This window comes from Coturnix japonica, chromosome W (assembly GCF_054131305.1).
Source record: "Coturnix japonica strain WE chromosome W, WE-NBRP24, whole genome shotgun sequence".
Lineage (NCBI taxonomy): Eukaryota > Metazoa > Chordata > Aves > Galliformes > Phasianidae > Coturnix > Coturnix japonica.
In genome coordinates, this window is record NC_140701.1 from 20054220 (window position 1) to 20126308 (window position 72089).

Below are 72089 nucleotides of genomic sequence, written 5' to 3' on the forward strand. Positions count from 1 at the left end.
CATCATCTTGCCCGGGGGTATCTAATCCTTCTTCTTGTCAGAGGTCTCTGGACAGTTTCTTCTTATCTTAATTGCCCTCTTCTCTGGTTTTCTTTTGACTAAGTGTCTGTAATTCCCCTTTTCCCTGCCCTTTAAAATGTAAACTATCTACAGTTACCCTTTGTCTTGGTTTCTGTGAAGTTCCCCTTTCCCTTTCTATAGCAAAGTGTTACTTTACCACCATTTTTAGTCTTTGCTCACTCTTCACTGCGGCCAAAGGAATGGAGCAGAAGACATTGGCAGTGTCAATGGTGGCATACCATTTGTCTGCTTTTGACTCCAGCTCGTACTGGAGTTCCAACATGTCTAGCACAGCAGCACTCAGTGAGGGTGTGACCTCATTCAGGCCACAGTAGTCGACTGTCAGCCTCCATTCTCCACTGGCTTTACTCACTGGCCATATGGGGCTGTTAAAAGGTGAGTGAGTTTTGCTGATCACTCCCTGATTCTCCAACTGGAGAATCAAATCATGAATGGGGAGCAAGGAATCCTTGTTGGTGTTATACTGCCATCCGTGCACTGTCTTTGTAGCAACCGGTACCTGCTGCACTTTTACTCATATCAGCCCCACAACAGATTTTCCTCTGACAGGCCAGGCAAAACAGAGAGCTGCTTAATGTTGTCCATATCAACAGCAGCTATTTCAAAGGTCCATTGATACCCCCTCGGATCCTTGAAATGCCCCCTCCTGAGGAAATCAATACCCAGTATACACGGAGCCCCTGGGCCAGTCACAATAGGGTGTTTTTGCCAGTCTTTGCCAGTGAGGCTTATTTCAGCCTCCAGCACAGTCAATTCTTGAGAGCCCCCAGTCACTCCAGAAATATGGAATGATTCTGTCCCTTTATGACTGGAGGGCATTAGAGTGCACTGTGCACCGGTATCCACCAGTGCCTTATATTTCTGTGGTTCTGATGTGCCAGGCCATTGAATCCACACAATCCAATAAACTCTATTATCCCTCTCCCTCCCCTGACCGAGGGCAGGGCCCCTCCATTGATTACATGCGATGACTGGAGCAACTCCACAGGTGGTTGGTCTGTTTTGTAGTTCCCTCACCCGTGCTCGTAGTACAGAATTAGGCTGCTCATGCCACTTCTTCATGTCTTCTCTGTGGTCACGTAGATAACACCACAAGGAAACAAGTGGTGCAATATTAATGTTGTTCCTTGCTAGAGCTGGAAAGCATGTGGGTCTAATAGCTGAGATTTCTGATGGTACAGGTGAGGAGGAGGTTTCATCACATTTAATTAACTGGACTAGTTTGATCAGCTCCTTCATTAGAACTGGTGACCCATACGGGGATTGACCTTCATTAGCTGCTTCTGATACTATAGGGGATCATCATGATTAATGAACTGAGACACTCGCTCTTCCACTTCATACAGTCTGTTCGTTACTTCTGAGATGGCTGAAATGGAGACATGGGTTGGAGGTAACTGCTGTTCAAAGTTTTGCAGTGTAAGAACCAATTAGAAAACTAGGGATCTTCCATCTTGTTCCTCGTACCTTTGAATCGTTGCTGCTCAAGTAATGGTGTACCTTTCTGGTATTGTTTTGGTGAGTTTCTGTCATATGTCATCCTCACTCTCTAAGGATCATGTTCTTGGCAAAGGTTGCTAGGATCAAAATTAAGGTTATACAGCATTTCCACCACAGCTATTTCCCTCAAGTACTGGATGCCTTTTTCAATTGTATCCCACTTCTTCATCAGAGGCTTCAGAATGTCTTTGAAGGGAAGCTTTGCCCACACAGCCACTGACATTTGCTCCCAGATGGTGGCAGCACCATCCATACATCTGTTCATCCCTCTGTCAATAGTTGGTCTCTGAAAATGCCTCCAAGTTAACGAGCTTTGTTACCATCTAGAAACAAGCTACCAGCCCAGCTGTCCCAATAGCGAAGCAACCAGGTAACAAGAGATTTGTTCTGGCGCCGTGTAAACTCTTTCTTGTGCCTTGGATTTCAGTCATCTTCAGGGGTCAACAAATAGTAATAGAGATTTCCTCCTCATCACTCTCTTCTTCATGCCTCTTAACTTTTCCTTTTGCTTTTCTTGGTGCTGATCCAGACCCATCACCTGGATCTTCTGCTGCCTCCTCCTTTGCTTCTTTTTTTCCATTCTAGACGTGAGGACATCCATTTCCATTTCTTGCCTTCCACAGGGGCAACTGATATTGTTACTGGTGCCTCCTGTGACTGATCAGAATTGACTTGGGGATTTCCCTTTTTGGCTTGAACCTTATCTTGGAAACTCTCTTTCCAGAATAGTGTTATATAGAGCATGGTAAGCACAAGCCAAGCTCCAAATAAGTAGTACCCCCTTAGACCTATCTAGGCTGCACCATCCCTGACTCAAATACTGGCTTAGTTTCTTGGGATCCCACAGGTGTTCAAGAGTGAAATCCCATGACATTGCGGGCCCCCACATGTTACTTGTGGTTCATTTCACGTCAGGATTCTAGCATTAAGCCTCCGCGAATCCGACCTGGTCCAGCCGGGGCCCATTTAACTACACGTTCACACCAACAACATGGTGAATAGCTAAATGGCGTTTTATTATGCGTGTTAGCGGTTTAAATAAGCCGCTATCTACTTCGTCTACACCCCTTCTACATATGCATAACCCCTTCTACATATGCATAACCGAGCAGGGGAGGGCCTATCGCGTTACATCCTGAGTGTTCATGCACGCCTAATACAACATCTCCCCCTCCCCATGCTTAACAAAACCATGCCCCATTACAATGCAAGCGCCGATCCTAATCCTAATATATAGAAGTATTAGTCCTTATATAATTTAAACTTTGTCACAGATTATCTATAATGTGAGGTATACAGATTGCAAAGCATGCAGAGATAAGTGGTGCAATGTCTAACAATGTTAGTGGTGTTCTAATCAGTATGTCCAAGGCATCTTTGGTTATATTATCCAGTTCATCCTTCTGCTCAAAGCTTCTTGTATATATGCTGGAACTCCCTTTTCTCATTAAACACTCATTCCATTATACGTTGTAAGCAACCCTTCAAAGTCCTTGCACCCATACCCTTGAGCCAGCAGCAGGAAATCTACTGCAGCTCTATTCTGTAAAACAGTATGCCTGAAAGAAAAGTACTCAACTTTCAATTAGTTTTCCATTTCTCCCAGACCGCCCTTTTGGGTGATCACTATATCAGGTTTTATTTTTCTCGAAGGGACCCATAAATTTTTCCTGATTCTCTATCCTTTACTGTGGCATAACCTCTTCGTTCAAAATGATTGATTGCATAATGTGCTGTGCCAATACTTCCGCCTGCTGGGCCACCGGGATCCTACCTCTATGACCCTCCCCCTCCCCAAGGACACATATCTTGTCCTTCAGGAGACAGTTGGCCCTCTCCACAATTGCTTGTCCCTGGGAATTCCCAGGGATGCCAATCGAGTGAGATATTCCTCAATGCTCGAGCCATTCTTGAGTAGATCGCGAGATGAAGAACGAACCATTGTCTGTCTTGATGTGTCACGGCACACCAAGGACCGTGATGGCAGTGGCCCAGTGTTGCTGAGCTGCAGAGTAGTTAAATGTTAACATAATCATCATCACTCAATCAAAACCTTGACTGATAACGCACTAAACATAAGGTTACATGTAAGGTCATAATTTTTTTGTTGACATATACACACTCATTCCAGCATTCATTTTAGACAATTCTATAAATGGAAATTTCTACGCTAATGTATTATTACTTATCGACAACTATGAGGTGACAAACCATCAAAAGGAGAGAGAAGGAATACAATAGTGGTAGATGTGATAGGCAGTGCCAGCAGGGCGTCCCCTGCTTCAAAGTGCACTTTGCTTTTCTCACCCATCACAGATTCTCTCCTGTTTTAATTCTTGCTAGAGATTGCAAGGTTTTTTTCACATGTGCTCCATATCTGCATGGCCAGTGCATGATACAGAACCCAGGTGGAACACCTGCTCTTAAAACAGAACATAACACTATATTAGATCTCCCTACAATACAAACTACTCAGAAAAAGTTATTTACAGCTATAGTCACATATTCTCATTGTTACTTGCTTTACCCTTAGCTCCCTTCTTTTTTTATTTAATTTGTAAGAATTTTCTTGTTGACCTACTACTACATTTACAAAAATCATCTATAGGTAGTAATTCTTGATGCAGTACAGAGTGAGTTGCACCCATATCTGCCAGAAAACAAATACCTTTGCACTGCTGTGTGCACGTTGCATTCAGACCACTGAAGGTAAAACTCATCTTGGGATCTTCAGGTCCCGCTCCAGTACAGCTGCCACCGTTCCTAACTCCCCCACTACAATTCCCCCTCCATACAATTTCCAAGCTCCATCAACAAGTCCGTCCAAGTCCCCCACCCTAGTTCCCTAAATGTGTATATTATTGAGAGAAAATGAAGACATTCTTGCCCGAACTAGCAGGAGACCTTCAGAGGTGCAAACAGTTCAGCAGACAAGGAGGGAGAAAAACCAAAAGACTGTATCAATTCCTGCCAGACAGACCTTCTTGGCATGATCACGGGATGTCTAGCTTGTGCGCCTGGCATAGGTGTGAGCAGATACTATAAAGACCATTGGCAAGACCCGCCAAAACTGAGGCGGCTTGGAGTGAGTGGCAAGAAACCATGGGTTCATGTATGAGCAAGGAGCAAATGACGAATACAGAAGAGCATACAGCGGATAGCCAAATTGTGGAAGAGGAGCAGAGGGAGCAGACCGCAGATTTTCAAATCACGGACACCTCCATAACCTACGCGTGGAACCCGCTCTATGACATCCCAGCCTGGAGCAGACAAGGAAGACGACCTGTGCAGAGGGAGGTGAACCCCAACATCAATCGGCATCTCACGGAGGAATGGTTCCATGGCAGGATGGGAGCAGGGCGCAGTGGGCGGCACATTGCTGAGCAGCTGATGACGCCTTACTGCACTGTGATGAGGGCTCCCGATGGCTCCTTCCTTGTTAGGGAGAGCGGGACATTCATTGGGGACTATGTCCTGTCCATCTGGAGCAATGGAGAGGTGCAGCACTGTCGCATCCAATGGTGGCAGGATGCCAGCAGCCACAGGTACTTTCTCATTAATAACCAAATATTTGACAGCCTTTACGACCTCATCTCCTATTACCGGGAGACACCGCTGAGGTACAACAACACGGATACGAGACTGACAGAGCCTGTGCCTCGTTCCAATGCTTGTAACAAAGACTGGGTGCCGCGGGACGGCACTGGATGCACGAGCGCAGCTGGGGTCCCACTTATGGGTCACACATATCGGTCTGTGTTCACAGCTATGGGATTGGGGTCACACTTATGGGGCTGGAGATGCAGTTATGGATCTGAAGCCCCACTGATGGGGCTGGGGTCACACTAAGGAACACAGTTATGGGGTTTTAGGTCCCACTTATGGGTCCAGCTCCCCAACTTATGGGCCCAGCCCCCCACTTATGGGTCTGAGTCCCCACTTATGGGTCTGGGCCCCCACTTATGGGTCTGTGGTCCCACTTATGGGTCTGTCCTCCCACTTACGGGTCCCACTTATGTGTCTCAGGTCTCACTTATGGGTCCAGCCCCCCACTTATGGGTTTGATTCCCCCCCAACTTATGGGTCCCACTTATGGGTTCAATCTCCCACCACTTATGGGTCCCACTTATTGGTCCAGCCCCCCACTTATGGGTCCGATTCCCCTCCAACTTATGGGTCCCACTTATGGGTTCGAACTGCCACCACTTATGGGTCCCACTTATGGGTCCAGCCCTCCACTTATGGATCATACTTATGGGTCCAAGCTCCCCCCCTCCCACTGTCCCATCCCACTTATGGGTCTCTGGCCCCACTTATGGGTTCGGTCCCCCCCCCCACTTATGGGTCCAGCCCCCCACTTATGGGTCCCACTTATGGGGCTGGACCCCCACTTATGGGGCTGGGGATGCAGTTATGGCTCCGTGGTCTCACTTATGGGGTCTGGCCCCCCACTTATGGGTCCCTCTTATGGGTTCAGCCCCCCAACTTATGGGTACCACTTATGGGTCTTGCCCCACATACCCATTGTTGCCCTCCATGTTGCTCTCTTGCTCCAGCTCCTTTGGGTCTGGACCCCCACTTATGGGTCACACTTATTGGGCTGTGTTCCCACTTATGGGGCTGGGGTCCCCATTGGCCCCTATGGGGTCACACTTATGGGGTCCCCACATATGGGTACAACCCCCCACTTATGGGTCCCACTTACGGGTCCAGCCCCCCACTTATGGGTCCCACTTATGCGTCTGGCCCCACATACCCGTCATTGCCCTTCACGTTGCTCTCCTGCTCCAAAATCCACGTTTTTAAGCCCAAAATCCACCCTCCCCCCCCCCCCCCCCCATATTATTTCCCTTTTGAAGCACAAAAAAAGACCAAAAAATGCCATTTTTAAGCCCAAAATAAGACCCCCCCCCCCATATTACATATGGTGTTTGAAGACCCCAAAAACCTCATTTTTAAGCTCAAAATAAGCCCCCAAATCCTTGTTTTTAAGCCCAAAATCCACCTTCCCTCCCCATATTAAATGCCCCATTTTGAAGCACAAAAAAGACCCCAAAGCCCCGTTTTCCCGTTTTTAAGCCCAAAATCCACCCTCAGCCCTCATCGTGTTGTACCTCTAATACCCTACAAAAAAAAAACCCCAAAAGCACTCCCCAAATGACCCAAAATCCCCCATTTTAAGCCCCAAATCCACTACCCCCTATATTATATACCCCCTTTTGAAGCACGAAAGAAGACCCAAAAATGCTGTTTTTAAGCCCAAAATCCATCCCCCCCCCCCCCCATATTACATAGGGTGTTTGAAGACCAAAAAACCCCATTTTTTAGCCCAAAATGACCTAAAATCCCCGTTTTTAAGCCCAAAACCCACCCTCCCCCGCCGCTATATTATATACCCCCTTTTGAAGCACAAAAAAGACCCAAAAATGCTGTTTTTAAGCCCAAAATAAGACACCCCCCCCGTATTACATATGGTGTTTGAAGGCCAAAAAAGCCCCAAAATCCACGTTTTTAAGCCCAAAATCCACTGCCCCCCCACCCATTTATTATATAATCCCTTTTGAAGCACAAAAAAAGACCCAAAAATGCCGTTTTTAAGCCCAAAATCCACCCTCCACCCCCATATTAAAAACCATAATTGAAGCCCCCCAAAAGCCCCCCAAACCTTGTTTTTAAGCCCAAAATACACCCCCCCCCCCCCCCCCCCCCCCGCCCCCTGTCATGAGTTACTTAGATTTACCTATGCCCGTGACAGGGGAAGCCACCCCACGGCCCCCCCCCCGGGGCCCGGAAAGGAGGGGGAAAAGGGGAGTGGGATAAAACAGCGACAATCTAAGGATGAAAAACTTATTTTACTAAATATGATATCGAAATACAAGATAACACAATATAATATAATTAAGGCTAACAAATCGAACGAAACAGAGAGAGAGAGAGAGAGTCTCCGAAAACCGAGAGGCCTACTGTGAACTCTAGGCGACACGGCTGGAACGCTTCCCACTCTCCGAGAAGTTCGAGAGAAGAAGGAGGGCACTCCAGCCTGGGAACGAGATTATATAGAGTCCTGGTCCCGTGACTTATTGTTACTCCTGTTGTTCTCTGGGATATGTAGTCTTCTTCTGTGGACTGCACATTCAACAGAAGTATCCATACTTGACATGATGTTATGATGTAGAATACTGATAGCAAAATTACAAAATTACAAAACCATGACACCCCCATATTAAATTCCATATTTGAAGACCCTCAAAACTAATTTTGGAGCCCAAAAAAAGACCCAAAATCCGCGTTTTTCAGCCCAAAATCCTCCCACCCCCGCTGCTATGTTATATACCCCCTTTTGAAGCACAAAAAGAGACCCAAAAATGCCGTTTTTAAGCCCAAAATAAGACCCCCCACCCCCATATTACATACGGTGTTTGAAGACCCCAAAAACCCCATTTTTGAGCCCAAAATAAGCCCCCAAATCCACGTTTTTAAGCCCAAAATCCACTGCCCCCCCACCCCTATATTATATATCCTTTTTTGAAGCACAAAAAAAGACCCAAAAATGCAATTTTTAAGCCCAAAATCCACCCTCCCCCTTCATATTAAATACCATATTGGACGACCCCAAAAACCCCATTTTGGAGTACAAAAAAAGACCCAAAATCCATGTTTTTCAGCCTAAAATCCACCCTCCCCCCACCCATATTAAATACCCCATTTTGAAGCCGCCAAAATGACCCAAAATCCCTGTTTTTAAGCTCTAAATCCACCCTCCCCCCCCTCCCCCCCATATTATATACCGTATTTGAAGACCCCCAAAATGACACAAATTCCCTGTTTTTAAGCCCCAAATCCACCCTCCACCCCCCATATTAAATACCATGTTTGAAGCCCCTAAAAACCGTATTTTTGAGCCAAAAAACCTCCAAAACCCCATTTTTCAGCTCAAAATCCACCCCATATTTTATATCATATTTTATGACCCCAAGATGACCCAAAATCGCCATATTTCAGCCCAAAAATACCATGTTTGAAGACCCCGATGAGGAGAGACTTGTCGGCCTCTGTGTCCCACCAGGACGTGGGGGGCTCCAGTTGATCCAGCAACGGGAACGAGATGGACACGGCGCTGTGGGGCACAGTGTGGGGCACAGTGTGAGGCAGGAGGGATCTATGGGGCTGGAAGGGCTTAATATGGGAATCTATGGGGCTGGAGGACCGGAATATGGGAATCTATGGGGCTGGAGGACCGGAATATGGGAATCTATGGGGCTGGAGGAGCTTCATGTGGGGCTGGAGGACCTTAATATGGGAATCTATGGGGCTGGAGGAGCTTAATATGGGAATCTATGGGGCTGGAGGAGCTTCATCTGGGGCTGGAGGACATTAATATGGGGCTGGAGGGGCTTAATGTGGGGCAGAGGGGGGATCGATGGGGCTGGAGGATCCCAATATGGGGCTGGAGGACAAGAGGGTGGGAATCTATGGGGCTGGAGGACCTTCATATGGGGATCTATGGGGTTGGAGGGGCTTAATGTGGGGCTGGAGGGGATTAATATGGTGCTGGAGGGGCTCAATGTGGGGCAGGGGGGGAATCTATGGGGCTGGAGGACCCTAATATGGGAATCTATGGGGCTGGAGGACCTTAATATGGGGCTGAGGTGGGAATCTATGGAGCTGGAGGGGGTAAATGTGGGGCTGGAGGACCAGAGGGTGGGAATCTATGGGGCTGGAGGACCTTAATATGGGGCAGGATGGGCTTAAAGTGGGGCGGGGGGGGGGGGAATCTATGGGGCTGGGGTGGGAATCTATGGGACTGGAGTGTGAATCTATGGGGCTGGAGGACCCTAATATGGGAATCTATGGGGCTGGAGGAGCTTAATGTGGGGCAGGGGGGGGAATCTATGGGGCTGGAGGGGCTCTATATGGGGCTGGAGGGTCTTAATGTGGGGCTGGAGGGGCTTAATATGGGACTAAAGGGGCTTAATATGGGAATCTATGGGGCTGGAGGTGCTTCATGTGGGGCTGAGGTGGGAATCTATGGGGCTGGAGTGGGAATCTATGGGGTTGGAGGGGCTCAATGTGGGGCTGGGGTGGGAATCTATGGGGGACTCCAGTTGATCCAGCAACAGGAACAAGATGGACACGGTGCTGTGGGGCACAGTGTGGGGCAGAAAGATCTATGGGGCTGGAGTGGGGATCTATAAGGCTGGAGGGGCTTAATGTGGGGCTGGAGGATCTTAATATGAAGCAGGGGGGCATCTATGGGGCTGGAGGACCTTAATATGGGGCTGGAGGGCCTTAATATGGGGCTGGGGTGGGAATCTATGGGGCTGGAGGAGCTTAATATAGGGCAGGAGGACCTCACTATGGGGCTGGAGGACCCTAATATGGGAATCTATGGGGCTGGAGAACCTCAATATGGGGCTGGAGGACCATAGAGTGGCAATCTATGGGGCTGGAGGACCTTCATATGGGGATGGAGGACCTCATAGACCCCTATATCGGGTCTGGGGGATCCCAAATGACCCCAATGTGGGGCTGGAGGACCGAAGGGAGGGAATCTATGGGGCTGGAGGACCCCAAAGGACTCAAATATGGGGCTGGAGGACCTTAATATGGGGCTGGAGGGAGGACCAGATGGTGGGAATCTATGGGGCTGGAGGACATTAATATGGGGCTGGAGGACCACAAAATGAGTCTAAATTGGTCTAGAAGACCCCCAATATGGGGCTGGGGACACCAATATGGGGCTGGAGGACCTTCATATGGGGCTGGAGGACCCTAATATGAGAATCTGTGGGGCTGGAGGACCTCGCTATGGGGCTGGAGGACCCCAATATGGGTCTGGGGTCCCCAGTATAAGTCTGAAGGACCCCAATATTGGGCTAAAGGGGCTCAATGTGGGGCTGGAGGACCCTAATGTGAGAATCTATGGGGCTGGAGGGCATTAATAGGGGGCTCGAGGACCCTAATATGGCAATCTATGGGGCTGGAGGACCTCACTATGGGGCAGGAGGACCTTAATATGGGGCTGGAGATCTCCAATATGGGGCAGGGGTCCTCAATATGGGGCTGGAGGACGCTAATGTGAGAATCTAAGGGGCTGGAGGACCTCGCTATGGGGCTGGAGGACCCAAATATAGGTCTGGGTTCCCAATATGGGGCTGGAGGACCCTAATATGGGTCTGGGGTCCAGATATTGGGCTGGAGGACCATAATATGGGAATCTATGGGGCTGGAGGACCTCAATATGGGGCTGCAGGAACCTAATATAGGAATCTATGCGGATGGAGGACCTCACTATGGGGCAGGAGGACCTTAATATGGGGCTGGAGATCTCCAATATGGGGCAGGGGTCCTCAATATGGGGCTGGAGGACCCTAATGTGAGAATCTAAGGGGCTGGAGGACCTCGCTATGGGGCTGGAGGACCCAAATATAGGTCTGGGTTCACAATATGGGGCTGGAGGACCCTAATATGGGTCTGGGGTCCAGATATTGGGCTGGAGGACCATAATATGGGAATCTATGGGGCTGGAGGACCTCAATATGGGGCTGCAGGAACCTAATATAGGAATCTATGCGGATGGAGGACCTCAATATGGGGCTGGAGGACCTTAATATGAGGCTGAGGGATCACAAATGACCCCATTATGGGGCTGGGGTCCCCAATATGGAGCTGGAGGACCCTAATATGGCAATCTATGGGGATGGAGGACCTCGCTATGGGGCTGGAGGACATAGTTGTGGGGCAGGAGGACTCACCTGGCCATGGCTCCAGCCAGCACCTTGTCGGCCTGGTCCCCGATCACCTCCAGCCTCAGGTAATACAGCATGCGGACCCGGAGCAGAACCCTATGGGACCCATAAGTTGCGGGGCAGGAATGGATGGGGCCTCATAGGAAACCCCATAAGTTGTGGGTCAGAAATGAAGGGACCCCTAGGAAACCCCATAAGTTGGGCCCCATAAGTTGGGCCCAATAAGTTGGGGGTCAGAAATGAAGGGACCGCATAGGAAACCCCATAAGTTGGGCCCCGTAAATTGGGCCCCATAACTTATGGGTAAGAAATGAGGGGACCCCATAGGAAACCCCATAAGTTGGGACCCGTATGTTATGGGTCAGAAAGGAAGGGACCCCATAGGAAACCCCATAAGCTTGGCCCCATAAGTAACCCCATAAGTTGGGCCCCATAAGTTATGGGTAAGAAATGAAGGGACCCCATAGGAAACCCTATAAACTGGGGGTCAGAAATGAGAGACCCCATAGGAAACCCCAGAAGTTGGGGGTCAGAAATGAAGGGACCCCATCGGAAACCCCATCAGTTGGGCCCCATAGAAAACCCCATAAGTAGGGACCCATAAGTTATGGGTCAGAAAGGAAAGGACCCCATAGGAAACCCAATAAGTTGGGGCCCGTATGTAATCCCATAAGTTGGGCCCCATAAGTTGGTTGTCAGAAATGAGAGACCCCATAGGAAACCCCATAAGTTGGGAGTCAGAAATGAGGGACCCCATAGGAAACCCCATATGTTGGGCTCCATAAGTTATGGGTCAGAAAGGAAGGGACCCCATAGGAAACCCCATAAGTTGGGCACCATAAGTTATGGGTCAGAAATGAGGGACCCCAAAGGAAACCCCATAAGTTGGGACCCGTATGTTATGGGTCAGAAAGGAAGGGACCCCATAGGAAACCCCATAAGTTGCACCCCGTAAGTAACCCCATAAGTTGGGCACTATAAGTTATGGGTCAGAAATGAGGGACCCCATAGGAAACCCCATAAGTTGCGCCCCGTAAGTAACCCCATAAGTTGGGCACCATAAGTTATGGGTCAGAAATGAGGGACCCCATAGGAAACCACATAAGTTGGGGTCAGAAATGAGGGAGCCCATAGGAAACCATATAAGTTGGGCCCCATATGTTATGGGTCAGAAAGGAAGGGACCCCATAGGAAACCCCATAAGTTGGGCACCATAAATAACCCCATAAGTTGGGCCCCATAAGTTGGGGGTCAGAAATGAAGGGACCCCATAGGAAACCCCATAAGTTGGGACCCATAAATTATGGGTCAGAAATGAGGGGACCCCATAGGAAACCCCATATGTTGCGCCCCGTAAGTAACCCCATAAGTTGGGTCCCATAAGTTATGGGTCAGAAATGAGGGACCACATAGGAAACCACATAAGTTGGGGGTCAGAAATGAGGGATCCCATAGGAAACCCCATAAGTTGGGCCCCATAAGTTATGGGTCAGAAAGGAAGGGACCCCATAGGAAACCCCATAAGTTATGGGTCACTTATGGGGCAATTTGTGTCCCCCAAACTCACTTATGGGGCGATTCTGACCCACGGGTTACTTAGATTTACCTATGCCCGTGACAGGGGAAGCCACCCCGTGGGCCCCCCTCCCGGGGCCCGGAAAGGAGGGGGAAAAAGGGAGTGGGATAAAACAGCGACAATCTAAGGAGGAAAAAACTTATTTTACTAAATATGATACCGAAATACAAGATAACACAATATAATATAATTGAGGCTAACAAATTGAACGAAACAGAGAGAGAGAGTCCCCGAAAACCGAGAGGCCTACTGTGAACTTTAGGCGACACGGCTGGAACGCTTCCCACTCTCCGAGAAGTTCGAGAGAAGAAGGAGGGCACTCCAGCCTGGGAACGAGATTATACAGCGTCCTGGTCCCGTGACTTATCATTAACCCTGTTGTTCTCTGGGATATGTAGTCTTCTTCTGTGGACTGCACATTCAATAGAAGTATCCATACTTTACATGATGTTATGATGTGGAATACTGATACTGATAGCAAAATTACAAAACCATGACATTCCACCCCTTATTCTACATTATTACATCATGGTAAATATATATATACATATATATACACGTATGTAAAATTATGATAGCTAAACAGTAGAATTACATGTAACATAACTAAATGTACAACTATAATAACTAAAATACACTACACATGCAAACATATATACATATAAATACATAAAATTATTGACTGCACTCCCCCAGCATCAAATTCCCTTGTGGCACACATTGAACATCCCCATCCTTCTGCATTACCCACCAAGTGCACCCAGGTCCCTGGGCAAAGACAGTTCCACGGATAGGTTTGCCCTTTCCAGAAGCTGGAAGGACCCAAACAGCTTTTCCCAACATGTTCTTTACATGTACAACAGGGACCTTATCTCCTTCTACAGTGTGTAGGGGGCTAGATTGACTAGGACCATCACGATTGACAGATCCTCTAGTATTCACCAACCAAGTGGCTTCTGCCAGATTCTTCTCCCAGTGCTTAAATGTTCCGCCACCCATTGCTTTCAACATAGTTTTCAACAACCCATTATATCGTTCAATTTTACCAGAAGCTGGTGCATGGTAGGGAATATGATAAATCCACTCAATGCCATGATCTTTGGCCCAAGTATTTATAAGGGAATTTTTAAAATGTGTCCCATTATCAGATTCAATTCTTTCTGGGGTGCCATGTCGCCACAGGACTTGTTTCTCAAGACCTAATATGGTGTTTCGAGCAGTAGCATGGGGTACTGCGTATGTTTCAAGCCACCCAGTGGTTGCCTCTACCATGGTGAGTACATAACACTTACCACTGCGAGATCGTGGCAAGGTGATATAATCAACCTGCCACGCCTCCCCATATTTATACTTTTGCCACCGCCCTTCCTCCCAGAGAGGTTTCATCCTTTTGGCTTGTTTAATTATGGCACATGTTTCACAATCATGAATAATCTGCGCAATAGCGTCCATGGTTAAGTCCACCCCTCGGTCTCTGGCCCACTTATATGTCGCGTCTCTTCCTTGATGACCTGAGGTCTCATGAGCCCATCGAGCTAGAAATAATTCACCCTTATTCTGCCAGTCCAAGTCAATTTGAGCCACCTCGATTTTGGCAGCTTTATCTACCTGATGGTTGTTTTGTTGTTCTTCAGTAGCCCGACTTTTGGGCACATGTGCATCCACATGACGCACCTTTACAACCATATTCTTTGTTCGGGCAGCAATGTCCTTCCATAATTCAGCGGCCCAAACAGATTTACCCTTCCGTTGCCAGTTGTTTTGTTCCCACCTCTGTAACCACCCCCATAAGGCATTTGCCACCATCCATGAGTCAGTATAAAGATACAGCATTGGCCACCTCTCCCGTTCAGCAACATCTAAGGCCAGCTGGACAGCTTTTACCTCTGCAAACTGACTTGATTCTCCCTTACCTTCGGTGGCCTCTGCAACCTGTCGTGTGGGGCTCCACACAGCAGCTTTCCATTTGCGATGCTTCCCTACAATGCGACATGATCCGTCTGTGAATAGGGCATATTTCTTTTCATTTTCTGGTAATTCGTTGTATGGTGGGGCCTCTTTAGCACGTGATACCTCTTCTGCTGGTGATGTTCCAAACCTTTTATCTTCAGGCCAGTCCATGATTACCTCTAGGATTCCTGGACGATTGAGGTTTCCCATTCGCGCTCGCTGTGTAATCAGCGTAATCCACTTGCTCCAGGTGACATCGGTAGCATGATGAGTGGAGGGAACCTGTCCTTTGAACATCCAGTTCAGCACTGGCAGTCGAGGTGCCAAAAGGAGCTGTGTTTCAGTCCCGACTACTTCGGAAGCAGCCCGAACCCCCTCATACGCGGCTAAGATCTCCTTCTCAGTTGGAGTGTAGCACTCTTCAGACCCCTTATATGATCGACTCCAGAATCCCAGGGGTCGGCCTCGGGTCTCTCCTGAGGCTCTTTGCCACAAACTCCAAGTGGGGCCTTTCTCTCCAGCAGCAGTATAGAGGATGTTCTTTACATCCTGTCCAGTCCGTACTGGCCCCAGAGCTACAGCTCGGGCTATCTCTTGTTTAATCTGTTCAAAAGCCTGCTGCTGCTCAGGGCCCCATGCAAAATCGTTCTTCTTCCGCGTCACCTGATAAAGGGGGCTTACAATGAGGCTGTAGTTTGGAATGTGCATCCTCCAAAAGCCCACTGCACCCAGGAAAGATTGTGTCTCTTTCTTGCTAGTTGGTGGAGACATGGCAGTGATTTTGTCGATCACATCTGTTGGGATGTGACGACGTCCATCCTGCCACTTTATACCTAAGAACTGAATTTCCTGGGCAGGTCCTTTTACTTTGCTTCGCTTAATAGCAAAGCCAGCTTGTAGAAGAATTTGGATGATCTGCTCTCCTTTTGTGAAAACCTCTTCTGCTGTATCACCCCACACAACAATGTCATCAATGTACTGCAGGTGTTCAGGAGCACCACCCTGTTCCAGTACAGTTTGGACCAACCCATGGCAAATGGTTGGGCTGTGTTTCCACCCCTGGGGCAAACGGTTCCAAGTATACTGAATGCCCCTCCAGGTGAAGGCAAACTGTGGCTTACATTCTGCAGCCAAAGGAATAGAGAAGAAGGCATTGGCAATGTCAATGGTGGCATACCATTTGGCTGCTTTTGACTCCAGCTCGTACTGGAGTTCCAACATGTCCGGCACAGCAGCGCTCAATGGGGGTGTGACCTCATTCAGGCCACGGTAGTCTACTGTCAGCCTCCATTCTCCACTGGCTTTACGCACTGGCCATATGGGACTGTTAAAAGGTGAGTGAGTTTTACTGATCACTCCCTGATTCTCCAACTGGCGAATCAAATCATGAATGGGGAGCAAGGAATCCCTGTTGGTGCGATACTGCCGTCTGTGCACTGTCTTTGTAGCAATCGGTACCTGCTGCTCTTTTACTCGTAGCAGCCCCACAACAGACGGGTCCTCTGACAGGCCAGGCAAAACAGACAGCTGCTTAATGTTGTCCATATCTACAGCAGCTATCCCAAAGGCCCATCGATACCCCTTAGGATCCTTGAAATGCCCCCTTCTGAGGTAATCAATACCCAGTATACATGGAGCCCCTGGGCCAGTCACAATAGGATGTTTTTGCCAGTCTTTGCCAGTGAGGCTTATTTCAGCCTCCAGCACAGTCAATTCTTGAGAGCCCCCAGTCACTCCAGAAATATGGATTGATTCTGTCCCTTCATGACTGGAGGGCATTAGGGTGCACTGTGCACCGGTATCCACCAGCGCCTTATATTCCTGTGGTTCTGATGTGCCAGGCCATCGAATCCACACAGTCCAATAAACTCTATTATCCCTTTCCCTCCCCTGACTGAGGGCAGGGCCCCTCTATTGGTTACCTGTGATGACTGGAGCAACTCCACTGGTGGTTGGTATGTCTAGTAGTTCTTTCACCCGTGCTCGTAGTGCAGAAGTGGGCTGATCATGCCACTTCCTCATGTCTTCTCCACGGTCACGTAGGTAGCGCCACATGGAAACACGCGGTGCAATCGTACTGTTGTTCTTTGCTCGAGCTGGGAAGCGTGTGCGTTTAACAGCTGAGACTTTTGATGATGCAGGTGAGGAGTAGGACTGGAATACTTTGATCAGATCCTTCATTAGACCTGGTGGCCCGTACGAGGATTGACCTTCATCAGTTGTTTCTGATACTATTACGGGATCATCATTACGATTAGTTGATGGAAACAATTTCTTGCACATTTCATCTACTCGGTTTTCTAGCCGTGAGATGGCAGAAACTGCAGCATGCAGTTGAGGGAGCTGCTGATCGGTGGTTTGAAGCATTATAATCAGCTCAACAACTCGGGGCCATCTGTCCACGAACCCTTTAGAACCTGTTACCAATGACTGTGCCATTCTCTCTGGTGCTGTACTTGTGATTTTCTGCCACATGTCAGGATCGGCCCTCACTCTCTCAGGGTCAAGTTCGCTTGGATCAGGGCTGTACAACATTTTCGCCATGGCCAATTCCCTCAGGCGCTGAATACCTTTTTGGACGGTATTCCAACTATCAAATTTAGGCTTCAAAGCATCCTTATAGGGGTACCTTTCTCTCACGGCTTCTAACAGCCGCAACCAGAGAGTGGCAGCTCCATCCGAACATCTGCTAATCCCTCTGTCGATACCTGCATCTTGGGCAATGTTTCCTAGTTGGCGAGCTTCATTACCATCTAGAGACAAGCTGTTGGCCCCATTGTCCCAGCAGCGAAGCAACCAAGCAAGGATACCTTCATCTTGACGCCGTGTGAACTCCTTTCTTGAGCCTTGGATTTCAGTCAGCTTCAGAGGTCGACAATAGGTGATTTCCTCCTCATCATCAGTCTCTTCTTCATGCCTCTTGGTTTTTGCCTTTGCTTTTTTCGGTACTGCTCCATGCCCGGCACCTGGGTCTTCTGCAGCCCCCCCCTGTGCTTCTCCTTCTTTTCGTTCTAGACGCGTGGACACCCGTTTCCATTTCTTGCCTTCCACAGGGGCAACTGATATTGCTACTGATGCCTCCTGTGACTGATCAGAATTAACTTGGGCTTGAATCTCAGATCGGAAACTCTCTCTCTCCAGAATAGTATGATACAAAGCACGGTATGCATAAGCCAAACCCCACATAAGGTTTACCTCCTTAGATCTCTGACCCAAATACTCACTTAATTTCTTAGGGTCCCTTAGGTGTTCAAGAGTGAAATCCCATGACACTGCGGGTCCCCATGCTTCTAAGACTTTTCCTAAACCTTTCCATATTCCCTGCCAGTCATCATTCTCTGGTTCTGGAGGAGACTTCCGCATAGAACGAATGCATAGGAACATATATGCATTCATTAATAGTGATAACATGGATGCAAGTATGAACCCTATCTCAGTTATTGAAAGGCGTGTGGAAATCTGAGAGTACAACCTAAATAAAAAGGGTTTTTTTAGCCTGTACAATGAATTAAACATGGTGGTGTTTGTAAAATTGCCTGTTCCATCTGGGATGCAAGTACTTGTAAGATTCGCAATTCCATCTGGGATGCAAGTGTTTGTAAGATTCACAATTCCATCTGGGATGTAGGTGCCAAAATTCTGACCATACCACATCTCATAAAAGTACCAGGCAGGTGTCTCCATCAGTATCCACCTTATTAGGCTATATACCTGCACAATTCCACAACACCAAATTATGGTGTTAATAGTTGACCAATACTTTAAGAAGATCATAATTGCTTTCAATCCCTTAAACAGAGCAACTGGGATGAAGAGTGGATTCATAGCTGGCAGGCTCTGTAAAAGTCAGAGCTAGCTAGCTTTGCTCTAAGGGAGAAAGAAATCCCTTTGTTTTCTACACAAAAGTTAGATAGCAGTGCTGAGAATGTACAGCAGCCCTTAATGTTGACAATTTGTCTGGTATTTCAAGGTCACGTTCTCAGTGAGCAGCTACGAAAAGATAACACTCCCCTAACGAAGCTCTTTAAGAGTAAAGAGAGAGTTGTTCTAAAAGCTAAAAAGCTCTATGCCCGCATTCTCCACCAAAAAATCTGTCACGGGTTACTTAGATTTACCTATGCCCGTGACAGGGGAAGCCACCCCGTGGGCCCCCCTCCCGGGGCCCGGAAAGGAGGGGGAAAAAGGGAGTGGGATAAAACAGCGACAATCTAAGGAGGAAAAAACTTATTTTACTAAATATGATACCGAAATACAAGATAACACAATATAATATAATTGAGGCTAACAAATTGAACGAAACAGAGAGAGAGAGTCCCCGAAAACCGAGAGGCCTACTGTGAACTTTAGGCGACACGGCTGGAACGCTTCCCACTCTCCGAGAAGTTCGAGAGAAGAAGGAGGGCACTCCAGCCTGGGAACGAGATTATACAGCGTCCTGGTCCCGTGACTTATCATTAACCCTGTTGTTCTCTGGGATATGTAGTCTTCTTCTGTGGACTGCACATTCAATAGAAGTATCCATACTTTACATGATGTTATGATGTGGAATACTGATACTGATAGCAAAATTACAAAACCATGACAATAGGAAACCCCATAAGTTATGGGTCACTTATGGGGCAATTTGTGTCCCCCAAACTCACTTATGGGGCGATTCTGACCCACTTGTGGGGCTGGAGGTCACTTATGGGACCATTTGGGACCCCAATCCATAAGAAATTGAGTCAATGGGGGGATTTGGGACCCCCAAACCCACTTATGGGGCAATTTGGGACCCACTTATGGGGGGATTTGGGACCCCAAAGACCCCAACCCTTAAGAAATGGGGTTTATCGGGGGATTTGTGCCCCACTTATGGGGCTGGAGGTCACTTATGGGGCAATTTTGACCCACTTATGGGTCTGGAGGTCACTTATGGGGCGATCTGTGCCCCCCAACTCACTTATGGGACCCATTAGGACCCCCAAGCCAACTTATGGGGCCATTTGGGACCCAGTTATGGGGCTGGATGTCACTTAGGGGGCCGTGCCCCCCAACTCACTTGTTGCTCTGATGTTTGAGGTGTTTCTTGTAGGTCTCGTCCTGGAACAAGCTTTCCGGGTTGTACTTGTGGCTCCAGTCGTTTCTATGGGGCTCGAAGCCGCCGTGGGGCTTCACCTTCTTCCCTTTGTGACCCCGAGAAATGGGGACAGAAAGGCCTGAATTGGGTTAAAGGAAAGAAAACTTATTATTATTGTTACTTATGGGGCTGGGGAGGCACTTATGGGGCTGGGGACATCTCCAAGTCTATAGTTATGGGGTTTTGGGTCACACTTATGGGTCTGTGTTCCCACTTATGGGGCTGGGGTCCCCATTGACCCCTTTGGGGTCACACTTATGGGTCCCACTTATGGGGTCTTAGGCCCCACTTATGGGTCTCTGGTCCCACTTATTGGTCCGGGCTCCCCCCACTTATGGGTCTGTGTTCCCACTTATGGGGCTGGGGTCCCCATTGACCCCTATGGGGTCCCACTTATGGGTCGCACTCACCTTGTTGCTTGCCGGCCTTCCCGTTGTCATTGGGATGAATGAGGTCCCATATAAATGGGGTTTGGGGTCACACTTATGGGTCTGTGTTCACACTTATGGGTCTGAGGACCCACTTATGGGGCTGGAGCTTCACTTATGGGTCACACTTATGGGTCTGGGGCCCCCATTGCCCCCTATGGGGTCACACTTACGGGGCTAGAATCATAGTTATGGGGTTTTGGGTCCCACTTATGGGTCTGGGGTCCCACTTATGGGTCTGTATCCTCACTTATGGGTCCCACTTATGGGTCTGTGTTCCCACTTATGGGGCTGGGGTCCCCATTGACCTCTATGGGGTCCCACTTATGGGTCCGGGTACTTACCTTGTGTCACGGTTTGAACTAAAAATCCACCTGAGTCTGTGACAGGGGCTGTGGGCCCCGGAGGGGCCCTAGGCCGAAAGGAAAAAGTTAATTAGGAAAAGAAAACAGCGGCAACGATCTAAGGAGGCACACTTATTTACTAAATACTATATCGAAATACAGGATAACACAATATAATACAATATAATTGAAAATTGAGCTAACGAGTCAAGCAAAATAGGAGAGAGAATGAGTCCCGTAACCGAGAGGCCTACTGTGAATCTAGGCGAATGGCAAAGGCTCCCACACACTCCCCTGAACGCCAGAACTCGAAAGACGTCAGTCTGTTCTGCGACCGAGTTAATATAGAGTCCAGGTCCCGTGACCTATCGTGTTGCTCTCTGGGAGATGTAGTCTTCTTCTGTAAGTTGCAGATTCAATAAAATTATTCATGCTTTATATGATGTTATGATGTGGAATACTGATAGCAAAATTACAAAATTGTTAAACCATGACACCTTGTTGCTTGCCGGCCTTCCCGTTGTCATTGGGATGAATGAGGTCCCATATAAATGGGGTTTGGGGTCGCACTTATGGGTCTGTGTTCCCACTTATGGGGTTTGGGGTCACACTTATGGGGCTGGAGACTCACTTATGGGGCTGGGGATGCAGTTATGGGTCACACTTATGGGTCTGTATTCCCACATATGGGTCTGAGGACCCACTTATGGGTCTGGAGCCTCACTTATGGGTCACACTTATGGGGCTAGGGTCCCCATTGGCCCCTATGGGGTCACACTTATGGGTCTCCAGCCTCTCTTACAGGGCTGGAGACCCACTTATGCGGCTGGGGACATCTCCAAGTCTATAGTTATGGGGTTTGGGGACCCACTTATGGGTCTGTGTTCCCACTTAGAGGGCTGGAGTCCCCATTGGCCCCTATGGGGTCCCACTTATGGGGTTTGGGGTTACACATATGGGGCTGGGGACACAGTTATAGGACTGGGGAGGCACTTATGGGGCTAGAATCATAAGGTTTTGGGTCTCACTTATGGAGCTGGGGTCATACTTATGGGTCTAGGGACCCACTTATGGGGCTGGAGCCTCACTTATGGGGCTTGGGGTCCCCATTGGCCCCTATGGGGTCACACTTATGGGGCTGGGGGCACCTCCAACGCTTTAGGGTCACACTTATGGGGCTGGAGACTCACTTATGGGGCTGGGGGTCCCCATTGGCCCCTATGGGGTCACACTTAAGGGTCTGTGTTCCCACTTATGGGTCTAGTGACCCACTTATGGGTCTGTGTTCCCACTTATGGGTGACACTTATGGGGTTTTGGGTTCACAGCTATGGGGCTGGAGCCTCACTTATGGGTCCCACTTATGGGGCTGTGTTCACACTTATGGGGCTTGGGGTCCCGATTGGCACCTATGGGGTCACACTTATGGGTCTGAGGACTCGCTTACGAGTCTGTGTTCCCACTTATGGGTCTGTGTTCCCACTTATGGGTCTGGAGCCTCACTTGTGGGTCACACTTATGGGGCTGGAGCCTCACTTACGGGTCTGGAGCCTCACTTATGGGGCTTGGGGTCCCCATTGGCACCTATGGGGTCACACTTATGCACACTTGTTGCCTGCCGGTCTTCCCGTTGTCATTGGGATGAATGAGGTCCCATATAAAGGCCTTGATGGACTTATCACCCCGATAATGGAGCAGGCAATAGAGCAGGATGGCCCTAGAGATGGTGACTTGCGAAATCAAACTCCATAACCACGAAGTAGTTATAAAGCAGGTATGTTTAATGAGTGATGCGCATACACCCTGGTGCAAGGGGGATAGCTCCACCTCACCTGCACAACGTCAGGAGAAAGTGTACAACAGATATAGGCTGAACTAATACATCATCAATAGTTTGCAGGAATTTGGATACATATTCATTACATTCCTGAGACCCCATTAGCATGCAGTCCCTCCCCCCTTGTGCATGCGTAGTGAGTTGTGGGGGTGGTCGTGGGATGAAGGCTCATCATCTTCCTCACCATAAACTTTCGACCCTGTGGGAGGGGCACCCCCCAAACTGGTTCCAGCTTGCTCTGTGGACATCTAATCCCCACACTGTTCTCGGGCTGTTCCACCCTGATCTTCATGGCCTTCATCCCCTTGTTTTCTCAAACTTAGCATCTGCAGTTCCCCCTCTCTCTGACCCCCTTAACATAAACTATCTATATGTAACAACACTCTGCCTTAGTGAGGCCCCCTTTCCCTTTCTGTAGCAAAGTGTTCCCTTTTCATCTACTATGGGGTCCTTTTTCACTATTCACTGACACTTCATGACGGATGGGCAAGAAGATGAGGAAAGGCTGCTGCCCTTTGTGAGAGTGCACTGAGCTCTGCCTGGGGATGGCAGAGGAGCAAGCTGAGAACTGATGGAAAAGGCACAAAGAGGAGAGCAGCAGATTCTGTTCCTCGCTTCCTGATAAGGAAGAACAAGAGGAGGAGAACAGGCAGGAATCTGAGTTACAGCTCAAATGGAATTATTTTCTTCAGACTGCCTGCTATGGTGCAGTGTTTTGGTTCTAGGAGAAAAACATTGATAACACTCTGATGTTTACAGATGCTGCTAAGCAGTGTTGTACGGAGCCAAGGCCATGGTCAGTGGAGGGCACATGGAGCTGGGAGGGAACAGACTGCGCACAGCTGACTGGAAGTGGCCTAAGGGACGTTCACTATCACCTGACAGCAAGCAGAAATTGTATTGAAAGGGCTGGGAGTTCATCTCACTCTCTTCACTGCCCAGGGCCCAGCTGAGCATCAGTCTGGTGGTGCTGAGCAAGTGTTTGTGCATCAGTTGATACATACAATTCCAAATCAACGGATATATAGTGATAACTATTACTCCTCTCCTTTTATCTCTCTTAGTAAATTGCTTTGTTACAACCCACAAGTTGTACTTTTTTTTCCCAGTTCTCTTCCCCATCCCACTGGGAATGGGGAAGTGCACAAAGAACTGTGTGCTGCTGAGCCACATGTTGGATTCAACAACCACAGTCATTTTGGTGCCAAATGTGAGGCTACAAGGGTTGAGATAACATTACATACACCCCTTATAAAGAGCTCTGCAGTCACTCCTGCTACAGGTCCTGTAGCTGTTCCAAGTATTGTGATAAGAAAATGAAACAAATGCCTCCCAGGTGAGGTGCACTGTGCCAGGAGCTAACGCCCTGTGGTCACTCCAATCCCTCCAATGAGCACAGTGGCTGCTAAAACTTTAATCCCAGGTCCTGCAGTGATTCCTGCTCTGGCAATGAGCTCTGCAGTTGATCCAACACCTGCAATAGGATAACAGCCTCTCCAGTCCCTACAGTGAACCTTGTGGCTGTTAAAACCCCTGCAACAGGTCCTTGACTTGCAAACAGATATGCATAGAAACTATTATCATCTATGTATGTTCCTCATGCTGTAGATAATAGGGTTCAGTGTTGGAGGAACCACTGAGTACAGAAGAGGCACTGTCAGATCCAGGAGTGGGGAGGAAATGGAGGGGGGCTTCAGGTAGGTAAAAAAGCCAGTGCTGAGAAACAGGGAGACCACGGCCAGGTGAGGGAGGAATGTGGAGAAGGCTTTGTGCCGTCCCTGCTCAGAGGGCATCCTCAGCACGGCAAGGAAGATCTGCACATATGACAGCACTATGAAAATGAAGCACCCAAAATCTAAACTGGCACTAAAATTGAGAAACACAACTTCCCTGAGATTTGATTCTGAGCAGGAGAGCATGAGGATCTGGGGGATTTCACAGAAAAACTGGTTCACAGCATTGCCTCAGCAGAGAGGCAGTGAAAATGTACTGGCAGTGTGCAGCAGGGAATTGAGAACCCCAGCGCCCCAGGCAGCTGCTGCCATGGTGGCACAAGCTCTGCTGTCCATCAAGGTCTCGTAGTGCAGGGGCTTGCAGATGGCAACGTAGCGGTCATAGGACATGATGGTGAGAAGGGAATACTCTGCTGAGATGAAGAAGAAAAAGAAAGAATAAGATCTGTGCAGCACATCCTGTGTAGGAGATGGCCCTGGTATCCCAGAAGGTGTTGGCCATGGCTTTGGGAAGAGTGGTGGAGATGCTGCCCAAGTCGAAGAGGGCCAGATTGAGGAGGAAGAAGTACATGGGGGTGTGCAGGCGGTGGTCACAGGCTACGACTGTGCTGATGAGGCTGTTGTCCAGGAGGGCAGCCAGGTAGATGCCCAGGAAAAGCCAGAAGTGCTGGAGCTGCAGCTGCTGCGTTTCTGCCAACGGCAGCAAGAGGAACTCGCTGATGTAGCTGCTGTTGGGCATCTGCTGTTCCTGGGCTTGGAATCCTGTTCAGAGTGAAGAAGGTAATGACCAGCCCTGACCATTCTCAGAGACACTCCTACTGTATTATGTAATGTTTTCATTCTCCTACAACAGTTTACATTTAGCACCATTACTTGCATTTAATTTCATTTTGTTCAGCATTCCTTAGGCAGAAGCAGCATTTGAATTTCTAACCATTCCTCTTAGTTTCTTACCTTTTCCCATCTCCCTGAATATTTTCATCTGTTTCCTGTCTCATATCTTTACCCCAACTGCTCTTAGCGCCCCAAAAGCAGCCTCTGTGCCATTCAACTTCAGTAAGAAAAACCTGCCTGTTTGCAGCAAAAGTGAATTATTCATACCTACAGAAAATGATGATAATTAAAATTGTTTCCATCCTTCAAAAAATTGGAGACTGGAAGCACATCACTTGTGACTGTTCACAAAACAAACAACTGACTGATGAAAAATTCTCAGAAGTGTGACTGCCACTTTCTGCCTTCAATTCGTTTTGCCTCAGAACAGGAAATGGGAATCCCCTGCCTTGGATCTCCTCTTCCAAGGTCCCTAGAAAACAGAGTTGTGCAATAAATCTGTGATCCCACTGCCCCAGGCAGCTGCTGTGGCAGCACAAGCCCTGCTGAAGGGCTCCTTCCCCCCTCACGTCTCCCCACAGCGCCCTGGGCAGCTCCCCGGGCAGCTCCCCGGGCAGGCTGAGTGCTGAGCCTGGCAGGCGGCAGAGTCCCATACCCAGCACACAGCCCCTAGAGCACAGCAGGGACCCTGCTCTTCAGGACAGCTCTGGGCACCCGCCTGCAGACCCAACTGCACAGCCTGCAGCCGTGCTGGGACATGCAGCCCTCAGGGCTGTGCTCTGACACTGTAGCACGGAAGCCCTCAGTTGGAGCAGAAGGTCTTTTTCCACAGTAAAGAAACATGCAGTGCCTGCAGCCGGATCTGCTATGGGGTTTCCCAGATTGTTAGCCCTCTATGAAAAGCAGCTCACGGTCTGCAGAGAGACTTAATGTGTCATGGTCTGTGAGCAAAGCTCCTACTGTGAGCTCACAGCCCACTCACACCACACACATCCTGTAAGCTCTCTCCAATTTCTCTCCTCTTCTTCTGTCACCTGCAGGCTGTGCTGTGCACAAGAGCTGCTTCTCAGCACAGCTGTCTCTCTACATCTCTGCCCACTTTTATGAGCTCCCTGTGTCCCAGGAGCCCAGACAAGCAAGCAGTAGATGATGGAGCTGCTGTTGGACATCTGTTGTTCCTGGTCTTGGAGTCCTGTTCAGAGTGCAGAAGATAATGACAAGTCCAGACCATTCTCAGAGACACTCCTTCTGCTATACTATAATATTTTTCTTTCCCTTAAGAAGATGTTCATTTAACTCCAGAACTTGTATTTATTTTCATGAATTTCACCATCCCTTAAGGAGTAGAAGATAAAGGAGATCTTACTTATTTCTCATTTCCTAATCACATCCCAGCATCCTGGATATATTCCACTTTACTGCAGCTGTTCTTTGAGACCCCAGACCCAGCATCTGTGCACTTCAGTTTCTCTTAGAGAAATCTGCCTGTTTACAGGAGGAATCAACTATTAATATCCGCAGAATCCAATAAGTTAAACTGATTGTTTCCTTTTATTAAGGAGAGGCTGAAAGCACAGCCTGTGTTTTCACCTTGCTCTCTGACTGTTCAGAGAACAAACGATGGATTGACGAAACATTTGCTCATTTCAGAGATGTGTTTAAATTAGACATACACTTTTAGATTTCTGCCCCCAATCCTTTTTGCCTTCGCTCAGAACAGGAAATGGAAAATCCCTGCCTTGGCTCTCCTCTTGCAAAGCACCCTTAAAAACATACTGTTGTGCAATGGAGCTGTGATCCTCTGCCTCAGGCAGCAGCTGTGGCAGCACAAGCCCTGCCGGGGGACTCCTTCCCCCCACACCACACGTCTCCGTCAGCACCCTGGGCTTTCATACTGCAGCACGGAAGCCCTCAGTTGGAGCAGAGGTATTGTTCCACAGTAAAGAAACATGCAGTGCCTGCATCCATATCTGCTATGGGGTGTCCCAGATTGTTAGACCTCTATGAAAAGCAGCTCACGGTCTGCAGAGAGACTTAATATGTCATGGTCTGTGAGCAAAGCTCCTGCAGTGATCTCACAGCACGCTCACACAGTACATATCTTGTAATCTCAATCCAATTTCTCTCCTCTCCTCCTGTCACCTGAAGGCTGTGCTGTGCACAAGAGCTGCTCCTCAGCACAGCTGTCTCTCTACATCTCTGCCCACTTTTATGAGCTCCCTGTGTCCCAGGAGCTCAGACAAGCAAGCAGCAGATGATGCCATTTTTATCCTTCCCACTCATCTCCCCTGACACGTCCCTGGGTCCTCATGGCCAACAGCTTCTGAAAAAAAACGGCATCATGACTGTGCTTTGAAATCCGCTCAATTAACCACCACATGTCCAGTGGTCAGTGACTGATTGGAGACATATAGCAAGTACTAATTGAGTTCGTTTGATGAAGCACAAAGGGCAACCAGACAAGGACGGGGAGGTTTGGACTTTCCCTGTGCAGGACAGTGATCCAGCTGAGGCAGTGCAGGAGTCTCATCCCTTGACAGAAATCCTGGTGCTGAAATGGGATTCCGCACCCTACACACCCACAGGAGCTGGGATTCCTCTGGTTCAGTTCAGAAGTGCAAAAGGAGTTGCCTGCATGTGAGCTCTTGCTCTGAGTCCTCAGTCCTTCACCTTGGAGGCAGTTGCTCACACACAGACACTGTGTAATGTCCAAGGTGCCTGGGCTGCTCCTGATGTGTGCCAGTGTTTGTAAACCGTGTGGGAAATCCCTGAGATAGACACCTCCTTCCTGGGCATCAGCTGAGGGCCAGAGAAGGGATAGCACCGGCTGTCTGGTGAGTTCACTCGCAGCTGCAAGAGCAGCACAGGGCCTTCAGGAGAGCCATGCCCTAGGAGTGTCCGTGTTGCTACGTCAACTCCAGGATCCACGATCGCTCTAATGTCTGTGTGCCACCTTCTGCACACTGATACCATAGATGAGCTGCGGGCCTGTGCTCCTGTTTGGACCATAGGGACACAGTTGAATGGCTTCCACAACTGCTCTGTAACGGAAGGGGAATACAGAGTCTTTACAATGGTTGGGCGAGGAGTCAAAGAAGGGTGCATGCCCTCTGTGAGAGTGCACTGAGCTCTGCCTGGGGATGGAAGAGCAGGTCAGAGCTAATGGAAATGGCAAACAGAGGATTCCCGCAGTGCCTGTTCCTGGCTTCTTGATCATGGAGAGCAAGTGGAAGGTGCCCTCTCCAGACAGATGGGAGCCTGATGTTGTCAGGCCATTGTCCCCTTTGGGAGCATTTTTCACTCCAGTATCTGCTGCAGGGACAGCACAGCAGGGCATGTGCCATGCAGCAGATCCGTGGAGAGCACAGATGGCAGCTTCTTGACCAAGCCATGGAGGAACCAAAGAGGAGAAGTTCTCTGCTGGATCTCATACTGTCCGCCAATGAAGGTCTGGTGGGAACAGTGAAGGTCAAAGGGGCATGAGGCCAATTACAAGATGCAAATGGATCTCTTTTTATTTAATTAATTATTTATTTGTTTATTTATTTATACTTAGGCCGTAAGCTGAAAAGATGTTCAAAAATGTCAATAAAATTGAGACAAAGAATTGAAAACAAAGATCAAAATCAATGAAAATGTGTTTACCCTTCTCAACATGAGAAATTCTCATGAGTCTTCTTCCATTTTAAGTTGTTAATACGAATCTTTCAGTTGATTTGATTTTTTTTATTGTTTTTTTATTGTTTATTTATTTTCTTTTTCTGAAACTATGATGTTTTTCCAGAATTGTGTTTGCTGGACACAGATGCCTTCAGGTTCAGGGACACAGACTGTGGTGCCAGTGCCAGTGCCCTGTGACTAAATCCTGGCGTCACCGCTGCTCTTCCCTGCTGCCTATTTGATGTCCCTCAACCTCCAGGTGTCTGCAGCTCTCCTAAATAAATGGCTGTGGTTAAGGGCATGTTTTCAGCAGGCCATTTAGACACACGCTCCTGCCACAGCCTGCCAGATTTCCCCATCCCTTGCTCTTTGTTCAGTCAGATACCTCCCAATTATCTGTCTGATTTCTGACTTTTAGAGGGATGACTCAAATTTGCTCCATCTCGCCAAAGTCTGATGGACTGTGTTGTCAACTCCTTAACTGTGATTCTATCTAGCCCTTCCTGTCTTTTTTTTTCTCTTTCTTTTTCTTTTTCTGTCGTTTTCTTCTCCATTTCCTTTTCCTTTTCCTTTTTCTCTTTGTCTTCCTTTTTTTTTCTCTTTCATCTTTCATCTTTCTCTTTTTCTTTCTCTTTCTCTTTCTCTTTCTTTCTCTCTTTTTAATTTTTCATACCTTAAAAAGCATGAATTATGAAAGATGTTCATTAATGTCAGTAAAAGTGAAAAAAAGAGCTGAAGACAAAGATAGAAATCAATAAGAATGTTTTAACCAGTCTCAATGTGTGAAATACTCACGAGTCTTGTTCAGTTTTAAGTTGATACCTCCCAAATCCCTGCCTGATCTATCCCAGGGAGATTACTGGAATTTGCTCCATTCCTCAAAAGTCTGTTGTTAGATCCTTCACCGTGATTCTATCTATCCCATCCTATCTGTTTCTAACTCATTTCTTGTGCAAATATTCCCTATGAAAGATAAACATCAATAGAAGCAGCTTGGACATGGCATGCAGTTGATCACTGTTTTACTGTTCATTCAATTGCATCACCTTTCCTTCTGTTTGTTGGCCATAAATAAAGAGAATTCTTTCTTTTTCTGTGTGCAGCTGGTTCTCTGTGGAAAGCCAGTAGGAGTTGGTGCAAAGATGGTTTAGCACTGTGCGGGTGACAACAGAGGAGAAGAGTGATGTGAGGAAAAGTGATGCAAGTACCATGGGGCCAATGTGAGTAGAAATGTGGTGGGGATGTTGAGGAGCTTTGTCAACACATTAACAGAACAGAAGTCATTGGGACATCCTGGATCACTATCAGTTGCTCAGTGCTGCTTTAATGACTTGTTTTAACCCAACTATAAATAAATAGACTATAAGTGTCTGCTAGATTCTTCCTCCTTAAGCTCTCTCTAGATATCTCTCCATTTTGCTGAACAAGTTCTGAAAACCTGGAGAACAGGAAGGCACAAGGAACAAGATGCTCGTTAGGTTATAATGGGCCCCAGGGCGCATTTGATGCCGAATCGATCAATCTCCAGTGCAGAGTGAAGTTTTCACAGAGTACTCAGCAAGACAAAGGCAGAAGTAACAATGAAGATTCTTGGAGTATTAATGGGCCCACTGAGGGCCATTAGCAAGCAAGCTTCCCAAAGCACTAGTTAGAGCCGATAATTGGAAGCCATGACTCCAGTCAGGCAAAGGCACTGGCATGGTGGCTCTGATGCTAAGAAAATCCTTCTTTGCCTTAAGAAGCAAACAGGACAAGCCCTGATTCCCAGACCCTTGGCAGGGAGATCCTGTCCCTCATGTTGGCTCTGGGCCCTTCCTGGGGCAGTGGGATGGAGGTCTGTATGATGTTAAATGAAAGACATGGGGACAGAAGATCCCAGGCTCTGCATGGGGTGCAAGGACGGTGTGAAGTTCATGTCCCATATGTGCCATGTGTTTCATCGCAGGTTGCAGGTTGTGAGAAGGGCCCCGTCTGAACAAGTAGTCAATCCCAATGTAACTGAACTTCAGATCTCTCAGTTCCAGTGCCCTCCTGTGCACACTCTGCCATAGTTTGATTTCCTTTCTATTCTGCATTGCCCAGAAATGCACCTAGTGCTAAAGGTGATGCTGGAGCAGCGCAGAGCAGAGGGTGACAATCCTTTCCCTTACCCAGATAGCAATAAATTGCTTGATGCACTTTAGGGGACCGTTGGCCTTCCTGGCTGTCTGGGCACACTGCTGACTCACATTCAATTTGATGCTGACCAGGACCCTCAATCCTTTTCAGTCAGACCACCCTCCAATTTCCCATATCCAGTCAGTGTTTATGTCCAGGGTAGCCCCTACCGAGATGCCCAATCAGGCACTTGTTCTTGTTATGCTTTATGCACTTGGTGCTTAGTACCAACTGGTACCCACTTCTCTGTCTAGTCCACATCTCTCTGCAAGTCCTCTCCACCCTCAGTGGAGGCAACAGCACATCCTCATCTGGTCTCATCAGCAAACTTGCTCAGAACATCTTCTAGTCCTGCATGCAAGTCATCCACAAAAACATGAAAGAGAAGTGGCCCTAAAATGGAGCCCTGGGGAACCCTGACAATGACCATCTACCTGCCTGATGAAACACAATGACTATAGTCTGTTTGGCCTGACATACTGGCCAACTCTTTACCCACCACATTCTGTTTCTTTCTAGCCGTATGCAGAACATTCTGCCCAGAAGGTTGCTGTGAGTAGTCTCAAAAACTCTAATGAATCCTCTGGGATAACATCAGCTGGCTACCCTTGGTCAGCTAAATGGATAATTGTGTCATAAAAAGATCAGAAGTTAAACAGGACCTTCCCCTCGGGAACTTGAGATGGCTGCAACCAATGACAGAATTGTCCTTCAGCTGTTTTTTTCACCATCATTTTCTCCAGAATTTTACCAGGCACTGGAGTGAGACTGACAGGTCCATAGTTGCCCGTGTCATCTTTCTTGCTCTTCCTTACCATAAGACTACATTTGCCAGCTTCCCATCAACTGGTATGACCCTAGGCTTATTTAGATGCAATTGAAATGAGAGCCCAGAGCATACTAAGGTGTCATCATTGCAAGAACGTAGATGAGCCATAGCTTTGCAGTGCCTTGAATTCTAGAGTATGCCACAGATGGAGCATAGAGAAAGACTGGCCTCATCTGTTGTTAAGCAGAATAACACTACATGATACATGGGGACTGTGTCTCTGCTCTGCTATACTCTGCTCACAGGGGAAAGGTGCAGGGGGTTGCTCTCATGTCAGTGCTCATATCTGAGGTGTGCGGTCAAAGAGGAGAGACCAGGCTCTTTTCAGCAGTGTCTGGAGACAAGACAAGGGGAAACTGGAGCATAGGAAGTTCTGCACGAATGTGTGCAAGAACATCTTTACAGTGAGGGTGACGGAGCCCTGGAACAGGCTGCCCAAGGGGTTGGGGAGTCCCTTTCTCCGGAGATATTCCAGACCCTCCTGGACGCCTACCTGTGTGCCTACCTGGTGTTCCGCAGGGGTCTGTGCTGAGGCCTGTCCTCCTCAGTATCTTTATTGATGACCTGGATAAGGGCATTGAGTGCATCCTGTGTAAGTTTGTAAATTACACCAAATTGGCTGGGAGTGTGGATCTCCCTGAAGTTAGCAAGGCCCTACTGAGGGATCTAGACAGGCTGGAGAGCTAGGCTGAAGCCAATGGGATGAGGTTAACCATGACCAAATGCCACGTCCTGAACTTTGGGACCTGGAATGGACTGCCCAGGGGGGTGGTGGATTCACCGACCCTGGAGGCGTTCAAGGAATGATTGGATGTTGTGTTGAGGGACATGGTTTAGTGGGAGCTATTGGTGATAGGTGAACAGCTGGACTGGATGCACCATTACTTGCATTTAATTTCATATCGTTCAGCATTCCTTAAGCAAAAGCAGCACATGGAACTTTAACCTTCCTCTTCTTTTCTTATCACACACACAGAATCACAGAATCACAGAATTACGCGGGTTGGAAGGGACCTCAAGGATCATGTAGTTCCAACCCCCCTGCCTAGCAGGGCCACCAAACATACACATCCACTAGATCAGGTTGCCCAGGGCCCTGTCCAACCTGGTCTTGAACACCTCCAAGGATGGGGCATCCACAACCTCACTGGGCAGCCTGTTCCAGGACCTAACCACCCTTCTAGTAAAGAACTTTCCCCTAACATCCAACCTAAATCTTCCCTCTTTTAACTTAAAACCATTTCCCCTAGTCCTGCTATTATCAGCCCTTTCGAAGAGTTTACTCCCCTCCTGGGAGTAAGTTCCCTTCAGGTATTGAAAGGCTGCAATGAGGTCACCCCGCAACCTTCTCTTCTCCAGGCTCAACAAACCCAACTCCCTCAGCCTGTCCTCATAGGGGAGGTGCTGCAGCCCCCTGATCATCATTGTGGCCCTCCTCTGGACCCTTTCCAAAATCTCCATATCTTTTTTGTACTGAGGGCTCCACACCTGGACACAGTACTCCAGATGGGGCCTCACAAGAGCAGAGTAGAGAGGGACGATCACCTCCCTATCCCTGCTGACCACCCCTCTCCTGATGGAGCCCAGGATCCCATTTGCTTTCCGGGCTGCCAGAGCGCACTGCTGGCTCATGTTAAGTTTCTCATCTATCAGGACCCCTAGGTCTTTTTCAGCCGAGCTGCTCTCAAGGACAACTCCTCCCAGCCTGTACAGGTGCCTGGGGTTCTTCCGGCCCAAGTGCAAAACCTTGCACTTTGCCGTGTTGAACCTCATTAGGTTCACCCGAGCCCAGCTTTCCAGCCTGTCAAGGTCCCTCTGAATGGCATCTGTTCCCTCCACCGTATCGACTGCACCACTCAGCTTGGTGTCATCAGCAAACTTGCTGAGGGTGCACTCCATTCCCTCATCGATGTCATTAATAAAGATGTTAAAGAGCACCGGTCCCAAGACAGACCCTTGAGGGACGCTGCTCGTTACCGGCCTCCACCTGGACATAGAGCCATTGACCACCACCCTCTGTCTGCAGCCTTTCAACCAATTGCTTATCCATCTAGTTGTCCACCCATCAAATCCACCTCCCTCCAATTTGGAGATGAGGATGTGATGGGGGACCATGTCAAAGGCCTTGCTCAGGTCCAGGTAAATGACATCGGTCGCCTTCCCTTCATCCACCAACGCCGTCACTCCATCATAGAAGGCCACAAGATTAGTTAAGCATGACCTTCCCCTGGTGAAGCCATGCTGGCTGTCTCGGATCACATGCTCGTTCTTTATGCGATCAAGCATGTTGTCCAGGAGGATCTGTTCCATAATCTTCCCAGGCACAGAGGTGAGACTCACCGGCCTGTAGTTACCCGGGTCGTCCCTGCTCCCCTTCTTGTAAATGGGAGTGGCGTGACCCTTCCTCCAATCATCCGGGACCTCACCTGACAGCCACGACTTCTCAAATATGATGGAGAGCGGCTCAGCAACCACCTCAGCCAGCTCCTTCAGGACCCTGGGATGCACGCCATCTGGCCCCATAGACTTATACTCATTCAGTCTAAGGAGGCACTCTCGGACTTGCTCTACCCTTACAGTGGGGAGGGATTTACCTCCTTGGACCCCACATGGAGGTATGGGGGTGCAAGACTTAGGGACGTGAAAAAGACAAGAATCCTGGCCACCAGTGAAGACCGAGGTGAAGAACTCATTCAGCACCTCAGCTTTCTCTTCATCTGTTGAAGCCATTTCTCCTTTTAAATTTACCAGAGTAGGCATGCCCATTTTGGCCTGTCTCTTCTGGCCAATGTACCTGTAGAAGGTTTTCTTGTTGTTTTTCACATCCCTCGCCAAGTTCAGTTCTGCCTGCGCCTTGGCTTTCCTGATCCCACATCTGCAAGTTCGGACGGCATCCCTGTATTCTTCCCGGGTGACACAGCCTTGTTTCCAGAGCTTGTACACCCCTTTCTTCACCCTCAGTTCTCTTAGCAGGTCCTTGCTGAGCCATGCCGGTTTTCTACCTCTCCTGCCCACTTTCTTAATCAGGGGAATGGAGACCTCTTGTGCTGCCAGGAGGGCATCCTTGAACAGTAGCCAGCTCTCCTCAACGTCCTTATCTTTGAGGGCAGCGCGCCAGGGGATCTTGGCCAGCATTCCATTGAGAAGCTTGAAGTCAGCTCTTCTAAAGTTCAGCATCCTGGTCCTGCTCTTTGCCAGGCCCACATCGCTTGAGATCACAAACTCAACCAGGGCATGGTCACTGGAGCCCAGGCAGCCTCCAACCTTGACGCCTTTGATGATCTCCTCAGCGTTGGTGAGCAGCAGGTCCAGAAACGCTTCACCTCTGGTCGGTCTGTCCAATACCTGAACCAGAAAGCTATCATCAATGGATTCCAAGAGCCTTCTGGAGCTCTTGCAGCTCGCCGTGTGGTTTTCCCAACAGATGTCAGGATGGTTGAAGTCCCCCACCAGGACAAGAGCCCGTGAGCCAGACGCCTCACGCATGTGGAGCAAGAAAGCCTCATCAGCAGCCTCCCCTTGATCAGGTGGCCTGTAGTATACCCCTAATACCAGCTGACCTTTATTAGTCCCATCTCTAATCCTAACCCACAGGCTCTCAACCTGTTCTTGACTGTTTCTCATGGGGAGCTCCTCACAGTTTATCCAATCTCTGACATAAAGGGCGACTCCCCCACCCTTCCTACCTCGCCTATCTCTCCTAAAGAGCCTATAGCCATCGATGGTAGTATCCCAATTGTGGGAGTCATCCCACCATGTTTCTGTGATAGCAACAATGTCATAATTTTCAGAGTGCATCACAGTTTCCAGTTCCTCCTGCTTGTTACTCAGGCTCCGTGCATTAGTATAAAGGCACTTCAGCCGGGCTGTCCGTCTCACCACCTTCATAAGCGATCCAGGATCCACTAGAACAGCGGCATCCCCAGCATCCCCCTGCCCTACTCCCTCCTTTTGCACTCTGCAATCTTTGCCCACAGAGTTTGGTACAATCCCTCGAATGACGCGTTCAACCCCAGTAGCCCTTATTTTGCCCCCTTCCCCCTTCGTTCCTAGTTTAAAGACCTATCAATGAGTCCCGCTAATTCTTCAGCTAATACCCTCTTACCCCTCAGGGACAGGCTGCTTGCATCAGCAGCCATCATTCCAGGTGCAGTGTAGATTGCCCCATGGTCAAAATAGCCGAAATTCTTGTGTCTGCACCAGCTCTTAAGCCATCTGTTTAAGAGATGGGTTTTTTGGATCCTCCCTGTATCTTTTCCTGACACCACGGGCATAGAAGAAAAGATCACCTGCACCCCAGCTCCTTCAAGTATTCGCCCCATTCCCCTGAAGTCTTTCTTGATGGACCTCAGGCTTTGCTTGCCAACTTCCTCACTGCCAGCCTGAATTATTAAAAGTGGGTAGTAGTCTGAAGGATGAATCAATCTAGAAATTTTCTTTGAAATGTCCCTGACCCGTGCCCCAGGAAGGCAGCACACTTCTCTGCGGGTAGGGTCAGGCCGGCATATAGGGCCTTCTGTTCCTTGCAGAAGGGAATCACCTACAACAATCACCCTTCTGTTTTTACGTGTAGAAGCAGTCTTGAGGCTTCGGGGTGACCGCTTCACCTGTGGCAACCTCATGGGTGCACCTGTTTCCACACTCTCACTTGTCCCCCCCTCAAGTTCCAGGGCCTCAAACCGGTTTCGCAGAGGCACCTGGGGAGCCGGGGATGGTCGTGATGGAGGATGCCCCTTCCGTCGAGCAGGTACCCGTTTCCACTCCTCCTCCCTTCTCAAGTTACTGCTGGGGGGAAGAGTGGACAGGGGGCCGGCTGCAGTGTTGCCAGCTGGCTGGTTACCCTTTACCACCTGTTTGTGAGGTTGCAGGGGCTGACATGCTCCATTAGGAGCCTCGACTGTGTGCTGAGAACTTGAGGCTGAGAGGGACTGACACCACCAGTCAATCTCCCTCTCACACTCTTTTATAGTCCTCAGCCTCTCCACTTCCTCCTTCAGGTCAACCACGAGGCTGAGCAAGTAGTTCACCTGGTCGCAGTGAACACAATCACTGCCTCCGTCACCCAGCCCTGCAAGGGCCAGGCTCTGGCACTCAGTACAGCCAGAGACCTGCACACCAGCATCTTGGGTTGGGGGCTCAGTCTGAGTTTCCTCAGACATTTTGGCAGCAGCCTTCCTATAAGGCATGTGCAGGACGTCAGTCTGGGTCTCTGCAGTCTTCTTGGTTGCTGCCTCCCGTTTCTGTGAGATCGGGACCCTTGTCTTGGCCTCCTCAGTGTTTCTGGCAGCAGCCTTTCGCCGGGGAGCACCCATGTCGGAGCAGAATACTTACCAGAGCTGAAACAGGAAGTCAAGAGGTGCACGAGCCCCGCCTCTTCCTGACCGTTTCTGGTGGGCAGCGACTAGTCGCTGCCCTCCTTGTGCCCGTTTAAATCTCCCTCCGTAGGCAGGGAACGACCACACGCTGCGTCAGCGGCTGCGTCAGCTGCTCCCTGAGAGCTGCCGGGCTTCTCCTCTACCCGGGGGTTCCCTGCTTGAAGGAACCGCCCGAGATCCCCCTTGACCACGCGGTCAGCCGCTGCTGATCGGTCCGGGACGGCTCCGAGTCAGGCGACTTCGGCGATCAGAAAGGATTCTGCCGAGCAATGTGCCCGTTTAAATCTCCCTCCGTAGGCAGGGAACGCCCACACGCTGCGTCAGCGGCTGCGTCAGCTGCTCCCTGAGAGCTGCCGGGCTTCTCCTCTACCCGGGGGTTCCCTGCTTGAAGGAACCGCCCGAGATCCCCCTTGACCACGCGGTCAGCCGCTGCTGATCGGTCCGCGACGGCTCCGAGTCAGGCGACTTCGGCGATCAGAAAGCGACTTCGGCGATCAGAAAGCCGACTTCGGCGATCAGAAAGCTCCCGCCTCCCTGGATATTTTCATGTGTTTCCCATGTTCCCATATTTTCAAAGGGAAGAAGGTGAAGCCCCACGGCGGCTTCGAGCCCCATAGAAACGACTGGAGCCTCAAGTACAACCTGGATAGCTTTTTCCAGGACAAGACCTACAAGAAACATGTCAAACATCAGAGCAACAAGTGAGTTGGGGGGCACGGCCCCATAAGTGACAGCCAGCCCCATAAGTGACAAACTGCCCCATAAGTGGGTCCCAAATCACCCCATAAACCCCATTTCTTATGTGTTGGGGTCCCAAATTGCCCCATAAGTGGGTCCCAAATTGCCCCATAAGTGAGTCAGAATCGCCTCATAAGTGACAAATTGCCCCATAAGTGGGTTCAAAATTGCCCCATAAGTGAGTCAGAATCGCCTCATAAGTGACAAATTGCCCCATAAGTGGGTTCAAAATTGCCCCATAAATGAGTTGGGGGGCACCCAGCCCCATAAGTGACCTCCAGCCCCATAAGTGGGTCAAAATCACCCCATAAGTGGGTCCCAAATCCCCCAAAAACCCCATTTCTTAAGGTTTGGGGACTTTGGGATTCCAAATCACCCCATAAGTGGGTTTGGGGGACACAGATTGCCCCATAAGTGATTTCTGAGGGTCCCAAATCGCCCCATAAGTAAGTTTGGGGTGCACACAGCGCCCCATATGTGACCTCCAACCCCATAAGTGGGTCCCAAATCGCCCCATAAGTGGGAGAGAATCGCCCCGTAAGTGACAAATTGCCCCATAAGTGGATCCCAAATTGCCCCGTAAGTGACCCATAACTTATGGAGTTTCCTATGGGGTCCCTTTCTTTATGACCCCCAACTTATGGGGCCCAACTTATGGGGTTTCCTATGGGGTCCCTTCCTTTCTAACCCATAATTTATGGGGCCCAACTTATGGGGTTACTTATGGGGCCCAACTTATGGGGTTTCCTATGGGGTCCCTTCATTTCTGACTCATAACTTATGGGGCCCAACTTATGGGGATACTTATGGGGCCCAACTTATGGGGTTTCCTATGGGGTCCCTTCATTTCTGACCCATAACTTATGGGGCCCAACTTATGGGGTTTCCTATGGGGTCTCTCATTTCTGACCCCCAACGTATGGGGTTTCCTATGGGGTCCCTTAATTTCTGACCCATAAATTATGGGGCACAACTTACGGGGTTTCTTATGGAACAGATCCTCCTGGACAACATGCTTGATCACATAAAGAACGAGCACGTGATCCGAGACAGCCAGCATGGCTTCACCAGGGGAAGGTCATGCTTAACTAATCTTGTGGCCTTCTATGATGGAGTGACAGTGTTGGTGGACGAAGGGAAGGTGACCGATGTCATTTACCTGGACCTGAGCAAGGCCTTTGACATGGTCCCCCATCACATCCTCATCTCCAAATTGGAGGGAAGTGGATTTGATGGGTGGACAACTAGATGGATAAGCAATTGGTTGAAAGGCCGCAGACAGAGGGTGGTGGTCAATGGCTCTATGTCCAGGTGGAGGCCGGTAACGAGCAGCGTCCCTCAAGGGTCTGTCTTGGGACCGGTGCTCTTTAACATCTTTATTAATGACATCGATGAGGGAATGGAGTGCACCCTCAGCAAGTTTGCTGATGACACCAAGCTGAGTGGTGCAGTCGATACGGTGGAGGGAACGGATGCCATTCAGAGGGACCTCGACAGGCTGGAAAGCTGGGCTCGGGTGAACCTAATGAGGTTCAACACGGCAAAGTGCAAGGTTTTGCACTTGGGCCGGAAGAACCCCAGGCACCTGTACAGCCTGGGAGGAGTTGTCCTTGAGAGCAGCTCGGCAGAAAAAGACCTAGGGGTCCTGATAGATGAGAAACTTAACATGAGCCAGCAGTGCGCTCTGGCAGCCCGGAAAGCAAATGGGATCCTGGGCTCCATCAGGAGAGGGGTGGTCAGCAGGGATAGGGAGGTGATCGTCCCTCTCTACTCGGCTCTTGTGAGGCCCCATCTGGAGTACTGTGTCCAGGTGTGGAGCCCTCAGTACAAAAAAGATATGGAGATTTTGGAAAGGGTCCAGAGGAGGGCCACAAAGATGATCAGGGGGCTGGAGCACCTCCCCTATGAGGACAGGCTGAGGGAGTTGGGTTTGTTCAGCCTGGAGAAGAGAAGGTTGCGGGGTGACCTCATTGCAGCCTTTCAATACCTGAAGGGAACATATTCCCAGGAGGGGAGTAAACTCTTCGAAAGGGCTGATAATAGCAGGACTAGGGGAAATGGTTTTAAGTTAAAAGAGGGAAGATTTAGGTTGGACATTAGGGGGAAGTTCTTTACTAAGAGAGTGGTTAGGTCCTGGAACAGGCTGCCCAGGGAGGTTGTGGATGCCCCGTCCTTGGAGGTGTTCAAGACCAGGTTGGACAGGGCCCTGGGCAACCTGATCTAGTAAAGGTGTATGTTTGGTGGCCCTGCTAGGCAGGGGGGTTGGAACTACATGATCCTTGAGGTCCCTTCCAACCCAGGTCATTCTGTGATTCTGTGATTCTGGGTCCCCTCATTTCTGACCCATAACTTATGGGGCCCAACTTATGGGGTTATATATGGGGCCCAACTTATGGGGTTTCCTATAGGGTCCCTTCATTTCTTTCCCCAACTTATGGGATTACTTATGGGGCCCAACTTATGGGGTTCCCTATGGGGTCCCTTCATTTCTGACCAATAAATTATGGGGCCCAACTTATGGGGTTTCCTATGGGGTCCCTCATTTCTGACCCATAACTTATGGGGCCCAACTTATGGGGTTTCCTATGGGATCCCTTAATTTTTGACCCATAAATTATGGGGCCCAACTTATGGGGTTTCCTATGGGGTCCCCTCATTTCTTACCCATAACATATGGGGCCGAACATATGGGGCCCAACTTATGGGGTTTCCTATGGGGTCCCTCATTTCTGACCCATAACTTATGGGGCCCAACTTATGGGGTTTCCTATGTGGTCCCTCATTTCTGACCCACAACTTATGGGGTTTCCTATGAGGCCCCATCCATTCCTGCCCTGCAACTTATGGGTCCCATAGGGTTCTGCTCCGGGTCCGCATGCTGTATTACCTGAGGCTGGAGGTGATCGGGGACCAGGCCGACAAGGTGCTGGCTGGAGCCATGGCCAGGTGAGTTCTCCTGCCCCACAACTTTTTTGCCCCACAGCAAAAGTCTGCCCAACAGCCTTTTTATTGCCGAAGTCGCCTGACTCGGAGCCGTCCCAGACCGATCAGCAGCGACTGAGCGCGTGGTTCAAGGGGGATTTCGGGCGTTTCATTCAAGCAGGGAACCCCCGGCCAGAGGAGAAGCCTGGCAGCTCTCAGGGGAGCAGCTGACGCAGCCGCTGACGAAGCGTGTGGGCGTTCCCCGGCAATGGCAAGAGATTTAAACGGGCACAAGGAGACGGGCAGGAGGAGTCAGGTTTTTGTACTGCGTGACTTCCTGTTTCAGTGCTGGTGAGTCTTCTGCTTTGACATGGTTGCTCCCCGGTGGAAGGTGCTGCCAGAAATACTGAGGAGGCCCAGACAACGGTCCCAATCTCTCAGAAATGGGTGGCAGCAAACAAGAAGACTGCAGAGACCCAGACTGAGGTCCTGCACATCCTGATAGGAAGGCTGCTGCCAAAATGTCTGAGGAGAGTGAGAATGAGCCCCCAACCCGAGATGCTAGTTTGCAGGTCTCTGACTGTACTGAGTGCCTGAGCCTGGCCCTTGCAGTGCTCGGTGAGGGAGGCAGTGATTGTGTTCGCTGCGACCGGGTGAACTACTTGCTTAGCCTCGTAGTTGACCTGAAGGAGGAAGTGGAGAAGCTGAGGACTATAAAAGAGTGTGAGAGGGAGATTGACTGGTGTTGTCAGTCCCTCTCAGCCTCAGGTTCTCAGCACACAGATGAGGCTACTAATGGAGCGTGTCAGCCCCTGCCACCTTACAAACAAGTGGCAAAGGGGAACCAGCCAGCTGACAGCACTGCAGCGAGCCCCCTGTCCTCTCTTCCCCCTAGCAACAATTTGAGAAAGGAGGAGGAGTGGAAACAGGTACCTGCTCGGCGGAGGGGTCATCCCCCATCCCAACCATCCCCAGCTCCACAGGTGCCTCTGCGTAACAGATTTGAGGCCCTGGAACTTGAGGGGGGGACTAGTGAGAGAGTGGAGACAGGTTCACTCATGAGGTTGCCTCAGGCGAAGCGATCACCCCCAAGCTTCAAGACTGCTTCTACCAATAAGGACAGAAGGGTGATTGTCGTAGGTGACTCCCTTCTGCAAGGAACAGAAGGCCCTATATGCCAGCCCGACCCTACCCACAGAGAGGTGTGCTGCCTTCCTGGGGCACGGGTCAGGGACATTTCAAAGATAATTCCTGGGTTGATTCAGCCTTCAGATTACTACCCACTTTTAATAATTCAGGCTGGCGGCGAGCAAGTTGGCAAGGAAAGCCTGAGGTTTATCAAGAAAGACTTCAGGAGAATGGGGCGAATACTTGAAGGAGCTGGGGTGCAGGTGGTCTTTTCTTCTATGCCTGTGGTGTCAGGGAAAGGTACAGGGAGGATCCGAAAAACCCAACTCTTAAATAGATGGCTTAAGAGCTGGTGCAGACACAAGAATTTTGGCTTTTTTGACCATGGGGCAATGTACACTGCACCTGGCATGATGGCTGCTGATGCAAGCAGCCTGTCCCTGAGGGGTAAGAGGGTATTAGCTGAAGAATTAGCGGGACTCATTGACAGGTCTTTAAACTAGGAACGAAGGGGGAAGGGGGCAAAATAAGGGCTACTGGGGTTGAACGCGTCATTCGAGGGATTGTACCAAACTCCGTGGGCAATGACAGCAGAGTGCAAAGGGAGGGAGTAGGGCAGGGGGATGCTGGGGATGCCGCTGTTCTAGTGGATCCTGGATCCCTTATAAAGGTGGCGAGACGGACAGCCCGGCTGAAGTGCTTTTATAGCAATGCACGCCGGCTGAGTAACAAGCAGGAGGAACTGGAAACTGTGATGCACTCGGAAAGTTATGACCTTGTTGCTATCACAGAAACATTGTGGGATGACTCCCACAATTGTGATACTGCCATCGACGGCTATAGACTCTTTAGGAGAGACAGGCGAGGTAGGAAGGGTGGGGGAGTCGCCCTTTATGTCAGAGATTGGATAAACTGTGAGGAGCTCCTTATGAGAAACAGTCAGGAACAGGTTGAGAGCCTGTGGGTTAGGATTAGAGATGGGACTAAGAAAGGTCAGCTGGTATTCGGGATATACTACAGGCCACCTGATCAAGGGGAGGCTGCTGATGAGGCTTTCTTGCTCCACATGCGTGAGGCGTCTGGCTCACGGGCTCTTGTACTGGTGGGGGACTTCAACCATCCGAACATCTGTTGGGAAAACCACATGGCGAGCTGCAAGAGCTCCAGAAGGCTCTTGGAATCCATTGATGATAGCTTTCTGGTTCAGGTATTGGACAGACCGACCAGAGGTGAAGCGTTTCTGGACCTGCTGCTCACCAACGCTGAGGAGATCATCAAAGGCGTCAAGGTTGGAGGCTGCCTGGGCTCCAGTGACCATGCCCTGGTTGAGTTTGTGATCTCAAGCGATGTGGGCCTGGCAAAGAGACACAGATGAAAAGGAAGAGAGATGAGAAGGTCTACCATTAGAAACAAAAACCCACACCATATCCTAAGACTGATATTCACAAGCCATTTCCCCCACCCTCTGCATCCCAATGATTTCAGCAGGGCTGTGATCCATGGCCAGCGGATCAGTCCATCAAATCAGTCATTTTGCTGCATCACTCGAAAAAGATCTCCAGTCTTTTTGGTGATTGCTTTTGTGTTTTGATGGGCCTCGGTTATGGTAGTGGTGACACTGTGGATGATGATACAGCATTCTCCTTCAGCTCAGTTCAACGTCCCTCACACCCCATGTTCGTTTAACAGCAATATGTCTAGAACCAGTTGGTTTTGCAAGGCCACCTTGGGTACTTGTTGAACCTGCCTGTTTGACTCTCCAAAAACATGTTCTGTCCAGCTCCTTAGCACATGGACCTGCCAAGGTAGATTCTCCAGGGCAAGCTGGTGTCATCCAGGTGGGGTCTGATGATGAGTTTGGTCCCCCAGTCCCTATCTTGAAACCAATGCTCTTCAGCATCTTTATCAGTGAGGCAGACAGCGAGACTCAGTGTTTACTGATGGTATCATGCTTAGCGGTGCAGCTAGTAGAAGGAAGGGATGCCACCCAAAAGGACCAGGCCAGGCTCCAAAATGTCGCCCACATAAACCAAATGAAGCTCAGTGAGAAGAGAGGACTGCAGGGCGATCTCACTGTAATTTTTCAGTACTCGAATGACTGTAAAAGCTTATAAGCTTTATCTCCCATCTCCTCTGAATCACTGGAAACAACCCCACAGTGCAGGGAGGGATCATGGGTCCAGAGCTGTTTAAATCACACGGAGCAGCAGCCTCGGTGTCTGTGGGCAATGCCTGTCCCTGCCCGGTGGGGCAGATTCTGGGGGAAAGAGAGAAAGGGAGAAACCAACCAACCAACCAACCAACCAATCACCAACAAAAACACATTGCGTTCATTTGACACTTCCTTGAAGCACGCATCTTTGCCAGCAGACTAGTACCAGAAGAGGCTTAGACCAGACATAAGAAGGAACTTTTTTTCTCAGTGCGGTCAGGCACTGGAATGGCTGCCGAGGGAAGTGGTGGAGTCATCATCCCTGGCAGTGTTCAAGAGGTGTTTGGATGAGGAGCTATAAGATATGGTTTAATGCTTTGTTGTAGCTACAGTAATGGGAGGATTACTGTTGGACTAGGTGATCTTGTGGGTCCTTTCCAACCTCGTGATTCCGTGATTCTATGAGAGGAAATGAACTGATGAGGAGAACTGTGGATGATGGGTTTCCATTCTGTGCAACCCCAGATCCAACTGTACATTCAGAATCTGAAAGGCTGAGGCTGGTAGCTCATATGCATATCGGAAGCATAGATTATAATCCACTTAAGCAGATATAAACATAGGATCATAGAATCACAAGGTTGGAAAGGACATAGAAGGCCATCCTGTTCAGCCGTCCTTACATCATCATTACTGCCATTGAGCTACTGAAACATATCTCATAGCACCTCATCCCAGTGCCTCGAAAACCAGCAGGGACAGTGACCCCACTACTTCCCTGGGAGAAGAAGAGGTTAAGCAGGGCACCACCCCTGGTAGGCTCCCTATCTTAAAATCATGCACTGGATGGGACCTCAATGTGGCACTTTGTATGGAGAGACCATAGGAGATGGCTCCCTAACCCTAACCCTAACCCTAACTTTAACTATAACTCTAACAATTACCTCTGTGGGTAATTATTTCTCATTACAATCTGATTCTAATGGCAAAACACAACTCCATCCCAAAGACCACCCACCTCTCAGGGGCAGCGAGCCCTCACTGAGCCCCAGATCTGAGTCATTACGGCAGCAAAAGAACTTCAAGCGATCCCCTCATCCAACCACCCACTGCCCACCAGCACTGCTCGCTGCCCCACACTGGTAGAACACCTCCAGGGATGGTGACTCCACCGCTCCATGGGTGGAAGCCTCAACTGCAATGCAAAGGGGCTTTGATTTTCTATCGTTTTCTAACCAGCTTTTCTTTACCCATGAATGCAATGCCCAGATGAGATTCATGTAAGGCAAAATAAAAGATAACAATAAGTATTAATGAACAGTTGCTATCAGACAAACATCTGACGACTTTTATTAAGGCCCACAGGAATCAGAGCTGTCAGCACAGCTGCGTGCCGTAATTATAAACCACCGCCACTGGAGCCAAACAAACACTGCAGTCTCAGTAATCCCTTAAAGAGATAAAGGATCTCAAGAGAGAACAATAGGAGGATATCTCCATCCTCTGCCACGCAGTGATCCGCCCCTATCAGTGGGCAGTGTCGGCTGTGTGTAGTGAGTGTTTTTTACAGCTAGTTAGCTGAGATGGGTCGTAAACACTGTGCAGCTAGACAAGCAGCCGTATCACCTGCAAGGGCAGTTAGAATAACAAGATGTCCTGGGATGGTGAGAAACTAGCCATGGTTCTGGGAACTCAGGAAGGGAGTAGCTTTCAGTTGATAACAACAAGCTGTTAAGATACTCGGGGATGGTATGTAATTGGGAACCAATGATGAGCTCCACTTTTGCAATATGTATGAGCTAATTATCCGTATTATAAAGGTACATGCAGCCAAGGAATAAATGAGAATAGCTGATCATATGTCAATGACAGGTGTGGTCGTCTGCTTTTCTCCCGCCATTCTGCAACAATTGGTGACCCTCGACGTGGCCTACCAGGTAGGATAGCAGCGGTGAAGGTGTTCGGATCCTTAAGCAGCGGGGATAGCATGGGCCAGGAAAAGAAGGTACAGGTGCTCTACGTGACCTTATAGAAGGGCCTAGCCGATATGGGCCGCTGACGTCCTTTAAGGCTGCAACAGCATGCTGACAAATAGGTATGGGAAGGCAAGCGGTTTATGAATTATTTTCTTGCTTTTTGAAAAAAAAGAGTCAGGTTAAGGGGACAGACTTGCAAAAGGAACTCCCCGAGTTATGAGTGTATGGGTATGCTAAAGGGTTATTTCAGAATCCACATTTAGTGCATGATCTTGCTGAGTGGAGTAAATTTGGAGATGTAATTTTTCAGGGAATTATAGATGGGGAGAAGATGGCTAAAAAATGCGGGAAGTGGTGACGTGTGGTTTATAATGATTTGCTGCAATATCAGGCAGAAAAGGAAGCAGCAGAGCAAGCTAGTGCTGTGCAGGGGAGGAATAAGAATTATAATGAATGGTCAGATTGCCCGGTGCCCCGTGCTTTGTCCACCGTAAAGTTGCCGCCGGCCGCCGAGCCTGCATTGCCAGTGGCTGCGGAGCCGAGTGCCCCGTCTCCGCCTCCGGCACGTCTGTATCAGACGAGCTGCCTGCATCGACCATGGCGCTACAGCCAGCCCCCTCGACCCCCCTTTGCAATGAGCCGCTCCCTGGGGCACAGAGTGACCTGGCGGAGGCCGTCGCGCGGGAGCGGGGGGGGGCCTGGGCTGCGCTGGCGCAGGCTTGTTTAGAGGCGGGAGACGGTGAGGCGTTGGAAGCGGTGCCACAGATGGTGCTGCCGGTGGGGTATTTGCCTAATTATGCAGGCGGGACACAGGCTACTATCAGTGCTTTAGATTGGAAGTTGTTGTCACAATTGCGGTCTACGGTCAGTCAGTTTGGAGTAAAAAGTGAGCCAGCGAGACAGATACTGGATTATATCTGGAGTACTCAGGTTTTGTTGCCATCTGATTGTCGGGCTATAGCTAGGTTGGTTTTTTCGCAGCAGCAACAACTGCTATTTAATGTTTATTGGGAAGAGATGTGCCAACAGAGCGTTGCGATAGTTAGGCAGCCCAGAGATCCCTTGTATAATGTAACCGTTGAAGAACTTTTAGGGGTGGGTCCTTTCATCCGGACGGAGGCCCAGGCTTTATTAGGACCAGTTAAATGTAGGGAGTCAATGTATCTGGCCAGGCAGGCTATGGATAAGATCAAGGTGCCAGGTGGGCTGCCGTCTTATATGGGAATCCAGCAGGGAAGAAATGAGGATTTTGGAGCATTTCTAGATAAGGTAGCTGGAGCCATAGAGTAGGCTGGAGTACCAGAGTACATGAAGGAAATAATGCTAAAACATTGCGCACTTCAGAATTGTAATGCTACAGCTCGTGGCATTCTAAGTATTTGAGGAGTAACTGGACAATAGAGGAGGTGTTAGACAGATTATCGAGTGTGCCCACAGGGGCTCAGACTTTCATAGTTGAGGCTATTAGAGAGCTAGGGGCAGGATTAAAGGCACAGGCTGAGGCTTCTCAGAATCAAGTGTTAGCAGCTCTTGCACCCTTAAAAGCGTCTGCGGTAACCAATTCAGGCCCAAGCACCTCTTTTAAATGTGTCCGGTGCGGTGTTAAGGGACATTTGCGACGGAATTGCCAAGCTGTCGGTGTGTGGTGCCAGAACTGCCGCTCGGACAACCACAACACCGTCATCTGCTGTCTCCGGTCGAGAAACCTCCAGCCCAGCGCACGAAAGAACAGCGGCCGTGCTCCGACACAAGCAGCCGTTCCCAGCCAGCGGCCGCCTGCCGCCCCCCCCACGTTGCTCGCCGCGTTGTCCGTCTCTACGGCCCCCCCGCCCTTCGGTATGCCTATGTCGTTCGTCGCGCCCCCGCCCTCTGCTTCTCCCACGTCGTTCTCTGCACCTCGCCATGCCGCCCCCCCCTCGTCGTGCGTGGCTGCATCTCTGCAGCCCGTGTGTAACGTGGTTAAAGACGTGGATGGACCGAAACCAGGGGATCGTTGTGACCCTGGTCCTGTAGATCCAGAAAACGAATCGGACGCATTTCCTCCTGATGATACTTTGAAGGGAGCAGGAATGACAAATTTCCCTACTGCGTACTGTGATGTCTTAGAGCCGTGCAGAAAAGAAACAATATTAAGGGGTGATGCTGACACGTTGCAAACTTTTCCTCTGTTGTTTCAGCCGAATCAGGCCCCCCGTTGGGAATCCCTGCCTTGTGAGGCAGTGAAGGAGCTAAAGGAGTCAGTGAGAACATACGGAGTTCAGTTAGCCTTTACATACAATCTTTTGGTTGTAAACAGTGACAGTTACGCTATGACCCCTCATGACTGGAAAATTGTGTTAAGAATGATCCTCTCTGCTACGCAGTACACAGTGTTTATGACTGAATACCAGCTACATAATTTGACTGATACCTCTTTGCCTCAAACTGGGACAAATCCATGTGGCACAGCACCTCTTCAACTGTGTCAGACAGATGTCACTCACGTTCCTGAATTTGGCCGTCTAAAATATGCACATGTAACAATAGATACTCATTCTTCTTATGTATTTGCCACAGCACATACAGGTGAACGCAGTCATGACACCCGTAAACACTGGTTATCTGCTTATGCTGCTATGGGAATTCCACATACTACAAAAGCAGATAATGGGCCTGCGTATACCTCTAAGGCCACTCGAACTTTCATCCAAGAAGGGGGTGTTAAACATACTACAGCCATTGCTCATTCTCCCACTGGACAAGCTATCACTGAGCACATTTATCAAACATTGAAATCCATTCTTATTATTAAACAAAAAAAGGGGGAATATGGGAGACACACTACAAGAAATATTATGCAAGGTTTTGCTTGTTTTGCTTGTGCTGAATTTTTTGAAAATATTATGTAAGGTTTTGCTTGTTTTGCTTGTGCTGAATTTTTTGAAAATATTATGTAAGGTTTTGCTTGTTTTGTTTGTGCTGAATTTTTTGAATCGTGTTCATAGAGATATAGCCTATGTGGATCGTCATTTTGAGGCTTCCCCAGTGCTGAAGGAACAGCCTATGGTTAATGTTTGGAATATGGCCACAGGACTTTGGGACTGTCCCCTACCACTGACAACTTGGGGTCGTGAATATGCTCGTATTTCCACAGGGACTGGCCCTACGTGGGTTCCATCATGATATGTTTGGTCTCATCTGAAGGCAGAAAATAGCATCCAGCCTTTATAGTAATTGTAATTGTGTGTTTCTTACTTAGTAGTATTGCTTTGTAACTTGCTGTGTTATAGATAATATTAGTAATAGTTTGACATAGTGTGTGATTTTCTGTTTTACCAATGAAGTCTCAAGAATTAGAGTTTAAGGCATTAGCTATGATGTTGTGTGTTTCTTCTATTTTAGTAATAGATCAGATGTGTATTAAACAGGATTTGATGTAATCAATGCTAGAATCTACAGGAATAGCTCTTTTAATGTTTTAGTACTGTTTGGTTATGATGCTATTAGCCTATTGTTTAGCTTTTCTTAATTTGCAAAGACAAAACCTGGAAAGGAATCCCAGTCAAAGAGATGACCCTGTATCATAGAATAGATACCTCTCTTACATCCAACTAATTGGGATTTTTTAAATATAGCCATGCATCATTTTAGACAAAAGTGCACGCTAATAGAACTAAATTTGATAGTTTATTTTGTTTTCCAAGCAGGTGTTCCACTTGGGCTCTATATCACGCACTGGCCATGCGGATGTGGTGTACAACTGGAAGAAATCCTTCAGACCCTGAATGCAGGAGAGAATCTGTGGTGGGTGAGAGAGGAAAGGTGCACCTTGAAGCAGGGGACGCCTTGCTGGCACTACCTGTCGCATCCACCACCAACACGGCTTGCTGTTTCTCAAGGGTCAATAAGTAATAATGCCCCTAGTGATACTCTAGTACATTTGTCCTCTAAAATTGGTTCTATTTGACATGCTATTCCATTAAATTGTGCGATCATTAATCAATTATTAGCCCAGATAACTCAGTTGGTAGAGCATGGTTATGAACATCTTAAAAGCATTTATTGCACAAATTTTAGTGGTCATTAAAAATCAATATATCAGAGTATATCAAAATTGAAGACTTTTCCTGATCAGTTACAGATTAACACAATGGGACCCTCATGGACTGATTTTCAGGTTGCAGAAACTTAGGTTGCAGTACAAACATGCTTGTTATTTTTAGTAGGTTTAGCAATAATGTTGTTATATTGTATTTGACTTGTTTTTTCTTTCATTTTTAGAATATTGTCAATCGAGGCCTTGATTGAGTTATAATAGTTATGTTATTAATATAAGTAGTGTTGTTATTCTATAGGCAGTATCTTGAAATTGTTGTAATACAAGAAGAGTTTTATGGAGCAGCAGCCATGGATCGAGATAAGGAGTTCACAGAGCAGCAGCTACGGAGCAGGATAAACAGCATGAGAACTAATTGAATAAATGAACTGAATTGTTTGTGAAATATGATTAGTCGGTCGGTAAACTGAGCCTTTTCAGCCAAAAAGAAAACGGGGGAAATGTTTTTTACAGCTAGTTAGCTGAGATGGGTCGTAAACACTGTGCAGCTAGACAAGCAGCCGTATCACCTGCAAGGGCAGTTAGAATAACAAGATGCCCTGGGATGGTGAGAAACTAGCCATGGTTCTGGGAACTCAGCAAGGGAGTAGCTTTCAGTTGATAACAACAAGCTGTTAAGATACTCGGGGATGGTATGTAATTGGGAACCAATGATGAGCTCCACTTTTGCAATATGTATGAGCTAATTATCCGTATTATAAAGGTACATGCAGCCAAGGAATAAACGAGAATAGCTGATCATATGTCAATGACAGGTGTGGTCGTCTGCTTTTCTCCTGCCATTCTGCAACAGGCTGTGGACTGATCCACACATGGAGGGAGATGTGGCTGTGAGTGGGTCCAGAGCTCAGCAGTCATCAACTCTGTGCACAGCACTGCTGAATGCATGAGTGTGTGGGAGAGGAAGAGAGAGAAGGCTTCAGAGCAGGCTGATGGACTGCCCACAAGGTCTTGAAAGAGAGTGTCATGGTTACTTAGATTTACCTATGCCCGTGACAGGGGTGAGCCACCCCATAGGGCCCCCCATGGCCCGGAAAGGAGGGGGAAAAGGGAAATGGGATAAAAACAGCGGCAGTCTAAGGAGGAAAAACTTATTTTACTAAATATGATATCGGAATACAAGATAACACAATATATTATAATAGAGGCTAATAAATCGCACGAAACAGAGAGAGAAAGTCCCTGAAAACCGAGAGGCCTACTGTGAACTCTAGGCGACATGGCTGGAGTGCTTCCCACTCTTTGAGAAGTCTGAGAGAGATGAACGCTCCAGCCTGGGAACAAGATTATATAGCGTCCTGGTCCCGTGACTGATCACTGACCGTGTTGTTCTCTGGGATATGTAGTCTTCTTCTGTGGTCTGCACATTAAATAAAAGTATCCATGCTTTACATGATGTTATGATGTGGAATACTGATAGCAAAATAACTGAATTACAAAACCATGACACTGCCATATGTCGTCCTCACTCTCTCAGGATCATGTTCTTGGCAAAGGTAGCTAGGATCAAAATTAAGGTTATACAACATTTCCACCACAGCTATTTCCCTCAAGTACTGGATGCCTTTTTCAATTGCATCCCACTTTTTCATCTGAGGCTTCAGAATGTCTTTGAAAGGAAGCTTTGACCACACAGCCACTAACATTCGCTCCCAGATGGTGGCAGCACCATCCATACATCTGTTCATCCCTCTGTCAATAGTTGGGTCTCTGGAAATGCCTCCTAGTTGATGAGATTTGTTACCATGTAGAAACAAGCTACAGGTCCAGCTGTCCCAACAGTGAAGCAACCAGGTAACAAGAGATTCGTTCTGGCGCCATTTAAACTCTTTTTTGTGCTTTGGATTTCAGTCATCTTCAGGGGTCAACAAACAGTAATAGAGATTTCCTCCTCATCACTCTCTTCTTCATGCCTCTTAACTTTACCTTTTGCCTTTCTCTGTGCTGATCCAGACCTGTCACCTGGATCTTCTGTTGCCTCCTTCTCCGCTTCTTTTTTCCGTTCTAGACATGAGGACATCAATTTCCATTTCTTGCCTTCCACATGGTAACTGATATTGTTACTGGTGCCTCCTGTGACTGATCAGAATTGACTTGGGGATTTCCCTTTTTGGCTTGAACCTCTGCTTGGAAACTCTCTTTCCAGAACAGTGTTATATAGAGCATGGTAAGCACAAGCCAAGCCCCAAATAAGTGGTACCCCCTTAGATCTATCTAGGCTGCATCGTCCCTGACGCAAATGCTGGCTTAGTTTCTCAGGATCCCACAGGTGTTCAAGAGTGAAATCCCATGACATTGTGGGCCCCCACGTGTTGGTGAACCTGAAGGCAAAAGGTAAGCGTTCTAGGACAAACAGCCACACACCAATATGGTCAAATATGGCTGCTCCAGTTTATGTGGGGTCTGTATGGGGTCTATGGGTCCCCTACGGGGTCTATGGGGCCTATATGGGTTTGTGGGGCCCATATGGGGTTGTGGGTCCTGTATGGGGTCTATGGGGCCTGTATGGAATCTATGGAGCTTGTATGGGGTTGTGGGGCCCTTATGGGGTTGTGGTACCTGTATGGGGTTGTGGGGCTTATATGGGGTCTATGGGGCTTATATGGGGTCTATGGGGCCTATATGGGTTTGTGGGGCCCATATAGTGTTGTGGGGCCTGTATGGAGTCTATGGGGCCCATATAAGGTTGTGGGACCTTTATAGGGTCTATGTGGCCGATATAGGGTCTATGGGGCCTCTATGGGGTTTTAGGGGCTTATATGGGGTCTATGGGGCTCATACGGGGTTGTGGGGCCTATATGGGGTTGTGGGGCCTATATGGGGTTATGGGGCCCATATGTGTTTGTGGGGCCCGTATGGGGTCTATGGGGCCCATATTAGGTTGTGAGGCCTGTATGGGGTTGTGAAGATTGTTTGGGGTCTATGGGGCCCGTATGCATTTGTGGGGCCTGTATGGGGTCTATGGGGCCTGTATGGGGTTTTGGGGCTTGTATGGGGTAAATGGGGCCTCTATGGGGCTTAAGGGGCTTATATGGGGTCTATGGGGCTCATACGGGGTTGTGGGGCCTGACTGGGGTCCATAGGTCCCATATGGGGTTGTGGGGCGTATAAGGGGTTATGGGGTCCATATGTGTTTGTGGGGCCCGTATGGGGTCTATGGGGCCCATATGATGTTGTGAGGTCTGTATGGGGTTGTGAAGACTGTTTGGGGTCTATGGGGCCCGTATGCGTTTGTGGGACCTGTATGGGGTCTATGGGGCCTGTATGGGGTTTTGGGGCTTGTATGGGGTAAATGGGGCCTCTATGGGGCTTAAGGGGCTTATATGGGGTCTATGGGGCTCATACGGGGTTGTGGGGCCCAGATAAAGTTGTGGGGTCTGTATGGGGTCTGTGGGGCCTTATGGGGTTGTGAAGCCTGTATGGAGTCAATGGAGCCTGTATGGGGTTGTGGGGCCTGTATGGAGTCTATGGAGCCTGTATGGGGTTGTGGGGCTTATATGGGTCTATGGGGCCAATATGGGGTTGTGGGGTCTGTATCTGGTCTATGGGGCCCATATGGGTTCTATGGGTCCCATATGGGGTCTATGGGGCCTGTATGGAATCTATGGAGCTTGTATGGGGTTGTGAAGCCTGTATGGACTCTATGGTGCCTGTATGGGGTTGTGAGGCCCTTATGGGGTTGTGGCACCTGTATGGGGTTGTGGGGCTTATATGGGGTCTATGGCTCCCATATGGGGTCTATGGGGCCTGTATGGGGTCTATGGGTCCCCTATGGGGTCTATGGGGCCTATATGGGTTTGTGGGGCCCATATGGGGTTGTGGGTCCCATATGGGGTCTATGGGGCCTGTATGGAATCTATGGAGCTTGTATGGGGTTGTGAAGCCTGTATGGACTCTATGGTGCCTGTATGGGGTTGTGGGGCTTATATGGGGTCTATGGCTCCCATATGGGGTCTATGGGGCCTGTATGGGGTCTATGGGTCCCCTATGGGGTCTATGGGGCCTATATGGGTTTGTGGGGCCCATATGGGGTTGTGGGTCCTGTATGGGGTTTGTGGGGCCCATATGGGGTTGTGGGTCCTGTATGGGGTCTATGGGGCCTGTATGGAATCTATGGAGCTTGTATGGGGCTGTGGGGCCTTATGGGGTTGTGAAGCCTGTATGGAGTCTATGGTGCCTGTATGGGGTTGTGTGGCCCTTATGGGGTTGTGGTACCTGTATGGGGTTTTGGGGCTTATATGGGGTCTATGGCTCCCATATGGGGTCTATGGGGCCTGTATGGGGTCTATGGGTCCCCTATGGGGTCTATGGGGCCTATATGGGTTTGTGGGGCCCATATGGGGTTGTGGGTCCTGTATGGGGTCTATGGGGCCTGTATGGAATCTATGGAGCTTGTATGGGGCTGTGGGGCCTTATGGGGTTGTGAAGCCTGTATGGAGTCTATGGTGCCTGTATGGGGTTGTGTGGCCCTTATGGGTTTGTGGTACCTGTATGGGGTTTTGGGGCTTATATGGGGTCTATGGGGCCCATATGGGGTTTTGGGGGCTGTATGGTGTCTATGGGTCCCATATGGGGTCTATGGGGCCTGTATGGGGTTCTGTGGCCTATATGGGGTTGTGTGGCCTGTATAGGGTCTATGGGGCCTGTTTGGGGTTATGGAACCTTTATGGGGTTGTTTGACCAGTATGTTTTCTATGGGGCCTATATGGGGTTGTGGGGCCTTTATGGGGTTGTAGGTCCTATATGGGGTTGTGGGTCCCATTTGGTGTTCTGGGGCCTGTATGGGGTTTTTGGGCCTGTATGCGGTCTATGAAGCCCATATGGGGTTGTGGGGCTTGTATGGGGTCTATGGAGCTTGTATGGGGTTGTGGGGCTCATATGGGGTATTGGGGCCTGTATGTGGTCTACGGGGCCCATATGGGGATGTGGGTTCTGTATGGGGTTTTAGGGCCTGTATGGGGTATACGGGTCTTGTATGGTTTTGTGGGGCCTGTATCGGGTTTTTGGGCCTTTATGAGGTCTATGGGGCCCATATGTGGTTTTGGAGCCTGTATGGGGTATATGGGGCCCGTATGGTATTGTGGGGCCTGTATGGGGTCTATGGACCTATATGGGCTTGTGGGGCCTGTATGGGGCTGTGTGGCATTTATTAGGTCTATGGAGCCCCTATGAGGTCTATGGGCACATATGGGATTTTGGGGCCCATATGGGTTTGTGGGGCCTTTATGGGGTCTATGGGGCCCATATAGGGTTGTGGGGCCTGTATGGGGTCTATAGAGCCCATATGGGGTTGTGGGGCTTGTATGGGGTCTATGGGGCCCGTATGGGGTTTTGGGGCCTGTATGGGGTCTATGGGGCCTGTATGGGGTTGTGGAACTTTTATGGGGTTGTGTGACCTGTATGTTGTCTATGGGGCCTATATGGGGTTTTGGGCCTTTATGGGGTTGTAGGTCCTATATGGGGTTGTGAGGCCCATTTGATGTTGTGGGGCCTGCGTGGGGTTTTTGGGGCTGTATGCGGTCTATGGGGCCCATATGGAGTTGTGGGGCTTTTGTTGGGTCTAGGGGGCATATATGGGGTTGTTTGGCCTGTATGAGGTTGTGGGGCCTATATGTGGTTCTGGGGCCTGTATGGGGTCTATCGGGCCCATATGGGGTTGTGGGGCCTGTCTGGGGTCTGTGGGGCCCATATGGGGTTGTGGGACCTGTATGGGTTCTATGGGGACCATATAGGGTTATGGGGCCTTTATGAGGTTATAGGTCCTATATGGGGTTGTGGGGCCCATTTGGTGTTGAGGGGCCTGTATGGGGTTGTGGGTCCTGTATGGGGTGTATGGGGCCCATACAGGCAGTGTTTGCTGGACAACTGTGAGACCCACACTGGGTCTCGTTCCTGTGTGGCACCTTCTTGAACACCAGTACCACGGTGTAGATGCGAGGCCAAGCCAGGCTAAATCTAATCATGCTTCTGGAAAGGGATGCTTTCTGAAGAGTCTTTACACTAATGAGAGGACCACAAACATTCACTCAGTGAGCTCGAAATCACTGTGCATTTGCAGGCCTATGGTCTTGCTTGTCTCACAGAGACATGGTGGGATGGTTCCCACCTCTGGACTGGAGTACGAACTGTTTATGACGGATGAGCAAGGATAATGAGGAAAGGCTGCTGCCCTCTGTGAGAGTGCACAGAGCTCTGCCTAGGAATGGCAGAGGAGCCAGCTGAGAACTGAAGAAAGGTTTAAAAGAGAAGAGGGGAAGATTCTGTTCCTTGCTTCCTGATAAAGAAGAACAAGAGGAGGGGGACAGGCAGGAATCTGAGTTACAGCTGGGATGGAATTGTTTTCTTCAGACTATCTGCACTGTTTTGGCTCTAGGAGAAAACCATTGATAACACTCTGATGTTTTCAGTTGCTGCTAAGCAGTGTTGTACGGAGCCAAGGCCATGGTCAGTGGAGGGCACATGGAGCTGGGAGGGAACAGACTGCGCACAGCTGACTGGAAGTGGCCTAAGGGACGTTCTCTATCACCTGACAGGAAGCAGAAATTGTATTGAAAGGGGTGGGAGTTCATCTCACTCTCTTCACTGCCCAGAGCCAAGCTGAGTATCAGTCTGGTTGTGCTGAGCAAGTGCTTGTGCATCAGTTGTTACATACAATTCCATATCAACGGATATATAGTGATAACTATTACACCTCTCCTTTTATCTCTCTTAGTAAACTGCTTTGTTACAACCCATAAGTTGTACTTTTTTTCCCAGTTCTCATCCCCATCCCACTGGGAATGGGGCAGTGCACAAGCACTGTGTGCTGCTGAGCCACATGTTGGGTTCAACAACCACAGTCATTTTGGTGCCTGATGTGACACTCCAAGGGTTGAGATAACAGCACATCTGTCCAGAGCGAAATAACACAGGGCTTTGTGGGAGTTGGAGAATGCAGGCCATGATGCTGATTGTTTCCCCGTTTGTGGAGCTTGCTGAGTCTTCTCATGAAGCTGTATTGCACAGCTTCTTGCTTGCTGCTTGTTTTCCCTGCTGCATTATTTGTCAACTCTGGATGCTGGATTAGGGTATTTACTTTGCTATGCTTTTTGACATTGGTTTGTACCAAGATAAAATTGGCAGCTGACAAAGTGAAGTTTTGTGCACATTCAGCTCTGTGGTCATCTTTGGGTTTTAGAAGTAATATTGTTGGTATGATTAGGTATTACACATTTTACATTGTCTTCTCTGGGAGCCCAGGGGTGTTCAAGGAGTGACTGGATGTTGTGTTGAGGGACATGGTTTAGTGGGAGCTATTGTTAATAGGTGAACGGTTGGACTGGATGATCTTTTAGGTTAAACAGTTATTCAGGAATATCAGTGAGAGATCTGCCCCAAGGTGAGAAGGCTCTGCATGGCAGGGGACGTGGGACGGTCTGGGCAGCTGCCTGTAGCGGTGGGCACCCCCAGGGCTTTGGATCTTCATCTCCGTGCAACTGCAGGATCCTGAGAAACTGGTAGAATACTGGGGGCAGGTCTGATGAAACCCTGGAGATTTCAAACAGGCACAAATAACTGCATTGTTCCAGGGCCTGGCCCAGACCTACTGAGCTGTGTTTAACATTCCTCAGCATCATCAATGGGAAGAGAGCTGGATCTGCTGACAGATCCCGCTGCCACTCCACCCCTTGTAAAGACCTCTGCAGTCACTCCTGCTACAGGTCCTGTAGCTGTTCCAAGTATTGTGGTAAGAAAATGAAACAAATGCCTCCCAGGTGAGGTGCACTGTGCCAGGAGGTACAGCACTGTGGTCACTCCAATCCCTCCGATGAGCCCAGTGGCTGCTAAAACTTTAATCCCAGGTCCTGCGGTGATTCCAGCTCTGGCAATGAGCTCTGCAGTTGCTCCAACTCCTGCAGTAGGAAAACAACCTCTCCATTTCCTACAGTGAACCTTGAGGCTGTTAAAACCCCTGCAACAGATGCTAGACTTGCAAACAGATATGCATATTAACTATTATCATCTATGTATGATATGTATATGTATTAGTACATGCACATAAGTTAGCAACTGCCTATATTGTATATATGTGAAAATATACTATATATATATGTATATATGCATTTATCATACTTATAATCATTTTCTTTTTTTCTTGACCTTAAGCCACAGATTCTAATCCTCAGCACTGCCTTGAGTCCCTTACAGATCTCCTTGGGACTTCTGAAACTATCCCTGCCAGTCATTGAAATGCACAAGAAGATTTCAAGGTCTTCTCAGGGAGCAGCTCCTGAGGTATATTCCTTAAACAAGCTTTGGAAGAGGCCTCCAGTTCTCTGGGCCTGCTCTAAAGGGGCCCTCTTGTTATGGCAGTGCCAGCAAGGAGACCAGCCCTGACACAGCCATTCATATTGCTGGCTACTGACTGCAGCCCCAGAGTGCTGCTGTAGAGACAACAGGACTGTTGTGAGAAAAACAAGACCTTCAGCCTGCACAAATGAGAGGACTTGAGAGCACTGTGGCGGTATAAAGAGATCAGAAATGAAAAGAACACGTTGAGCTGCTGTCTGCGGCTGCACCTCCCCAAATCCAGACAAAGTAGGAAGAAAGAAATATTAAGCAAATGTCTATTTTGAAATCTTTTTAGGTATCTTATAATGTATTCAAGGAATCTGGTTACATGTTTTTATGAGCTCTTGGATAGAGAAAATGGAAATTAGGTAGGAAAAATGTGAAACACATTTTTATTTATTTGTTCAATAACATTTTATTAGCACATTGCTATATCTCACATAATCAAACAATCAAAGATGCATAAAACATAAAGTACCATCACTGGGAATCGTGCGAAAAAGATGTGCACTATATTGTAGCTGGAATAGTGCTTATTGCAACACCTTCCTGAGAGCCTGCTTGATCTCCCTGTTCCTCATGCTGTAGATAATAGGGTTCAGTATTGGAGGAACCACTGCATACAGAAGTGCCACTGTCAGATCCAGGAGTGGGGTGGAAATGGACGGGGACTTCAGGTAGGCAAAAAAGACAGTGCTGAGAAACAGGGAGACCACAACCAGGTGAGGGAGGCACGTGTAGAAGGCTTTGTGCCGTCTCTGCTCAGAGGGCATCCTTAGCACAGCCACGAAGATCTGCGCATAGGACACCACTATGACAATAAAGCAGCCAACGTCTAAACATACACTAAAAATGAGAAACACAACTTCCCTGATAATTGATTCTGAGCAGGAGAGCTTGAGGATCTGGGGGATTTCACAGAAAAACTGATTCAATACATTGCCTTGGCAGAGAGGCAGTGAAAACGTACTGGCAGTGTGCAGCAGGGAATGGAGAACCCCAGTGCCCCAGGCAGCTGCTGCCATGGTGGCACAAGCTCTGCTGTCCATCACGGTCCCATAGTGCAGGGGCTTGCAGATGGCAACGTAGCGGTCATAGGACATGATGGTGAGAAGGGAATACTCTGCTGAGAGGGAGAAGAACATGAAGAACACCTGCGCAGCACATCCTGTGTAGGAGATGGCCCTGGTGTCCCAGAGGGCGTTGGCCATGGCTTTGGGGAGAGTGGTGGAGATGCAGCCCAGGTCGAGGAGGGCCAGGTTGAGGAGGAAGAAGTACATGGGGGTGTGCAGGCGGCGGTTGCAGGCTACGGCTGTGCTGATGAGGCCGTTGCCCAGGAGGGCAGCCAGGTAGATGCCCAGGAAGAGCCAGAAGTGAAGGAGCTGCAGCTGCCGTGTGTCTGCCAATGACATCAGGAGGAACACGCTGATGGAGCTGCTGTTGGGCATCTGCTGCTGGTGGGCTTGGAGTCCTGTTCAGAGTGCAGAAGATAATGACAAGTCCAGACGATTCTCATAGACACTCCTCCTACTATACTATGAAATGCTTTCATTCTCCTATGAAAATATTCATTTAACAACACTAATTGAATTTAACTTCATTAAGTTCACCATTCTATAAGCAGAAGAAGACATATAGCTTTCACCTTCCTTTCATCTTCTAATCTTATCCCATCTCCCTAGACTTTTTCATCTGTTTCACGTCTCATATCTTGACCCTCACTGCTGTTAAAATCCTCAGTCCCAACCTTTGTTCCCTTCACTTTCTTTTCAGGAAACATGCCTATTTGCAATATAAGTGCATTATTCTTGTCAACCAAAGTGACAATTTTAACTAGTTCCACCCTTCGAAAGGATCCTTTTCATGAAAGGGGAGGCTGAATACACTTCACGTGTGACAGTTCACAAAACTAGCAATTGACTGAAGAAGAATTGGGAATCCCAGAGCTGCGTTTATATTCGACAGACTCTTAGATTTCTGCTTCCAATCCTTTCCTCTTCCATCCAAACAAGAAATAGAAAATTGCTACCTTGGCTCTCCTCTTGCAAAGGGCCTTCACAAACATTCAGTTGTGCACTGGAAGGAGCTGTGATCCTTCTGGCCCAGGCAGCAGCTGTGGCAGCACAAGCCCTGCCGGGGGGCTCCTTCCCCCCACACGTCTCCCCGCAGCGCCCTGGGCAGCTCCCTAGGCAGGCTGAGTGCTGAGCCTGGCAGGCGGCAGAGTCCCATACCCGGCACACAGCCCCTGGGGCACAGCAGGGACCCTTCTCTGAAGGACAGCCCTGGGCACTCGCCTGCAGCCCCGGCTGCACAGCCTGCAGCCATGCTGGGACATGCAGCCCTCAGGTCTGTGCTCTGACGCTGCAGCAAGGAAGCCCTCAGCTGGAGCAGAAGGATTTAACACTGTAAAGAAGCATGCAGTGCCTGAAGCCTGATCTGCTACAGGATGTCCCAGATTAAATTAACCCTCTATGAATAGCAGCTGCAATACCTACTGCAAGGGACTTACTGTGTCATGGTCTGTGAGCAATGTGCCTGCAGTGAGCTCACAGCCCACTCACACTGCATACATCCTGTAAGCTCTCTCCAATTTCTCTCTTCTTTTTCTGTCACCTGCAGGCTGTGCTGTGCACAAGAGCTGCTCCTGGGCACAGCTGTGTCTCTACAGCACCATCCACTTTTATGAGCTCCCTTTGTTCCAGGAGCGCGGCCCAGCTGAGCAGCAGAGAATGTCAGTTTTATCCTTCCCACTCATCTCTTCTGAGATGTCCCTGTGTCCTCATGGCCATCAGCTCCTGAGAGGCAACAGTATCATAACTGTTCTTTAAAATCTGCTCCATTATCCACCAGTCAATTTTTAACATGAGATGAGTCCTACCAGAGGGTTTTTGATGAAACAAAAAGGGCAACCAGAAAAAGACAGGGAGGGTTAAGACAACTTCCCTGTGCAGGGCAGTGATCCAGCAGAGGCAGTGCAGGTGCCTCATCCCTAGATGGAAACCATGGGGCTGAAATGGGATTCAGCTCCCCACAGACCCACAGGAGCTGGGATTCCTCTGGTTCAGCTCAGATGTGCACAAGGAGTTGTACAGTGCTGCTTTAATATCTTCTCTAAACCCAACTATAAATAAACAGACAATAAATGTCTGCTGGATTCTTCCTCTTTAAGCTCTCCCCAAATACCTCTCCATTTTGCTGAACAAATACTGAAAACCCGAAGAAGATAACAGGAAGGCACAAAGAGGCTCTTTAGGTTATAATGGGCCCCAGGGCGCATTTGATGCTGATTCAATCAGTCTCCAGTGCAGAGAGAAGTTTGCACAAAGTACTCAGCAAGACAAAGTCAGAAGTAACAGTGTAGTTTCATGGAGTATTAATGAGCCCACTGAGGGCCATTAACAAGCAATCTTCCCAAGGGACTTGTTAGAGAAGATAATTGGAAGCCACGACTACAGGCAGGCAAAGGCACTGGCATGGTGACTCTGATGCTGAGAAACCCCTCTTTTGCCTTATGAAGCAGAAAGGCCAAGCCCTGATCCCCAGGCCCTTGGCAGGGAAGACCTCATGCTGACTAAGGATCTTTCCTGAAACAGTGAGTTGGAAGTTTGTATGATGTTAAATGAAAGACATGGGGACAGAAGATCCCAGGCTCTGCGTGGGGTGCAAGGATGCTGTGAGGTTCATGTCCCTTAAGCTCTATGTGTCTCATCGCAGGTTGTGGGTTGTGAGAAGGGCCCAGTCTGAACAAGCAGTCAGTTCCAATGAAACTCTGAACTTCAGATCTCTCAGTTCCAGTGCCCTCCTGTGCACACTCTCCCCTAGTTTGATGTCCTTTATGTTCTGCATTGCCCAGAAGTGCACCCAGTGCTCCAGGTGAGGCTGCAGCAGCGCAGAGCAGACAGGGACGATCCTTTCCATCACCCACCTAGCAAGAACTTGTTCCTGTGCTCCAGGGGACCGTTGGCCTTCCTGGTTGCCTGGGTGCCCTGCTGACTCACATTCAACGTGATGTTGACCATGACCCCCAAACCTTTCCAGTCAGACTTCTCTCCAGTGTCCCATATCCAGTCAGTGTGTATGTCCAGGGTTGCCCCTACCCAGATGCACAATCAGGCACTTGTTCATGTTATACTTTATGGACCATCTGGTACTCATTTCTCTCTGCAAGTCCTCTCCACCCTCGGTGGAGGAAACAGTTCCTCCTAAACTGGAATCATCAGCAAACTTGCTCAGAACTTCTTCTTATCCTTGTCATGGTTTTGTCATCTTTGCTATTGGTATTCCGCATCATAACATCATGTGGAGTGCAGAGAAGAAGAACTACACGCCCCAGAGGACCTCACGGTCAGAGAGGGAAACACGTCACAGAAGTGACGCTAGCTCTCTCTCTCTCTCACTGCCTGACAGTGAGTGGGAAACCTCTCTCTTTCTCTTTTATTTCACTTGATTGATTAGTCTCAATTTCAAATAGATTGTAATTAGTCAAAAAAGTTTTCCTCCTTAGATTGTTGCCACTTCTCTGTTTGTTTCCCTGAGCCGAGTTCCCATCTCTCTACCCCTTTCCCTTATTTCCTTCCCATTTGCCAGGGGTCGGGGAGGCAAAGACCTATTGCCCCCCTGTCATAGACAGAGACTTATCTAGATAACACCGTGACACCATGCAGTGTTCTCAAAGGTGATTCAGTGTCTCGAGAACTTTCCACTCGAGCATTTCCTAACCAGTTCAAATGCTGAGAAATGCTGGTTTGGAAGTTCAAGAAGTGTGGTAGTCTGCTGAACTTCTCACAGGGCAGTGTGTAGGATACCCCACAGTAAGAACCATCAGGGGGTAATCCCATAAACACACACATCTCTTACCAACACTCAGACCATTTCCAACAGCCACGTTTTGGATGCTGCTCCTGGACTGATGTGACACAGAACAGCATCAGTGCCAAGGGCTTTATGAAGCATTTCTTTTCTGAGAACACCTAACAGATATCAGGTGGGTCCCTTGGCTCATTTCCCAGTTGGTTGGCAATTTGGATGCACTGTGGAGGGTTTCCATGCAAATCATCACCAGTTTGACTAAAAGGGGTGACAGAAGGGCTCAGAAGGGGTGGTGTCACTGTGCAGGGAGCACCCGAAAGACAGGATGAGCTGAAAACACCCTGAGCCCAATGGTGGAGTTGAGCAGATCCAAGGACTGATATCAATCACAACCCACAAACACAACAAACTAAGACATAATACTATGACACCAGAACATGTGACACAGAGGTATATTCAGGATTCCGGCACGGTCACATCTTCGGTTTTTCTGTCACAAAACACAAATGGGTAAAGGCAGCTCTCAGCCATTCTGTGTTCAGTCAAGGTCCCATGGGGATCTTCTGTGAAATAGAACAAGACCCCAACTCGCCCTCTGGGGGCTTTGTTCATATGGTTAAAATGGGTTAAAAAAACCCAGCAAGTGTTAATTTTAGATTCCTTTTTGGGGGTGTCCTTAGCCTTCCAAGGGTATTTCATAAGGGATTTCATTAAGGTGAGGGAAGCTGGCCTCAGGTTGGCTGGATCGATCCACACAGGCTGGCCAGGGAGAGAAGTGTTTCCCTGGCTTCTCGGCAATTGGATGGTGACTCACAGGGGCAAATGGCAAGGATGGGGCAGAAGGTGTTAAATCGAGGATCTTCTCCTTTTGTTGTAAGCTTTCTGATACATCCACCCTTCGCTGCCCTCCCCCACCTCCTGCCCACCTTGTGCTGGAGGGGGCAAAGGCAGCAGCTTTCCTTGAGCTTTTTGAGCTTTTCTTCTGGCCACCAGTTAACTGATTTCTCTAACCTGACCGTGGGTAATCCACCCGTCCAATCTTGTGGAACGCCCTCTTGTCAGCCAAGTGTCCAGAGACAATTACGTTTCTAGTTCACCTACCTGTTCTTACTGCCAATGAGACCCCTCCAGCCCCACTGAGCTTTGGGCTGGGTGGCCCAGGGGCAAGGCTGACTGCTGCAAGCCTCACTACCCTTGGCTCAGATTTACTGTTGGAAGAAATCACCGTCCCATATTTTCACACAGCGTGTAGCTTTGCTGAGGGATTTCTTGATCATCACGGGACGTCACTGTCCATCAGGGTCTTCACTGGGCACCAGAGGGCAGCACTGGCAAGGAGGAGCCTTGTCCCTGCAGGGTTTGTCCCCAAGGACTCAGGGCAGGAGAAGGACTGGCAGCAGCCAAGAGACCCAGGGCAGGACGTGGGTCCCCTGGGGACAGAAGCCATAGCCCCTGTCCCAGCTGCATGGGGACTCTAGCCATCCATAGGGCACCCTGAGCCTGCCCCCTCCAGATCCATTCCTCTGCACAGCTCCACAGCAACACATCCCAGCCCCATCCTCTCCCCAGTGTCACCCCTCAACTCACAGCTCCAGGAGAGGGAGAAAGCAGAGATGGGTCAGCATTGCCAGGCGGGGCAGGCAGCAGTGCCAGCATCATCATGGGCAGCTGGCCACGTTTGTGACACGGCCACCTGGGAGGGGGGTGAAGGCAGAGCATGGAGGAGGGTCCTGCATCCTGAAGGAGCATCTGGTACAGAGCAGACACATCTGAAGGATGAGCTCCAGCATGGCTGGCACCAACAAGGAGCAACCCGGGATGAGCGAGGACGGCCCCCTGGTGGAGGGAACGGGTGCCATTCAGAGGGACCTCGACAGGCTGGAAAGCTGGGCTCGGGTGAACCTAATGAGGTTCAACACGGCAAAGTGCAAGGTTTTGCACTTGGGCCAGAAGAACCCCAGGCACCTGTACAGGCTGGGAGGAGTGGTCCTTGAGAGCAGCTCAGCAGAGAAGGACCTAGGGGTCCTGATAGATGAAAGACTCAACATGAGCCAGCAGTGCGCTCTGGCAGCCCGGAAAGCAAATGGGATCCTGGGCTCCATCAGGAGAGGGGTGGTCAGCAGGGATAGGGAGGTGATCGTCCCTCTCTACTCTGCTCTTGTGAGGCCCCATCTGGAGTACTGTGTCCAGGTGTGGAGCCCTCAGTACAAAAAAGACATGGAGATTTTGGAAAGGGTCCAGAGGAGGGCCACAATGATGATCAAGGGGCTGGAGCACCTCCCCTATGAGGACAGGCTGAGGGAGTTGGGTTTGTTCAGCCTGGAGAAGAGAAGGTTGCGGGGTGACCTCACTGCAGCCTTTCAATACCTGAAGGGAACATATTCCCAGGAGGGGAGTAAACTCTTCAAAAGGGCTGACAATAGCAGGACAAGGGGAAATGGTTTTAAGTTAAAAGAGGGAAGATTTAGGTTGGATGTTAGGGGGAAGTTCTTCACTAGGAGAGTGGTTAGGTCCTGGAACAGGCTGCCCAGGGAGGTTGTGGATGCCCCGTCCTTGGGTGTGTTCAAGACCAGGTTGGACAGGTCCCTGGGAAACCTGATCTAGTAAATATGTATGTTTGGTGGCCCTGCTAGGCAGGGGAGTTGGAACTACATGATCCTTGAGGTCCCTTCCAACCCAGGTCATTCTGTGATTCTGTGATTCTTTGATGGTGAGCCGTGCCTCTGGACAGACATGCAGTGATACTGAAGGTACACGTGCCCACAGCCACCATGGGAGCGGTGCTGCAGCCAGTCTTGGGATGGAGATGGCACTTTCCATCTGCCACCTCCATTCCACCCAGCAGTGGGAGGGGTGCCGGGAAGCGGCAGATACAGAGTGTGACCTGCTTTTCCTTTCATCTCCAGAATGAGTTGCCATCTGGGATGCGGTGGCCGCCTTCGTACGAGAGCAGCTCCTGGTGCACAAGTGTTGGAGACGGCGGGAGAAAAGCAAACGACCAGACCTGTCGTTGACATATGATCAGCTCATCTCCTTTATTGCTTTGGCTATGTGTACATTTCTAGTGCAGATCATTAGCTCATACACAGTGCAAAAGCAGAGCTCATCATTGGTTCCCAATTCCATGTCACCCAATACAATATCTTTGTAACTTGCAGTTATCGTCCTGATAGCTACTCCCTTGCTGAGTTCCCAAAACCACGGCCAACTTCTCACCACCATCACACATCCCATTGCTCTCGTTGTCCTTGCAGATGGCACGGCTGCTTGGTCAGCTGCACAGTGTCTACATGACCCTTCCCAGCTAGCCATTTGTCAATAAAACTCTCCACACACAAGGTGCATTTGTTGGCTGTCGGGTTCCTCCTCGCCCTGTCCGGCTCATCCTGGACTTTTTCTGAGTCTTCCCCTGCACACACAGCAGGAAGCTCACCCTATCTTTCCCTGCTGAGCTGCGTTTGGGAGGGAGGGCGAGGGGAAGGAGAGGGCTGTGCAGCCCCAAAGCCGTCCCCGCTGCCCTGGTTTGTGCCTCTCAACAGCAGGAGGGGGCTCCTGAGCTCTGTCCCCACACAGGACCACCTCCAGCTCTTCCTCCAGCCAGCCCGTAATGTGTCCGCCCTTTCTACCTCCTCCACTCGCAGGGGGTCTGGATTCCTACCTTTGGCTCCTTCATCATCCATCATCTCCAAGGAGATCAGGACGGAGGACAGTACCGTGACCCTGTGCTGGCCCGTGTTTCACCTGGCCAGCAACCTCACAGCTGTGCACCACCTCAAGTCCCTTATAGCAGGGAGTCCCTGCCAGGTAGGAGGGGGGATTCAAGCTCTGCTGGCTTTGTGGATGGGGCAAAGAGGGCCACCACATCCCTTCTCAGAAGAAAACCTCCCCCTGGCAGGAGCCCATCCAAACGCGGGGCCGTTCTGTTTGATGTCCCTTAGAACCAGTTCTAGGTGGAACAGCAACCGTATCATCAACACCGTCCCAGGTATTTTCTCAGCCCACAGGATGGTGGAGCCCCTGAAGTGCAGCTGCTACAGTGTGCTTTAAATAATAGTAGCAGTAGTCATGCTAAGGCTTGTAGTTAGGCCTAGTCTGTGTTTCTCACGTATCTAGGAATGCAAGTTGTGTTTCTTATGAACCCGGGCACAGATCTAAGTAATAAATCTTGCTTAGGAACAAAGCACAATGTATGTTAAAAATTAGGTTTAGATTTATGGTGTGATGGTAGAGCGGTTAAGCGTTTTAGAGATAATGAATAGTAAACAGAAAGGGGGCCTCTAACAGGAACATCCTGTAATGTCACAGATTGAAGGATGAGAAGAATGTACAACACATTTCCTCAGGTCTTTGTGGGATAGTCTTACCTGATTGTAACCAAGGAAACATAACAGACGAGGACGAAGCAATCCTGAAGAAAATGTATATAAACCCTGTGATTTCTTTATAGTGCGGGACTCTGACTTTGGACACTAGTCCTCAGGCTCCTGGGCCCTCAATAAAGCACCGCATAAAATGACTCAGGTTGTTTTGTGCTCTTTAACTACAGGCAACAGAGCCAGGTGGTCGCAGCAGCCTCTGTGAGCAGGTGGAGAGTGCGGGCTTGTATCCAAAGCACCGTATTGCTCTCTCCGGCTGCCTGCAGAATGGGGAGAACATGGCCATGGTCCTGAAGGACGTTGGAGTGATCTTCACTGATGGGCTGACCTTCGAAATAAAGTTTTATTATGTCTTCATAGAGAAGCTGCCAGGGAAAAAGAACTTAAGGAGAGCCGTTCGCAAGGTGAGCCGTAGGTTTCTCCATGGTCCGGGGCAGTCCTGTCAGCCTTGCTTGAGTTGGTCCCTCAGCTCAACTCCCTGCCAGAGAATCACGGAAAGATTGGAGCAGGAAGGAACCCCAAAAGGGCACCCGGTCCCACCGCCCTGCGGGGAATAGGGCACCTACCTCCAGATGAGGTTGCTCTGAGCCTGGTCCAGCCAGGCCTTGAATGCATGTCTGGGCACCCAGCACCTCTCTGGGCAAGACATCCCAGTGCCTCACCACCCTCCAGCCAAATCCTTCTTCCTCCCATCCAAAGCCAGTCTTCCCTCTTTCCGCCTGAAACTGTTTCCCCTCCTCCTATCCCAAGTGATCTTGCTAATGGTTTTAGAAAGCCTTCATGAAGCATGAAAATGTGCCTGTGAGCAAACAAGTAGAGAGAGCAGTGTCAAGGAGTTCACTCTAGAGCTCACTCCATGACAGTGGGAACAAACCCAGCGGAGCAGGAACAAATGTGCCTCCCTTCTCTGACACTGCGGTGTGGCACGGTACGGTGCGGCCCGGCCCGACCACGTGAGCTTCAGGAGAGGGGAAGGTGTCATGGGTTACCTAGATTTACCTATGCCCGTGACAGGGGAAGCCACCCCGTGGGGGCCCCCCCGGGGCCCGGAAAGGAGGGGGAAAAGGGGAATGGGATAAAAACAGCGGCAATCTAAGGAAGAAAAACTTATTTTACTAAATATGATATCGGAATACAAGATAACACATATTATATTAATTGAGGATAATAAATCGAACGAAACAGAGAGAGAGTCCCCGAAAACCGAGAGGCCTACTATGAACTTCAGGCGACATGGCTGAAACACTTCCTACTCTCCGAGAGTCCGAGAGAGAAAGAACTCCAGCCTGGGAATGAGATTATATAGCGTCCTGGTCCCGTGACTTATCACTGACCGTGATGTTCTCTAGGATATGTAGTCTTCTTTTGTGAACTGCACATTAGATAAAAGTATCCATGCTTAACATGATGTTATGATGTGGAATACTGATAGCAAAATTACAAAATATCAAAACCATGACATTTCACCCCTTATTCTACATTATTACATCATGGTTAATATATATACATAGATACACTTATGTAAAACTATGATAGCTAAATAGTACAATTAAAAGTAACATAACTAAATGTATAACTATAATTACTAAAATACACTACACATGCAAATATATACATAGATACATTAAATTATTGACTGCACTCCCCCAGCATCAAATTCCCTTGTGGTACACATTGGACATTCCCATTTTTGTCCATTACCCACCACGTGCACCCAGGTCCCTGAGCAAAGACAGTACCCCGAAGAGGTTTGCCCTTTACAAACTCTGGAAGGACCCAAACAGCTTTTCCCAACACGCTCTTTATGTGTACTACAGGAACCTTAGCTCCCTCTATGGTATGTAGGGAGCTGGACTGGTTAGGACCATTACGATTACTAGATCCTTGAGTGTTGACAGACCAGGTGGCTTCTGCTAAATGGTTATCCCAATTTTTATATGTTCCGCCATCCATTGCTTTCAACATAGTTTTCAACAACCCGTTGAATCATTCAATCATACCAGAAGCTGGTGCATGGTAGAGAATATGGTAAATCCACTCAATGCCATGATTTTTGGCCCAAGTATTTATAAGGGAATTTTTGAAATGTGTCCCATTATCAGATTCACTTCTTTCTGGGGTGCCATGTCACCACAGGATTTGTTTCTCAAGACCCAATATGGTGTTTCAGACAGTAGCATGGGGTACTGCGTATGTTTCAAGCCACCCAGTGGTTGGCTCTACCATTGTAAGCACATAACACTTACCACTGCGAGATCGTGGCAAGGTGATATAATCAACCTGCCGTACCTCCCCATATTTATACTTCTGCCATCTCCCTTCCCCCCGGAGAGTTTTCGTCCTCTTGGCTTGTTTAATTATGGCACATGTTTCACAGTCATGAATAATCTGCGCAATAGCGTCCATAGTTAAGTCCACCCCTTGGTCTCTGGCCCACTTATATGTCGCGTCTCTTCCTTGATGGCCTGAGGTCTCATGGACCCAAAGGGCTAGAAATAGCTCTCCCTTGTTCTGCCAGTCCAAGTCTCTTTGAGCCACCTCAGTTCTGGCAGATCAATCTACCTGATTGTTATTCTGCTGATCTTCAGTAGCCCAACTCTCGGGTGCATGGGCATCTACATCAAGACTTCCTTGATCGTTCTGATCTTCATTGAACGTTTCTGATACTTGTACTTGTTTGTCACGATTTCTTGTGCATTTTATCCAGTTGGTTTTCTACTCGTGAGATGGCAGAAATTGTAGTGTGCAGTGGGGGGAGCTGCTGTTTGTAGTTTTGAAATGTCGTAATCAGTTCAAAAAGTCGTGGTCTTCTCTGTTGGTCCTCGTATCTTCTGTCTTCTTTATGCCTCTTAGTTGTTTTTTGTTTTTTTTTTGCCTTTCTCGGTGCTGATACAGACCTCTCACCTGGATCTTCTGCTGCCTCTTCCTCTGCTTCTCCTTCTTTTCATACTAGACTCGAGGACACAGAATCACAGAATCACAGAATTGTAGGGGTTGGAAGGGACTTCTAGGGATCATGGAGTCCAACCCCCTTGCCAAAGCAGGTTCCCTATACCACGTTGCACAGCTCGGCGTCCAGGCAGGTCTTGAATATCTCCAGAGAAGGAGACTCCACCACCTCCCTGGGCTGCCTGTTCCAGTGCTCCGTCACCCTCACTGTAAAGAAGTTCTTGTGCACATTCATGTGAAACTTCCTATGCTGTTTCAGCCCATTTTCCCTAGTCCTGTCCCCACGCATTACTGAAAAGAGACCAGCCTTGCCACTATTGCCCTCACACCTCAGGTATTTATAAACCTGGATCAAATCCCCTCTCAGCCTTCTCTTCTCAAGGCTAAACAGACCCAGTTCGCTTAGTCTCTCCTCATAGGGGAGATGCTCCAGACCCTTCACCATCTTTGTGGCCCTCTGCTGGACTCTTTCCAAGAGATCCCTGTCTTTTTTGTACTGGGGAGCCCAGAACTGGACACAGTATTCCAGATGAGGCCTCACCAGGGCAGAGTAGAGGGGGAGGATCACCTCCCTTGACCTGCTGGACACGCTCTTTTTAATGCACCCCAGTATGCCATTGGCTTTTTTGGCTACAGGGGCACACTGCTGCCTCAGGGCCAACCTGTCATCCACCAGGACGCCCAGGTCCCTCTCAGCAGAGCTCCTCTCCAGCAGCTCTTCCCTCAGCCTGTACTGGTGCATGCAATTATTTCTTCCTAGGAGCAAGACTCTACTCTTGCATTTGTTAAACCTCAACCGTTGAATGGACACCCGTTTCCATTTCTTGCCTTCACAGGGGCAACTGATATTGTTACTGGTGCCTCCTGTGACTGATCAGAGTTGACTTGGGGATTTTCTTTTTTGGCTTGAACCTCAGATTGGAAACTCTCTCTCTCCAGAATAGTATTATACAGGACACGGTATGCATAAGCCAAACCACAAGTAAGGTTTACCTCCTTAGATCTCTGTATGCCGCACCATCTCTGACTCAAATACTCTCTTAATTTCTCAGTATCCCTCAGGTGTTCAGGAGTGAAATACCACAACACTGAGGGTCCCCACGCTTCTAAGAATTATCCTAAACTTTTCTATATACCCTGCCATTCAGCACTCTCTGATTTTGAAGGAGACTTCTGCATAGAACGAATAGAGAAAAGTACTGTCACAGTTTGAATGAAAATCCACCTGCGTCTGTGACAGGGGGCCGTGGGCCCCAGAGGGGCCCTAGGCCGAAAGGAAAAAAAGTTAATTAGGAAAACAGTGGCAACGATCTAAGGAGGCATACTAATTTACTAAATACTATATCGAAATCCAGGATAACACAATATAATACAATATAATTGAAAATTGAGCTAATGAATCAAGCAAAGTAGGAGAGAGAATGAGTCCCGTAACCGAGAG

At 49.0% G+C, this 72089-nt stretch overlaps 1 protein-coding gene across 1 annotated transcript; it reads left to right on the forward strand.

The window, feature by feature from the left end:
* The first annotated feature begins 4683 nt into the window (after nt 1-4683).
* On the forward strand, nt 4684-41115 carry LOC146754578 (1-phosphatidylinositol 4,5-bisphosphate phosphodiesterase gamma-1-like). The gene is made up of 4 exons (XM_085527802.1): nt 4684-5281; nt 37749-37872; nt 40766-40855; nt 41013-41115. The coding sequence occupies exons 1-4, from the start codon at nt 4684-4686 to the stop codon at nt 41113-41115; spliced, it is 915 nt and encodes a 304-aa protein (XP_085383928.1).
* Nucleotides 41116-72089: the final 30974 nt, after the last annotated feature.

Bases quoted from the DNA above. Each gene is read 5' to 3' on its own strand.
- LOC146754578 (XM_085527802.1), top strand. From the start codon at position 4,684: ATGGGTTCATGTATGAGCAAGGAGCAAATGACGAATACAGAAGAGCAT. The intron at 5,282-37,748 runs GCACTGGATGCA...ATATTTTCAAAG, and splicing joins AGACTGGGTGCCGCGGGACG to GGAAGAAGGTGAAGCCCCAC. The intron at 40,856-41,012 runs GTGAGTTCTCCT...TCATTCAAGCAG, and splicing joins CTGGCTGGAGCCATGGCCAG to GGAACCCCCGGCCAGAGGAG.